Below are 72,089 nucleotides of genomic sequence, written 5' to 3'. Positions count from 1 at the left end.
ATCTGTGAACGGCTGCGAGGGTTTCACGTGAGATATCTGCGCACGCTTCGATGATACGTAGCTTCATATCGTCTGGCGTAGTTGGTATTTGAGCATACACTTTATGTTTGATTGCTCTCCACAGAAAAAAATCAAGAGGGGTCAAATGAGGAGATCGGGCTGGCCACTTCACTTCAGCACGGCGTCCTATTCAACAAACCGGGAACTTTTCATCTAACAGCTCTGTAGCCACACGGGAAAAGTGAGCAGGACAGCCGTCGTGTTTGAACGACATGCACTGACGCGTAGTTAGCGGTACCTCTTCCAGCAAAATGGACAGAACGTTTCGCAGGAACTGTGCACAGTTATTGCAATTTAGAATACCCGGAATGACGTACGGCCCCACAATAATATTTCCGACGATGCCGCACCACAAGTTAACACTCCACGGTTGCTGATGCTGTACCTGTCGAAGCCAATGAGTGTTATCTATTGACCAGTAACGCATACTATGCAAACTCACGTTACCGCGGTTGGTGAAAGTCGCTTCGTCAGTAAAAAGCACCCGTTGAAAAAACGTTGGATCATCTTGTAGGCACTGCAGAGCCAACCGGCAAAATTCCTGGCGCCGTTCTAAATCCACACCGGAGAGAGCTTTATGTAATGAGATATGATACGGGTGAAATCAATGCGGGTGCAATATGCGTAGAACACGTCTCTGCCTTATACCACATTCCGAGGCGATGCGTCGCGACGAAACAGTAGGGTCGTTACGCGCCAACGCTAGAACGCCCTCTTCATGTACCTCGCCCGTGGCAGTTTTCTGCTTTGTCCTCTGTAGGGCGTTCCATGATCCCGATTCAAGTAGTTTCTTGCAAATACGAGCAAAAAGCTGGCCCGTAGGATGCTCACGATCAGGTTACAGCTCTCCATATCGCTTTATTGCTCTAACAGCATTTCTTCTGCTTTCACCATGCACTAGAAGCATATCTAATTTTTCTTCGTTGGTGTACATGTCTACTCCCAGAAACTGTGACGGAAATGCGATGTCTCATTACCCCAGTAGCACATTTATACCCTCTGCAGCTACCTCGTGCGTCACCTTGTGGCGTTATCGAGAAGCAGGAAAACAACGCCTTCCCTATTACGTTCCTCAGTGTTCAACACGAGAGGTCGCATTGGAGAACGCCGATTCGAAGGACGAAGACGATATGAGAACATATCTGTGTCTCAAAAACATTCGCCGAAATATTATGATATACACATATTTCAAACGGTCTCTCTAAGGCCATAATGTTACGGCAAAATTTAACATAGGGTTCCATAAAAAAAAGATGGTATCATATCTCTGTAGTTAAAAATAGCATAAACATGAAATGTGATGCTCTCTAGTGGCCCCTGTCCCTGAAATTCACTGTCAAAACGGCATCTTTGTATCTATTACTGTTGGGGAGATACATGGGGTGTTATGACTTAGCTGCCTCACCCTGTATACATCTGAACTTCAACTGAAAGCCAATATGACGCCTCGCAACTCTATACAGAAGGGAAATGGCGTGAATGTGCGGTAGGTGGCATTCTGCCATCTCATTGGTCAACATTAAAGTGCACGTTCAGAATATCTCACACAATAAATACTGTTTTTCACGTTTAGAGACTCTCCAACGTGCTATTCCACACTATGACTGCGAGAACCTAACGCTCAAGGTTCGAATGCAATGCCCGTGTGCCGACGGCTTAACGGACGGAATTACACCTAAGAGGAGCCTGATGACCTTAAGCAGAAGGCCGGCAAACGCTACCCGATGCTAAGAAGATGGGCGGATGACCAACGACACGCCCTCCGTGATACAGTTGGCGAGGTAGCTGTGGCCCTTATGGCCACCATAGCGGCAGTAATGGTTCTTCTCAAAGATGCCCTGGTTACGAAGTTGGAGGCATGCTGCCAGATGCGGCTACTGCATCATTTGCCCAATACCATAATAAGTCTGACAGGTGGTAAAGCAGGTTTTAAATCTAAAATTAATTTCTGTTGCGCAACTCCTTATTTTCCATTGACGAATTTCTATTTAAAAAGTAGTAGCTAGTAAAAAAAAAAATTTAAAAAATATTTAAGTTATAGAATTATTACTTCCGAGCCGCACGGAGTGGCCGTGAGATGCGCCGAGTCATTGACTGCGAGACCCCTCCCGTCGCAGGTTCGAATCCTCCCTCGGGCATGGGTGTGTCTGTTGTCCTTAGCGTGAGTTAATTTAAGTAGTGTGTAAGTGTAGGGACGGATGACATCAGCAGTTTGGTCCCTTAAAAATTCACACGTATCTCTCTTCCAATGGAGCGTAAAACAGCGATCAGTGTAAAATTCACGACTGGCCTTTAAAATTGGTACACCACGAAGATGAAGTGCTACAGACGTGAAATTTAACCGACAGGAAGAAGATGCTGTGATATGCAAATGACTAGCTTTTCAGAGCATTCACACAAGGTTGATGCCGGTGGCGACACCTACAACGTCCTTAAATGAGGAAAGTTTCCAACCGATTTCTCATACACAAATAGCAGTTGACCGGACTTGCGTGTAAGGAGGAGAAATGCGTACCATCACGTTTTCGACTTTGATAAATGTAGAATTGTAGCCTATCGCGATTGCGGTTTATCGTATCGCGACATTCCTGCGCTCGTTGGTCAAGATGCAATGACTGTTAGCAGAATATGGAAGCGGTGGGTAACGCCGTTATTGATCCCAACGGCCTCGTATCACTAGCAGTCGAGATGACAGGCATCTTACCCGCATGGCTGTACCGGATCGTGCAGCCACGTCTCGATCCCTGAGTCAACAGATGGGGACGTTTGCAAGACAACAACCATCTGCACTAACAGTTCGACGACGTTTACAGCAGTATGGACTATCAGCTCGGAGACCATAGCTGCGGTTACCCTTGACGCTGCATCACAGCTGCCTGTGATGGAGTAATCAACGACGAACCTGGGTGCACGAATAGCAAACTGTCATTTTTTCGAATGAATCCAGGTTCTTTTTACAGCATCATGATGGCCGCATTCGTGTTTGGTGACATCGCGGTGAACGCACATTGGAAGCGTATATTCGTCATCGCCATACTGGCGTATCACCCGGCGTGATGGTATAGGGTGCCATTGGTCACACGTCTCGGTCTCGTCTTGTTCGCATTGACGGCACTTTGAACAGTGGACTTTACATTTCAGATGTGTTACGACCCGTGGCTCTACCCTTCATTCGATCCCTGCGAAATCCTACATTTCCGCAGGATAATGCACGACCGCATGTTGCAGGTCGTGTACGGGCCTTTCTGGATACAGTAAATCTTCGACTGCTGCCCTGGCCAGCACATTCGCCAGATCTCTCATCAACTGAAAACGTCTGGTCAATGGTGGCAGAGCAACTGGTTCGTCACAATTCGCCAGTCACTACTCTTGATCAACTGTGGTATCGTGTTGAAGCTGCATGGGCAGCTGTACCTGTACACGCCGTCCTAGCACTATTTGACTCAATGCCCATTCGTATCAAGGCCGTTATTACGGCCAGAGGTGGTTGTTCTGGGTATGATTTCTCAAGATCTTTGCACCCAAACTGCGTGAAAATGTAATCACATGTCAGTTCTAGTATAATATATTTGTTCAATGACTACCCGTTTATCATCTGCATTTCTTCTTGGTGTAGCAATTTTAATGGCCAGTAGTGTATTAAAATTCTATACAACCATATCGATCGCAACAGATGTTTATTTTATTTGCAACCGGTTTCGGACTACAACTTCGACCTTATTGAGGCTGTAAGCAAGGTAGATGGAGCAAGATTCATTAGAAAGCGGACATCTATGCTCTAACATATCTGTACACCGCCCACACCCGCCATCATGGTGCTTATGACATGTATATTGTCTAAAGTATAGAATTGTAATTGTTTTTAAGTTTATTTGTCTGATTAGGACTAAAACAATAAAGTTCTCATTATAGTTAACATTAATCGTGTATGCACGTCCTGTTCAGATGGTTCATATGGCTCTGAGCACTGTGGGAATGAACTTCTGAGGTTATCAGTCCCATAGAACTTAGGACTACTTAAACCTAACTAACCTAGGAACATCACACACATCCATGAACGAGGCAGGATACGAACCTGCTACCGTAGTGGTCGCACGGGTCCAGACTGTAGCGCCTAGAACCGCTCGGCCATCCCGGCCGGCTACACGTCCTGTAAACTGACTCGTTCCATATCGTTTCAGTGAAAGAATCGTTCAAATGACCCATGGAATATGTAATTAAGTGAGATGTGGCACTCGCGTGTAACCTCTGTGCTGCCACAGAAGACGAGTCTACTTCCACCATCGCCCCACTCTCACAGTGGAAGGCGGAGAAAGGATCGATCGTGTGTCCGATCACTCCTTTAGTTACCCCTATTGCTCTTCCTCCAGCCGAGGAGATGGAGCACAGCCAGCCGAGGACACTCATGTAGCAGGACTGCATCCGACCTCCAGAGTGGCAAAAATTAGTATTGACCTCTCTATGACGAAACAGGCAAAGACGCTGGTATCGGACTGCGTGATACCCGCTGCTAACATAACCTACCCTGGAATGATCTGTACCACACAGCAAGCAAGACGGCTACTGGCCTTAATACCTATGTGGACTGTCTCAGAGGTTTTTCTCCCATGGTGCTTAACATGACACTGTCTTCCCTCTGCCCTTGACCTACATTTCCTTAGCCGGCCGTGGTGGCCGAGCGGTTCTAGGCGATACAGTCTGGAACTGCGCGACCGCTACGGTCGCAGGTTCAAATCCTGCCTCAGGCATGGATGTGTGTTGAAACGTCCCCTTAGAAAAATTAATGAATTACTGTGCTGGTAATACTCTTACGTTATTTGATTTTCAAACAGTTGCGCAAAACTGAACGTACTCAGACATTTCTGTCTTTACTTTTTCTGATCATCACTAAACTGACACACAATATTTTTAGTGCAACGCAATCTGACTTTCAATAGTCCCTACAAAAGAATGGCCCTGACTAACAATAACCTATGCCTTTCATGAATCACTTACCTCACAAAAATCTTCGTAACTCGAACTACTGCAATACAGTCAGTGCCAATACTGCCAGCTAAATAAAAGATTCTAACAACTGAAGGCACTAACAACTGATAGGAATAGCTAGATTTTGATAGAGAACAAACAATGCATTTACCTTAAAAGTGTTCAAAAGTCGTTAGATATACGACATCCAGTTTTACTAATTTACTCTCTCTGATGCACACACGTCCAGATCATCCGCTCTCAAAACTCCAGCCATCTCACTCCCCATATCCACCACTTCTGGCGACTCACCTCCAACTGCGCAACGCTACGCGCTGTTCACATCCAACTGCCCAACACTACAATAGTGAATATTCCAATAATGGCAACCAGCCACAGACTGCACACAGCACAGCCAGTGATTTTCATACAGAGCGCTACGTGGCGTTACCAATATAAAAACCTAAACAGCCTGCTTACAGTGTTATGTCCTTAGGTTAGTTAGGTTTAAGTAGTTCTAAGTTCTTGGGTACTGATGACCTCAGAAGTTTGGTCCCATAGTGCTCAGAGCCATTTGAACCATTTTTTTCGATTCCTTAGTAAATTTCTTTCCACTACTGCTCCTCCTCTGCGCTGTCCAATCTTTGAAGAGATGAGAGTAGAACGTTTTCTGATGGTCACTATGCTAGTGTGGATCTAGATGGATCCACTATTCAGTTTTTTTTAAAAGAAAGTTTGATGGTGTATTCACTTCGCTGTCGTCTCATTGTCGTAACTCACAGTTGGCTCTTGTTCTCTCTCCGGTTGTATCTCCAGATTACTCCTTGGATTGTATTGCCTCCCCACCTTTTCGTTATCTTTGCAGAACGATTTCAATTAAATTACAACCACGGTCAGAGAGAGATTACTAAAGCAGATCCTGGATTGTAAGGCGTACCCAGGAGCAGATACAGACACCGGACACAGTTTATTGATGTTGAAGAGTACGCTGAAGTTATAAGAGACTAGTCAGGAGGAATCAATGAGCAAAGAAATGGGACACAGAAGTGCTAAGAAATGAAGAGATCCGCTTGAAGTCCTCTGAAGCTGTAGATACTGCGACAACAAGTAGCTCAGTAGGCAGTTCAATTGAAGAGGGATAGACCCCTTTGAAAAGGGTAGTCACAGAAGTTGGAAAGACAACTGCGAAGAAATCATGGGTTAAAGAACCACTTCAGATGTTTGTCGAAAGAAGTAACTACTAAGATATTCAGAGAAAATCACATGCACAGACTTAGAATTAGGATGGGTGGAAAGATTACATTGAAGGCCTTATATGAGTGGGTAGGACTTGTTCTGATGACATCACAGAAGAAGAAAGAACAGTCGGTAGGGAAGAGATATGGGATCCTGTATAAGCGTCAGAATTTAAAAGAGCTTTGGAAGACTTAAAATCAAATAAGACAGTAGGGATAAATAGCATGTTATGGAAATTTCTAAAATAATCTGGGAAAGTGGCTACAAAACAACTATTCACGTTGGTGTGTAGACTGTATGAGACTGGCGATATACGATCAGACTTTCGGAAAACCATCATCCACACAATTCCGAAGATAGCAAGACACGACAAGTGCGAGAACTGCTGGAAAGTCAGCTTAACAACTCATGCATACAAGTTGCTGAGAAGAGTAACATACAGAAGAAAGGAAAAGAAAATTGTGAATGTCTTGCATGGAGATCAGTTTGGCTTTAGGAAAGCTGAAGCCATCATAAATACACCTGTAACTTTGCAGTTGGTAATGGATGCAAGACTGGAGAAAAATCAAGACACATTCGTAACATCTGTCGACTTGCAAAAAGCGTTAGGCGATGCAAGTTGGTGCTACGTTCGAAATTCTGGGGGGTAAGCTATAAGGAGAGGCTGCTAATATACAATTTGAACAAGAACCACGAGGGAACAATACGAGTGGAAGACCGAGAACGAAGTGTTGAGATTGAAAAGGATGTATGTCAGATTTTGTGGTTGGCAGGAGAAATGAACGAGCAATTTTGTGGTTTGGTCGTTCTGCACCACTATCACTGTCAGAATCTTTGTGCGACTTTCGTCGGTTATTTGGAGTAGTCATAATTTCTGCATCAGAATCGCCTGATGGTCGATGACGAGAATGTGATGACAGAACTGGCCTCCCATCAGAGTCTGAATCTCTCGTCGACTGCCGGCGAGTGCGTCCTGTTGCTGGAGTAGAGGGCAATGAAAAGCTCCCCTGAAGCTGCTTTTGTTTGGCTTCCCACATCATCTGCTGTCTTATACAACCAAGTGTATAATGTTATTGGGATGAAGATTTTATTCAAGAGTTTAATTTTCATAGAAGTGCTTATGGCTTTGGTTGCCCAATTAGGGTGCATGAACTGAGATACAATTGATGCCATTCCTCTTCTACAACTGACGTCCTCCTTGGTTTCTACATCAGACGACAGGATGTGGCCAGCCCAAATACAAACACAGCAGCTCCAGCAGTTGCAAACACAGAAAGGCAGGCTGGCGTGAGGTCTGGAACAGGACAAGGAAATTAGAATTTAGAAAAACGGACGTAGCTGGTGGAATACATAACTTTAATCCATTAATGACGAACGTCGCTCTTGACGGTACATAGTTCACAATATCAATAGTAACTGATAGTGGCGCCTCCCTAGGTCTTAGCAAATGACGTAGCTGAAGGCTATGCTATCTTCTCGGCAAATGAGAACGTAAGGAGGCACTGAACCATTGCTAGCAAAGTCGGCTGTACAACTGGGGCGAGCGCTAAGAAGTCTCTCTAGACCTGCCGTGTGGCGGCGCTCGGTCTGCAATCATTGTTAGTGGGGACACGCGGGCCCGACGTATACTACCGGACCGCGGCCGATTTAAAGGCTACCACCTAGCAAGTGTGGTGTCTGGCTGCGACACCACATCAGAGATGTGATCTTTTGCCCTACTGTTCAGTCTGTACATCGAAGAAGCAATGACGGAAACATAGCGAAAGGTTCAAGAGTGGAATTAAAATTCAAGGCGAAAGGATATCGATGATAAGATTCGAATGCTTCAAATGGCTCTGAGCACTATGGGACTTAACATGTTAGGTCATCAGTCCCCTAGACATAGAACTACTTAATCCTAACTAACCTAAGGGCATCACACACATCCATGCCCGAGGCAGGATTCGAACCTGCGACCGTAGCGGTCGCGCGGTTCCAGACTGAAGCGCCAAGAACTGCTCAGCCACACCGGCCGGCGATGATAAGATTCGCTGATGACACTGTTGTCCTCTGTGAAAGTGAAGTATTACATAATCTGCTGAATGGAATAAACAGTTTACTGAGTACAGAATACGAATTGAGAGTAAACCGAAGAAAGATGAAAGTAATGAGAAAGAAATTGGAAATTTGTGCTAAGTTCTATGGGACCAAACTGCTAAGGTCATCGGTCGCTAGCCCTACACACTACTTAATCTAACTTAAACTGACTTAGGCTAAGGGAAACACACACGTCAATGCCCGAGGGAGGACTCGAACCTCCAATGGGGAGAGCACCGTGAACCGTGGAAAGGCGCCATAGAGCGCACGGTTACTCTGTGCGGCTAAAGTATTGAGTAGTAGAAGCGATGGGAGTGGGGATAAGGAGCTAGTGAATTCTGCAACCTGCGCAGCAAAATAAGCCATGACAGACGAAGCAAGGCGTGCATAAAAAGCAGAGAAGCGCTGGCAAAGAGAGCATTCCTGGCCAAGAGAAGTCTGATAATGTACGTTTGGAGCACAGCATTGTACTGTAATGCAACATGGACTGTGAGAAAAGCGGAAAAGAGCACAATCGAAGCAGTTGAGGCGATGGAGTGGCATTCTGGTTTTTCACATGTTTGCTGTTCCAACTCTGCGATCCTCTGAGATGATAGTGCTACACCAGTAGTTGCAGCCTCATCGGGTTCCTCCTGAGTCGTTCTGGACGTTCGGTCTGATCTCTGTCGCCTTGTGGAATGCAACAGCTTTCACATTCATACAGGTGAACTCTAAAATCTGCCTTTTCTGCGAAACAGAATGCTGAGAATCAAATGGAGGGCGAATTGTTGGCATGATCTGTAGCGTACTTTTTGACTAGATGAGTTTGGTCAACTAGACGAGAAAGGGATTTTCACTCTGCAGCGGAGTGTGCGGTGATATGAAACTTCCTGGCAGATTAAAATTGTGTGTCGAACCGAGACTCGAACTCGGGACCTTTGCCTTTCGCGGACAAGTGCTCTACCAACTGAGCTACCCGAGCACGACTCACGCTCCGTCCTCACAGCTTCACTTTTGCTAGTACCTCGTCTCCTACCTTCCAAACATTCCAGAATGTTCTGGAAACATCCCCCAGGCTGAGGCTAAGCCATGTCTCCACAATATCCTTTCTTTCAAGAGTGCTAGCTCTGCATGTTTGGGAGGAGAGCGAAAGGCAAAGGTCCCAAGTTCGAGTCTCGGTCCGGCACACGGTTTTAATCTGCCATGAAGTTTTATTTCATAGACGAATGCCAATAGGCTGATTTTTAGATGTATACATAATTATCGCGTGCAAAGAGCACAGAAGATTTGCAGGCAAAAATTCTTCTTCCATGTTTTGTTTGAGCAAAAATTCACCGAATGATGAACGTCAATGTTTTTTCTGTCGTAGAAACGAGCTTTTTAACACCGCCTGTGGATTAACAGCCAAACATGCGCCAATGTCGGAACAATTATCTGGACAGGGAGGATCCTGGATGGTAGTGGCAAACGCGGCGCTAATGTACAGTACTGGGAAATGTATGCCACAGCCTGTGTACCGCATTCGCAGAGTACGACTTTCGGCCAAATCCGTAGGAAACAGGGTGTTTTCAAAGTTACGACCCTCTGTTGGTTGATTCACTACAGAAATGTTTCATGCATTTTGTGATCAATGTGCTTCGTTTAGACGAAGCAGTTCGCTGAAATATTTATAACGCCTTTATTTTATGTATGAACTACTCTTATGTTTCCCCCAAACGTCGTCGTGGGTTATAGAGAAACAACTTGCGAGATGTGGGGGCTAACAATGTGTTTAGCACTAAACACAACTGGAATTTGCATGTGGAAATGATTCCCTGTCCTTGCGTCTTGTTTGTCAAAGACTACTTCGAGTTCACGCAATAGACACTTGAATGCCTCTGTGTCAGATCCACACTTCCTGAAACAAAGTCTGGTGCTACCTAACCGGCAATTTGCAAAAATATAATTGGATGATTTCTCCCTTGCTGTATGGAATATAAAAAAAAAATTGATTCTTCCTAGGCAAGTCATCGAAAAATTTGGTTGCGCTCCTTTGCCCGAACACTTCCAGTTCAGGACAAAATATTATTTCCTCTTTAATCGTGTCTTGCGTTTCCTTTGACCAGTAGGCCCGCAGGAACGCACCAACAAATTCCTGATAAGTCCGACACGTTGCTGCCACACCACGCATCTTTCCCGCGGCGTGGTCTTCGTTATGTCCACACATGAATTCTAATTTTGCCTGGGTTGGCCATCATGGCGGTAATGAATTTGAGAACTGCATCACCCAGCTCTTGGGATGCATCGACCCTCCATTATCTTTGAACCTCTGGAATTTTAGTATCAACAGGAAGTGTTAGTGATCAAAATGCAGTCCGATCCTCGCATTGGTGTTATCAGTCGTTTCCGATACTCGCACTTCTGCTGAGTGCCCTGATCTACCTTGCTGGTAACTGTGATGAGCTACCTCTGTATCCGAGTGGAAGTGGCATTCAGCATTCACTCTCCTGAGTGGGGTGCAATTATTGGAGCTATTATTACTCACTGCTTCTGCGTGCGCATCGCTAGTTCCGCACTCTGTCACTGGGCTGGAGCACGGTGGGCTTTCCCTCGGAGAGACAATTATGTGTACACCATTTGTATCCGAACACGCAGTGCTCGTGTGCCCGTTTTGCCCTAATTTTGCTATCCATTCGTTTCGTGGTGTTCGTAACCGCGATATTACCTTGAGCTTTTAAGAACGCCCTACGAGTTTATAAGTTGCTTCCGTGATTTTCGTTGCCACTGTTGTTGCCGTTTTGGCTAGACCTGCTGCTTTTTGTGCAACGGCAGACATTTCTTATACTTCTCCACATTTTTTCTTTACTGTTAGTAATTCCTCACGAATTTCCCCTAGATGCGAAATTACTGCATGAGTGTTCCTCTGTATCCATTCTTCGATTAACGAAGCTAGGTTTTCCTTCTCCTTCTTACGCTGTTTGTCAACTTCTTCCCTATCCTTCTTACGCTGTTTGTCAACTTCTTCCTTCTCCTTCCTACGCTGTTCGTCTTCTTTCATTGATAGCAGGAAGCTCAGTATTGTGTTACTGTCGTCTTTTTTATCCTTGTCACCAATGGGCGATGTAACTCTAAACACACGGGCGTTAGAGTACTAACGTGGCCGAGCTGGCCTCTGTCTGCTCTTGTTCGACTGTAAACTTCTGCTACCGTCTCGACCTGCGTGCCTGCTTTGTTTCATACTCTACCTCACTATCATAATCACGGCCGCGACGATTCTCTAAGAACGCATTCCTCATCAACGAACCTGTCTCCCTGCACAGCTGGAAATGTGCCCATCTCATCTCCAAAACTATCCCCGTTATTAACCTGCCCCTTATCCATTATGCTATCGTCTTTTGATTTATCATAGCTCGCTAATAGCCGTACCTTACTTCTCGTGATCATTTACGAAAACAAATTTATCTAAAATAAAGACAATTCTGCAGTATCGTCATACCTACTAGTGCTAATGATGTCCAATAACCACAATAAAAAAATCTACTCCCTAGATGTATTCTTTACATATAGATATAAAACTTCAGCATCGCCGTTCCCATGCTGTAATCACATGCACGATATGTTGTGGTACAGAAGCCGCACACAAACCCGGAAAGGTGTCATATGATACAGACACCACATCAAAGAAACACAAAAACCAAAGAACAAACAAAAAACTGTAATCGCGGAACTACCAGAAGAAGAACTTGAGTGTTAATCATTATAAAAAATTAAGTAGAAAAAAATATGTTGAATGTTCCTACTGACAATACTGCTTACTTATCAGCGATTCACAGGAAAGATCCGAGGCTAAGGGTCGCCATTTCATGGGAGGTGCCGGGGCTATCAGTGTGTTTAGCACTAAACTCAGCTAGAATCTGCATATGTAAATGATGCCCTAAGCCCCCCTTTCCTAACTCCGACTTTTTGCTGTTGCACAAGGATTAAAAAAGGAACGCGAACTGATCGTAATCGACCCTGCGAGTGGAGTAGAGAAGAGTTTGGCACCTGCAATAATTTAATTTGATAAAAATTAATTTGACAGTGGAAAGTTTAATTAATGTCGTGACAGATGAAAGGGTTGCTCTACCTGACTACAGAATGAAAGCTCTGTTCAAGATAGCAATTGGATTTATTCTGACTAAATTTAAAATGAAAAACACATGAAACATTTACAACACGTCAATTTGAGACACAGATAATTGCTGTAAAGGTAAAGTTGTCCATTAACTAGCTTGTGACGTTTATGACCAAGAGGTATGTGGAGCCAATTACTTGCAACTCAAATCTCAAGAAAAACACCCAGCAAACCCGACATTAACTGCGCTGCAATAGTAGTGAGAACTCACGCAATGAAAACTTAACACAGAACCAAGATAGAAAAAATGGAGACAGGCCCATTCTGCTGAGCGCTGATGATCACGTAGCAAAATTCCCTAAACTGCCGGTGCTGCGGACATACATCACCAAGCTGTCTTCTTTACTGCAAGAACAGGATCTGGCGTACCGGCGGCGATGTCTGGTTGCTTCGTGCTTCGACGTCCTGTTGTTGTGATAGTAATGTCGAGACTATAGCCGGATACTAATTATCCTGGCGTGGTTGTTCCAGACTAAAGACTTGCTAGCAGTTCAAATGCGCCTCTGAGGGAGAGGAAGAAAGCTCGCCACAAAATCACAGACGGTACAGTAATTGATTTTAACAAGCGAAGTCACACAGTAACTCCGATACGGTGAGCTTTAGCCACAACTGCTCAAGACGGACAACACAGGCCGTTTGTACGCAGAACGCTCAATCGCCAACTGTAGTCGGAAAGTTACATTGAAGCTGAAACTTCAGCAACTTCGTCAAACAGGTACTATTAAACAAAAGTCTATTAGGCAGCCAACGGAAGGCAGACTGTCAGGAGCAGCAAGTGCTCTGTATTGTAGCCTACCCAGAGCAAAAGGCGAGACTAGACTCACAGAACGCCCGTACAAGCCGAACCCAGTACATTACCACCCCCACCACAGTGGCCGTGGTTAAACATGCCAGTCAGCAACTTGATAACCGGTGCAAAATTCCACTCTATTGCCGAAGCACTTCTTCTACACCAATGGAGATACTTGGTGCCAATTTCTGCGCCGATTTTGCTACGTCACGGAGCTTTTCCCTGAGCAAGCCAACAACAGGTAATCTTTTACAGAAAATGCGGGAATTTGCCCACGAAAACTGTCTGAGAACTCATGTCGTTCCCACGCCTCGCTCGTAGCTCGCCAGAAGGTGTGTTTACCGAATTTCCGCGTAAAAACGGAATATCTCACCCCAGGCATTCTCTCAGAACCCACTGTGGGCGTGTCACCCCATTCTTTTGACAGTGTCGGCGTCGGGGCAGCATCCACCCCATTCAGCCAGTCCCTCACACCAGCTGGCATAACCCCTTCTTGACCAGCAGAACCCTCCTGTCTTTCTGGACCAGTCAGGCGATGAGAGACACCGCATGAGAAGGAATAGTAACTCTACACTGCATGCAGTTAGAGCGGAAACCATCCATATCTTCCGAGGTATCAGTACTAGCATTGTAAAGATCGTTCTCTGCTAGACCTCCCCAAATCGAATTACTAAGAGATAAATGATTGCTGTAAAGATGAGGAGGGGGGGGGGGGGGGGAGGCAGGTCACTGTGTGCACCGGAAAGGCATGCCACATCACAAAATATAGTTACATAAATGTTAATTTGCTTCAAAAATGGTGCTTAACTTTTCGGTTCGTTTCTGAATTTTCTGTAATTCGATTGGTTCTCCATACGCATCCGAAAGTCACCATCTTTAAGTGTATTATAGTGATAAATTTTTACTTTGCCTGTTAAAGCCATTTTTCGCTTAACGTGGATAGTTATAAAGACTAATACGGTTCTTATTATAGTATCACTTCACATCAATTCCGCAGAAATCGTACAATTGACTTACGGAACCTGAAGCAACTATGTGTGTCAGATTGGTGGAGAGAAACATTAATGTTTTGTACTGGCGGGCTTTCCAAATAACTACGAACCCTCAGACTCTGCGTTCGATATTAAAAGATTTGGCTGGTTTCGTTGTCTAGGGGCTGGGATACGTAGTTGCCGCATTAGTGGCCAAATAATGCTAAGTCTGCAGTATACGATAAGAATACACACATGAATCGAATGGTCGAAGGTTTCTATCACTCGGCAAGTGCGAATTATAAAAGTAACATATAAAATTTTAAACGAAAGATTGCAATTAAATAAATTCTGCAGGTACTATCTCAATGACTTTAAATGATGAGTACGATAGTAGAAGTACTTTTGAGAATGCGGTATATTTCTGCAAAAAACTTATTGGTGTCGATGGTCCAGCAATTAAATAAAATGAAACTTATATAACAGGGAAACAATAGATTCCTACTTCACGTAATTAGTTATGTACAACAACATAGCTCGCGAGATATTCACTTCCAAACGCGTTCTACGTCTTCACTGTAGAAACCACGGAAATGTCACAAGTTCGCAAGTCGGCGGTCCGAAGTATTTCTATCTCCCGCGACGACGCGGAAACCGCTCCACTCTCCCCAAGTCTCTCCTCCGACTCGGCGTCCGTCGCGCGTACTGTCCCAGACTGCTGTGTCCTGTGCCGTCCTCTCCAGAACTCCCTTCCATTCTCTTCGGTAGTCGCCTCCCTTAGTCACAAGCGCTGTGATTGGCTAGAGCGCTCCCTCCACGTCTCCAAGCTAACGCACATTCACAAATACAAAACACTTTCGAAATACTGGATTTACATTTAAATAACTTGAAATTAAATAAATATTCCTATAGCTGGAGCTATAAACACGCTCTAACACACATTATTAGATACATAAATTGAATAAACATACATCAAAGGAACAGAACAAAAGGTAGGCCAGTAGCCTAATGTCTCTGTGCTTTCTATAACACAGTAAATATTTAACTTCTTCATATATAGTATATATTGGATATAAACAAAGACATAGATGAATAAATATGTTTATAAGTATGCTGCAACCGTTTTTCTGTGTAACTGGGGAGCACTTACGGCCTGACACGATTGACAGTAATCGGCCACTTTGACCTCCAATAAATCATGTACTATTCAAGTTACATACCTGTAATTCATACCATTTTGGTTTACACTAATAGCTTTCTAAAGGCACGTCATCAACAAAATCGGATGAAGCGTTTATATTTGGGAAATTCGTTGCTGCGTGTTCCTTTTATAATTTACAGTCAGATACTAAACTTTAAACTAATACAGATATTGAAAATCCATCAGAATCGTCGTGCAAACAATGGTAATGTACATGTTTCCTTTTGAGGTATCATGATTCATCCGGCTACTATTAATTTCTATACGAACTGTGAAATGTCTGCCGTTAAGGTTTTTCAAAGTCCGCCATCTATGGCACTGCCTGTATAGACACCTCCTTCATCGACACAAAGCACCGTCCTCGTCACAGCGGAATTTCCAGCCACGCGGCTGGACCATGCGCTTGGGCTGCCCCTCTCGTCCGGCTAACGTTTGCCGCCATGTGTTTGGAGCCGGGCCCCGGCTACAACGAGCATCCTTTGCGGCCGCCCAAATTCCAAACGTACACTACTGGCCATTAAAATTGCTACACGAAGAAGAAATGCAGATGATAAACGGGTATTCATTGGACAAATATATTATACTATAACTGACGTGTGATTACATTTTCACGCAATTTGGGTGCATAGATCCTGAGAAATCAGTACCCAGGACAACCCCCTCTGGCCGTAATAACGGTCTTGATACGCCCGGGCATTGAGTCAGAGCTTGGATGCCGTGTACAGGTACAGATGCCCATGCACCTTCAACACGATACCACAGTTCATCAAGAGTAGTGACGGGCGTATTGTGACGAGCCACTTGCTCGGCCACCATTAACCAGTCGTTTTCAATTTGTGAGAGATCTGGGGAATGTGCTGGCCAAGGCAGCAGTCGAAGATTTACTGTATCCAGAAAGGCCCCTACAGGACCTGCAACATGCGCTCGTGTATTACCCTGCTGAAATGTAGGGTTTCGCAGGGATCGAATGAAGGGTAGAGCCACGGGTCGTAACACATCCGAAATGCAATATCCACTGTTCAGAGTGCCGTCAATGCGAACGAGAGGTGACCGAGACGTGTGACCAATGGCACCCCATACCATCACGCCGGGTGATAAGCCAGTATGACGATGGCAAATACATGCTTCCAATGTGCGTTCACCGCGATGTCACCAAACACGGATGCGACCATCATGATACTGTATACAGAACTTGGATTCATCCGAAAAAATGACGTTTTGCCATTCGTGCACTCAGCTTCGTCGTTGAGTACACCATCGCAAGCGCTCCTGTCTGTGATGCAGCGTCAAGGGTAATCATGGTCTCCGAGCTGATAGTCCATGCTGCTGCAAACGTCGTCGAACTGTTCGTGCAGATGGTTGTTGTCTTACAAACGTCCCCCATCTGTTGACTCAGGGATCGAGACGTGGCTGCACGATCCGTTCCAGCCATGCGGATAAGATGCCTGTCATCTCGACTGCTAGTGATACGAGGCCGTTGGGATCCAGCACGGCGTTCCGTATTACCCTCCTGAACCCACCGATTCCATATTCTGCTAACAGTCATTGGATCTCGACCAACTCGAGCAGCAATGTCGCTATAGGATACACCGCTATCGCTATAGGCCAAAATCCGACCTTTATCAAAGTCGGAAACGTGATGGTATGCATTTCTCCTCCTTACACGAGGCATCACTACAACGTTTCACCAGGCAACGGCGGTCAACTGCTGTTTGTGTATGAGACATCGGTTGGAAACTTTCCTCATGTCAGCATGTTGAAGGTGTCGCCACCGGCGCCAGCCTTGTGTGAAAGCTCTGAAAAGCTAATCATTTGCATATCACAGCATCTTCTTCCTGTCGGTTAAATTTCGCGTCTGTAGCACGTCGTCTTCGTGGTATAGCACTTTTAATGGCCAGTACTCGCCCGTTACCTCACATACTTGTACTTACAGAATTGAAACTGAAGCAGACGAATAGTGTTACTCATGTGTTATATAGCATTATTAACGTCATCGCTAACTTTATTTCTCCACATACACTACCTGACAAAATACGAAACACTCAGAAGTCATGGTCGGGTATCAATGTAATTTCGTATCTGTGCCATCCTTCGGTGAGTAGGTAAATGATTATAGTTTCAATTCATTGTGACGGGCAGAAAGGACAGCAGAGTGCATTGCTATTGTTCACGGGTAGTGTTCTTACCAGTCCTGGAAGGGTTCATATAGCACGTGAATAGTATGAGATACTAAGTAACCACCGTGAAAAACAGGGAGATTCCACGTACTCATATAAGACAGCACTATAGCCACCTGAAAGTGTTTGAAAGCGGCCTCATTGCGGTTTACCCAGGTTGGACAGGCACTCAGATGTGACAGTGGCGCGACATCGAACTGAGGGTAGTGATACTCTTCACCAAGGTTCCAGCTCATTACTTCGGACAACCATAATGCAAAAGAAGGGAAGGAAGAAAGGAAGATTAGGTTTAACGCCCCTTCGACGTCGAGGTCATTAGAATACAAGCTTGGAACGATTCACGGATGCGGAAGGGTATTGACCGTGCCTACCTGGATACATTGAGGAAAATCGTGGAAAACCTAGAACTGGATAGTCGGACGCGGATTTGAACCGTCTATTTCCTTCTGGAGATCGAAGGTCACGCTAATGTGCTAACCGCTGCGCCACATTGCTCGCTGCAACGAGGAAGGATCGTAGTACTGTGCAGCCAACACTTTCCAACCGCTTCTCATCTTCCACTGCTTCCTGCAACCGTTGATCGGACACAAGGCTGCTGTTAACATCACAATAAAAATGGCTGCGTTTGGTGTAGTGGCTGTGATCCATTGATTCTCAATGAAAGTCGTCCTGTTGTGTTTTGCAATGAATCGCAGTTCTGCACTACGCATGATGACCATTGTCTGTCTAGCAAGCGTGAGACATCCAGTTCCTCCGTTTTGTAGAGACACTGCTGTGATATTCCTGGCGTCACGATGTGGGCAGCTATCAGGTGTGACTTGAGGTCGCGGCTGGTAGTGGCTGAGGGAACTCTAATGGCACAAAAATACGTCACGGGCATTCTGCGTCCTCGTGTGTTACCTCTCACATGACGGTATCATGGTGCCATTTTACAACTGGACAATACTCGTCCACACATGGCATACGTCTCTATGATCTGTCAGCCTGATACTGAGGTACACCTCTGGCAAGATGGAGCGTGTGTGGGAACAGCTCGGCTGTCATTCGCGCCCCAGTGGCAGGGTCCACTCCAACAAGGGGCAGTTATAACAGCTGTGGGGCAGCTCGCCTCATGGGAGGATATAACGGCTTTATGGCGCCGGCTCTATGGAGACCTTTCCAACCTAATCAGTACAGGCATCCAGACCAGAGGGGATACAATGTAACATTGATAAGTAGGCTCATACTGCCAAGTTCTTTGTGAATCTGACTCGATTTTGGTATCACTAAAGTAACATCACGTAACCTCTCAACTAGTGAAGTTGCACTTTGTTTCTTCCTCCCCTCTTGGGTGCTTCACTTTTTGTCAGGCCCTCTACATACCTTAGATTAGATTAGATTAATTATTCATTCCATATAAGAGGGAATCCTCCTGGGTGTGGAACATGTCGGATAAACACATTACAAAAATGTAATTAGAAAAACTTGTTTAATTCATTTTAATGATCCTCAGTCAATAAATAGTAAAATTATGTACATGAATTAAATTTAAACTTCTAATATTTGTAGGTTTAATACTCACATGTACTTTCATTAAATCTATCATTCAGACATTTGCTAGTTTCTTGGCTATTACAACCAAGTATTGTCAAAAATTAAAGTATAATAAATTTTCATTAAAATGGTCTACTGCACTTGTTGAGAAAGTCATGGATGGAATAGAATGAGTTGGCCACCAAAAAGTCTTTTAAATTATGTTTATATTGTGCCTTGTCTGAAATTAAACTCTTAATGGTTGCTGGTAACTTATTGAAAATATGCGTTGCTGAATACCGGACTTCTTTCTGGGCAAGACTAAGTGATTTTAAATCTGTATGTATATTGTTCTTATTCCTAGTATTGATACTGTGTACTGAGCAGCTAGTTGGAAAAAGAGATGTATTATTTGGAACAAACTTCATTAAGGAATAAATATACCGTGAAACTGTGGTTAACATGCCCAATTTTTTGAATAGGTTTCGACATGATATTCTTGGATTTACACTACTCATTACTCTTATTATACGCTTCTGTACTCTACACACTTTTTCTCTGTTTGTGGAGTTACCCCAAAATATGATACCATATGACATAATGGAGTGAAAATAAGCAAAATATGCCAATTTTTTAATATCTATATCTCCTATGTCTGACATCATTCGGATTGCAAACACAGACTTGTTTAGGCACTTTAGCTGTTCGTTAGTATGTTTCTCCCAACTGAATTTATTATCAAGTTGTAATCCCAAGAATTTTACACTCTCAACTTCTATTTCCATGTCATCGTATTTTATACACACACCAGAAGGAAATCTCTTGGAAGTTCTGAACTGCATATAGTGGGTCTTTTCAAAGTTTAATGACAGCAAATTGTCTATTAATTACAGTAAAAATTTGATTAGCTGCCCTTTCTAAATTTATTTGATTTACTATTTGTTGCAATCTAAAACATACAATAACGAAGAGTATCAACAATCATTGGTGGCTGTTGTGTGAGAGCACAAGAGCACGTGAACACCTTGCGGATTTATTGGTTACTTTCCTTTGAATGCCGTTAAACGTAATGCAGATGGGATAATCTGAAACACACGGCACTAAATCTACCGCACTGTGATACATTGCTCCTCTAGACTCACTGAAACTTGGCATCAGGATCCCGACCACGCCCTCAGTTGTGCACGCTTTAAGAAGCTTTTGCGCATTCGTAGCTGGCGTGACGTAATTGCTTTACAGGCCAAATAGACACGGATTTGATAAACAGCGTGCACGTTTCTCGGCGTGTACAGCTAACCCTCACTTTTCAACGACATGTTTACATCAATGCCACCAGGTGGTAGCACAGTGTAGCAGACTTTTATCCCCATTCGCTTAGCATAAATCCCGATAACAGGTAGCACATTCCCTAGATATGCCACTTCACTCACTGTACAGCAAAATTAGATCGGACATCAGTATATGTTATAGTTATATTGAGGGACAAACCTATTTTGTGAGGTTCTCAATGAGATACAGTATAATAAGTTTTTGATTTTATCGTACAATTATCCATTTGAGGAAATGAGAACCATAAAGCACATCGCCGTCGATTGTGAAACTGTAGCATATTCATGTTTCTTACAACTTTTGATATTATGGTGCGTCAGGTTAATCTGTACTGTAGGTCCACATTGTACGTATATACGAACATTTACGAAAAGCTGTCTCACTGGTTTCTACTATATTCACTGGGGTCAGATACGGTTTGCTTTTGGCCGTTATGGCTCTTAGCGCATTTGTATTCTAATCGAGTTGGAATCTTGTTGGAAGACAGTGGCTTCTAGAATTTAATCATTTCCTCAGACGGCAGTTGGTGGTTGTAGTAATCGGCTTTCCTGTGCAGTGTCAACATGAAGTCTATTGAATAGAAAATTGCCAAGAAAAGTGAGCCGCAAAGGAACTAGGGCCTTAGAGCAGATCAGTTGTCTGAGAAAGTGATGAAATCAAATAAACATGACTACAAGCGAACGAAGAACTGTATAATAAGCATAAGTTGTGTGGGTGCAACGTGAGTATGTCGGTTTTCAGCCCGGAAGCTAATTCGTTAACTAATACATGTATTACGGATCTTGTACACTTGTCCGAAAAAATAAAGAAGCACGAAAACTCCAACATTCGCAGAGCTGCGAAATGGAGAGTAGTGAAATCTAATTTCCTTCTCGCCATAAACTGTACTTAACTGTGTAAAAAACAATAAAATTCTACAAAAACAATTCTTACTTTTTCAAACAAGTTATGTTTGTTATTATTATTATTATTATTATTATTATTATTGACAGCAGTTAAAGTTGTATAAATATGTTGATAAGCATAACGGTTTTTACAGCAGATGCTATTAATTTCACTCTCTCGTATTTATCCGAATTTAAAAATTTGTGAACACCCATAATATATACTTACGGACCGCCACTGCCAACGATAACGGCTACGAAAGTAACAATAAAAATTAACATTAAATGTACATACTATACGAATGATATCGACTTTCGTCATCCATATTTCTCTTTTCTTAAACACAGTGAAAAGGACGACTATAATATTGGGACCAAAATCCAACCTCTACAAAGATGTCAAGAAGTTAACATGAATACGGAAAGTAGTCAGACAACACAAACGCATGTGGTCACAGCGTATTAAATGTCTTGGACATAGTGGGGTTTATGAGTATGCAAGCGGACTACGAAATCAACATTCTTAACGTAGGTCAAGTAGTTTTCATTGAATGCTCCATTACACTTCAGAGTCACTCAGATACGTGACAACTCCTGGGCATAGTCACCAAGTCTCCGTAAACAATGATCGGGACTTTCTACCGATCGGTAGAAATCCGCCTCTAGGTTACGGAGCGATCCTAGAACCGCTGTGGGAACGTCCGTATGTTTGGAAGATCTCTTTCCGCCTGCAACGTTCTTCTTCAATTGCCTGGACATCGTCCTCTGTGGTCGACGTCGATGGACCTCTTTCCAGATCAGCATCACCTAAGTCTGTTTCCTCAGTGAGGTTGTTGGCGCAGTATCATTAAAGCTGAACTTGACGTTGCCTTTGGCCCATGTGCCTCCAGAATTTTACGGTGAATCCATATGGCATTTAGACATTTTTGCCCACAAGATTCGTACTGTCGCGTGTACTTCAACTTCGTAATATGTTCCCAGTTGGCGCACAGTTTATATCCATACTGTGATGCACCTGTTATCCGCGCCTCAGCAGATCTGTCTCCACAGTATACTCGGAACGTGTGCTCTCTCTGACAATATGCCACATTTGTTGCGTAATGGTCTTAGTGTGGGATGGTATGTGCGGCTTACTTTGTCAGGTCCCGACTTACATCTACGTCTACATACATTCTCTACAACTGTGAAGTGCATAGCGGATGGTACTTAGCATGGTACTACATTCTGGGTTTATTATTTTCTTTCCAACCGCGTATGGAACGCGGGAAAAATTACTGCTGAAATGCTTCTGTAATTAGACCAGTTTTATTTTCACGGTCCTTGCGGGAGGGAACCGGACAGTTGAGGTGTACTCCTAGATTCTATGCTTAATACTGGTTCTTGAAATTTTGTAAGTCGGCTTTCAGGCGATACTTTGAATCTCACTTGAAGAATGTGATAACATTTCCTTGACGGAATCCTGTAAGTGAAACAAACCTCTGGCCATTGGTGTTATCAATCTTTTGACATGTTCAATATTGCCTATTGTTCCTATTTTGAATGAATTCCGCACATTTGAGCAATGGGACGTGCAAGCGATTTGTGACACTTTGTTGGCTTACAGTAGTTTCCCAATATCCCGTCTGTAAATCGAACCCTGCCAGCAGGCCTACGTACGTCTGTCCCTGCAGATTGTTATGGTCAGGTACAGTCATGCTCAGAAATATCCGAACGACATGAATTGCATTTCGCCTGATTCGCATGCAACCCACATAACGCAGCTGTCTAGCAGGACCTCTAATCCCTCCTTGGTACAATCGTTTGACTATTGAAAATGGTTCCAACGAGTCACCACTAGAAAACACTACTCTGTATCGCAATAACTCAAGATGTTAGGTAATACCACGATACTACAAATATCAGGGAACACCTTATCACAGATAATACTGTCCTTAAGGCTCGTAAGCTCACACTTATTACAATAAATGACATACCTGAAATGTTACCACTCTCATTATTACGTCAGATAGGTAATGAAAGTAGTAAGTTCGTCGTATTCATGATTTCCTCTTCAAAGTAACATACCGTACTTATTATTTAACACAAAATGACATTAAAAATTTAAATTATTCCTGAGCAGCTTGTTGAGAATATGTATGAACTTCAAATGACGCGACGAACCGTCTCGTTCTCCGTATGGATTCAAACTTAGGTCATACAGACTAAGAAAAGATTTCGTGACTGACGGAACCTAACAGTCATTCCTGATTAGGCATACGGAGAGTGATATAGCTCGATTTTAGACAGTATAAGTTAGCAAGTATCAACTTTAAATTACATAATTCAAACACTTTTAAAGGACGCGAATTCCTACCAAGCATCTATTGTCCCTGTTAACGAACTACGGTAGATGTTAAATATTGGTTCTTAACAAGTAACTTACTTGAAATGTCGAGAGGTAAAGCTTTGTATTGGACAGGGATTCGAACCCAGAACGTAATCGGATTGATATCGAAGCACAATCAACTGTGACATTTAGGATTTTCTCGGCAGTAGCTAGATGTTTTAACTGAAATGACGAGACGAAACATTAATTTTTGCCTTCCCAGGACTCCAACCCGGTACCTATCGCTGTTATATTCTATAGAAAACGAACGTTAAATATGGGTTTGTTGCACTAGCAGCGACATGTGAGCATGTCTGAAATAGAAATAATATGACGAAGAGTTCAGTGCTGACTGGGAATAGAGCCCCACACATATCGTTGTGACTACACACAAAGAGACGTCAGCTACCGAATTTTTCTCCACCAGCAGCTCGGAATAAGATCTTGAACTTACAGTGATCACGCAAATAGTTCTGTGTCTCACTCGGAGTCAAAAACGTCAGATACCGTTAGTGTTGACAACGAATGAAAATACATTAAAAATCAAATTTATTATCCACGAGCAGGTAGGTGTTCTCATGCTAGAGCTTGATAATACGTAATGAAATCTTTAGTGCCGGGGCAGGATTCGAACCCATTCACGCGCAATATGTGGATATGTTGAGGAATCTGCAGTTTTGAACAAACAACAAATTGTAGCCGAGCTGTTTTGTCACGAAGGAATCAAATTCCGCGTTGACGGTGGTCTGAGTTGCATTCCCTGTTCAAAACCAATTTTATAGACATACAGAAACTCAGATAAAAGATGGAATAAGTGTCCTGTGACCATACATACCATTTGTTTCGTCACTAGAAATAAATAACAAGTATAAGAAAGGTTACTGGTGATAGAGTTACTACATGTCGCCACTCCAGACTTTATTGTGATCGAACCTAACTACTTGGTAGAGAACGAATATCATTTTTAATGTGAATTTCAAACCACAGTGCCATTATATCTTCTTCACTCGGTGTAGCCGGAAGAGAATGGAATCTGTCTTTCCCTATCTAAAATCATTGACAGAAGTTGGGATTGAACCCAGACCATAGGTATACGAACGTATCATCAGTCCAACAGACCACCATATCCTCTTGCCTGCGCAGCGTTTTTCTGTCTTAACGCCGTTGCGCCTCACTGTATGAGAATTCTGTCACACAGGCTCCTTGTGGTAATTTGCAGCATGTTCAGTAAATTAATTTACTTGGTTGACCGAATCACCATGAACTAGCTGCCTCAGCTATAAATGTATGAGTTGAAACACATTTTTCTGCTAACGTCTATTAATGCACAACAACGCACTGCAGTATTTTCACAGTTTTTATTTATTAGAGGGCTTCTAATTATCTTCTGTTATCATTTTGCAACGACTGTTTGTTTCGAAAGCCAAATAACAGCAACTATTTCGCACCATCAGCTCAAAAACTGGTTCCAGTAAAGCCCACCACGTGCCGCAATGTGCATAACAGTATCCACCCGGCTGCGCAGAAACCCACAACCCGTGCTGTGGTTCATTACGAGTCGCCGCTTTATTATTTCGCTCTCGTGCGATATGAGGTTCGGTATGCGGTCAACAGACTGCAGCTGTAGTTCAGCACACCATACACGCCTCCGGCAGAACTTGATTTAATGTAGCCCCGTTCCAAACGAAACTCAGTGTTTCAAGATACGCTTGACTAACGACGATAAGAACACATAGGGCAAAGTATCATGGTTAAGTTGTTCCATTTTTATGTTCGATTGCTTTGATTTACTTTTTTTGCGGACCAGGTACGTGCTGTTAACAAGCACTGCATGTCATCCGTTTTTCACATATGAAATTAGTAGTGTAAATTGACACGGATTGAAGTATATGAGAGTAGAATGTTCCAATAGGCAGGGGATACCTAGGTAGCAAAAGGAAGGAAAACATAAAAAGGAGACTAGCACTGGCAGGAAGGGTTTTCCTGACCAAGAAAAGTCTACTAGCATCAAACGTAAGCCTTAATTTGAAGATAAAATTTCTTAGAATGTACATTTGGAGCACAACATTGTGTGACTGTGAGACATGGACTGTGCGGAAACAGGAACGGAAGAAAATAGAATAATTTGGGATGTGGTGCTACAAAAGAATGTTAAAAATTAGGTGGACTGGTAAGGTAAAGAATAAGGTTATCCGCATAATCGGGAAGGAAAGGAATATATAGAAATCACTGACAAGAATGGACAGGATGGCAGGAAGTGTGTTAAGATGTCAGGGAACAACTTCCATGGTACTAGAAGGAGCAGTGGAAGGTAAAAACTGTAGACGAAGACAATGATTGCGATACATCCAGCAAAGTTGAAAAGGTTGGCACAGGAGGGAATTCGTGGAGGGCATCATCAAACTAATCAGAAGACTGACAGTTCAAAAAAAAAAGGCTTTATCCATAAATAAGCATTTTGCGAAATAATTATGAATCTGGGATTAGAAGCCGCACTGACTGCAGTATATAATACTGCCCTAATTTGTAAGCCCCAGTAAACCACCAATTCTTTAAAGAATCGAACAGCCGCGTGTAAAACAGATTCAAACGCCTGATTACTTTCTAAATGAGTTAATATGTTAAGTATCTGACGATAAGCATCAAAGCAAGAAAAAGTTTGTTGGAATTCAGTAAGTGCTGTCTTTCTCAAGTTCGGGAGGAATGAATTACGGGTATTTGCTAGCCATATTTCGTTGCTTCAAGCTATGAAGGTGGTTCGATGAACCCTCTGCCAAGCACTTTAATGTGATTTACAGAATATCCGTGTTGATGTAGATGTAGAAGACAAACAGCTTCTAACTGTAATACTTCTATTATTGTGTTAAATTCTTAACATGCGATTATACTTTTTAATGAGTAAATGATGACCGCATTTTGAATGTGGTCAGTAGTTACGTGAAATAATAAGAACCAATTATTTTGTTCCTCCATCATCATCAGTGTTCTGCCTAAAGGCAGGTTTTCACATGGTAGTTCTCCAGGCTGTCCGGTCGTCTTCCATCCTCTTCAAGTCTGCATAATTTCCTCTTCCCTTTATGACGTCTATCACCTTGTATCTCCTTCTTCCTCTCACTCGTCTCCTACAAACCAATCCTTCCAAAGCATCTACTAGCAAGCACTCCCTTCTCAGTGAATGTCCCAACCAGTTCCTTTTCCTTTCTCTTACAACCGTCAGCAGACATCAACTCTCACCAACCCTTTCCAATACTCTTTCATTACTCACTCTCTACATCCACCTTATTCTCTCCATTCTCCTCCACATCCACATCTCAAATGCTTCTAACCTTTTTTCATCCTCTCGTCTCAGTGTCCATGTTTCTGCCCCATATAGTGCCACACTCCAGACAAAACATTTGCCAAGCCTTTTCGTTAGTCCTTTATCTAATTTGCCACATAAGAGTCTCCTCTTTCTGTTGAATGCCTCCTTCGCTTTGGCAATTCGAGTTTTCACCTCCTGGTGACATCTCAAGTCTTCAGTTATTGTAATTCCGAGATATTTAAATTCACTTACTTGGCTAACGGTAGATTGTCTTATTTTAATATTGGACAGTCTGCGTCTTGTACTGATGACCATACTGTTTGTTTTTGCTGTGTTTATTTGCATCCCATATTCCACAAGCTTCATTCAGATCTTTGAGCATGGTATTTACTGCCCGCTCACTTTCTGCCACTAATACGATGTCATCTGCAAATCTTATACATTCTATTCTCTTTCCAACAATACATATTCCTCTTTTCCCATCTAAACTTTTCGCAATAATCTCTTCAAGGTATACGTTAAACAACAGTGGGGAAAGGCAACAACCTTGTCTAACACCTCGTCCAAAGATGCTTCCATCTGACATTTCATTTCCAATCCTTATCCTTACTTTCTGGTGTAAATATAGATTCTGTATCAGTCGTCTCTCTTTCCAATCTACTCCTTTCCTCTTCAAGATATCCATCAGCTTGTTCCACTGAACTCTGTCAAAAGCCTTTTCTAAATCTATAAAAACAGCAAAGATTTCTCTACCCTTTTCCATATATCTTTCCCCCATAGTTCTTAGCAGGTCAATAGCATCTCTTGTTCCTTTCCCTCTTCTAAATCCGAATTGCTCCTCCGCAATCCTCTGCAGTCCCTTCTATTCAAAACTCTCATCAAGACTTTAGCTGCATGAGAAATTAGAAAATTAGACTGATGGTCCGGTTGGTATCGTAACTGTTGCAGCGAAGTCCTCCAAGCCGTTAGATACGCAACCTGCAACTAATACTTCGTTCCGAGTTCCGGGATAATCGCTTAGTTTTAGCTTAAGACCTAATCTATTTGTATTCCAATTCCATCCATGAACAACCTTGACACACAATAAAATGCTACTTCAGTGTGTTACGTGTTATAGTCTACTGGACACTCGCAGCTGTTAAACAACGTGCTCCAAGAGTGGACCTCGCAATTGGAGGCAATACTGCACTCGTCTGCGCAGTGATTCGTGTTTTTCCAGTATCGTCTGGGATACTTTGACAACTTTGTATATTTTACTGCTGCAATTCTTGATCTGTATCGACGGCAGTGTTGTGCACATGAGAGTTTACCCCAGGCAAAAAAGTCCAGAGGATTGATTCAGGTGGAGGCCAAAGGTACAGCTTCTGCTCGACGTATCCATCCTGGAGATACTAGCATCGTACAAAAATATGGTAACACCACTCCTAATACAGAGTGAAGGAAGTGCAGGGGCCACGAAGACATATAAAGTAATATACAGGAGGCACCTATTAAGTTGCGTTAATGTTAGATTATTATTTGATCATATACAACCAATAGGGAGGTCAGTAGACCAATAAATAAGAACAGGTTGTACACACTTGGCAGCAGTAAGAAAAAATAAATTAATAGTTGTAGCAACCATAACTGTCGGCAACGATACAACCAACATTAACGTTGGATATGTTTGCTTATGTAACTGGTTAAGAGAAAGGGAGGGTGCATGATAGTTTACTGTAATACGCTATACTGACCACGACTGAGCCTTGTATCATATTGAGGTCATTGCACAGGCGACGTTCGTGGTCAAATACAACAGAACAGTCTGCAGGCCCGGTAATTATCTGCGTTTATCTTCAGGCAAGCATTTCTCGCGGTATTTCCAAAATTTCTGTCCACCCCTCTCTGCATCCGTGCGTCAATGCCGCCTTACCTTAGCAGCAGTGCTTACCTTTGCACCCTCAAACTGCTAAAATATTCCCACTCAAGAACAGTGCGAGTAATTCTAGGCCAGTTAGGTGGAGACGTGATTGGTACGTTTACATTTAAAATACATTTGTATTAACTAGAACAATATTTCATTGTGAAGTCGGGTGCGACTATAACTGCTGTTTCACAATAAAGTCACAAACGGCTCGTCTGAGGAGCGATGTTTACTAGCATTGAGGTATGGAAGTGTCCATTTGTGAGTACATGTAAAGAGATTACCAGTTCTGGAATTTAGCTCACTACGTGGAGACGATTTCCAGAAACGTGTGATGGGAATTGGACCTACTTCAAATCATCACTAGGACGATGAGTACCAGATGGAATTACATAAGCCTTCGTGACTATGGGCGTAACTGTTACGTCACATATCGAAAGCCTGGGGAGCAATCTTCTCTCGACTTTAGTATTCCTTAATATTTCCTTCACCTCTGGTAATGTTTCGTATGTGTGGAAAATGCTAAGCATGACCGTGGTTTGGAGTCCAAGTAAACTGTAGGTCCCCCTGCAACTCGCTGAGAAACTCTGTTTAAAAGAGGGCAAGGGAATACGACCTTCAGTGGGACGATGGCTAGTAAAGCAACGCAGTGTTCAAGCCAGTCTTTCAGTTGAGAACAGCTTTAGTTAAGTTGTACGTATACTTATTTTTTTATGTAAAGCATTCTCTCACTGACTTACTTGATGTTTGCTGAAGTGTGCGTCATCTTGCAGTTTCCCCTCTCTCTTTCTTTTCATGCCGGAAGCTGTGGCCGAGCGGTTCTAGGCGCTTCAGTCTAGAACCGCGCTGCTGCTACGGTCGCAGGTTCGACTCCTGCCTCGGGCATGAATGTCTGTGATGTCCTTAGGTTGGTTAGTTTTTATTAGTTGTAAGTCTAGTGGACTGATGATCTCAGATGTTAAGTCCCATAATGCTTAGAGCCATTTGAACCATTTCTTTTCATTCCGTACGTCAGTGGGCAACGCAGGCTGCCTTAGCACCTTACATTGGTTGTTTCGAAATAAAATCACCTGATCTTGGAGCGGACAACTGTGTTCTCCTGGTCATATCCTCAGCATCGTGTTTATAACCAAAGCGTAGGAATTACGTTTAATCTATACTGCGAAATTCGTGTTCCAGTCCCAAATGCACTGTAAGAAAAAAAAGAAACGGAAAAAAGACGCATCACGAATGAATTGAAAGCAATAAAACGAAAGGCACCTCTGACGATCATTCCTGGCTGTCGGACCATATGGAGCTTGACAGTCGGCCTGGAAACTCATTGACTGCAGTAGAATTGTCTTCATTGATGAGTCCCGCCTCTAAATGAACCCGCATGACCAACGAAGACGTTTTCGACAGCGGTGGAACACCAACCTGATCACGTACTAAACTGAAACATCTGCAGCGGTCCTGCCGATGTTATTTGTTATAAAGCAACCAGTTTCGGTGACTCATCACATCATCTTCAGGCCTTAACTGACGCTGAGTGGGTGAGCTCCAAGTTAAGTCCTGAAGATGGTGCACTGAGTCACCGAAACTGTTTTTATATTATAAATTACATCGAAAGAACGGCTCAAAGTGTTTTATTTTATTACATGAGTGAACGCCTGAAGTCCCCAAAACTTCGATCAAGAGGATGTCATTCATTTTCACAGCAGGACCCGTTTGGTTGTCGTCCGCTGCACCCTTATGGCACAGCGGTACGCCTATGATATTCTACGTCCCGTTTTCTTGCCATTAATGGCAAACCATCCTGAGCTTACATTTCAGCGTTTCTGCAAGATGACGCCCAATCGCACACAACAAGAGTTTGAACTGCTTGTTTTCATGCTTGCCAAGCCCAAACTTGGCCGGCGAAATGGCCAGATCTCTCTCCCCCCCCCCCCCCTCTCCACAGTTGGGTACGTTTGGCGTATTATGGTCAGGGGCCTAAAATTAGCATGGGATTCTGGCCATCTAACGCCCCAGTTGGACAGAATATGGCACGATATACCTCACGATGACATGCAACAATTCTAGCAATTAATGCTAAGCCGAATAACTGCTTGCCCAAGGACCAGAGGTGGATCAACGCCTTTTTCACTTGTTGAATTTATGAAGCTTTCTCTCTTTGATACATCAGCCAGTTTTTCTGAAATAGTAGTCATTTCTTTGTCTCTATACACTCAACGCATCTACCGATCTTCCTCCTATTCGGCTAATTCCTTCGTTGTGCGACTCTCTCCCCCTCTCTTTCTCTCTCTCTCTCTCTCTCTCTCCCTCTCTCGCTCTCTCATATCTTGGAGTGTATACAGGCGTATAGGCGTGGTGTATTAACATTTGTGTGTGTGTGTTAAAGATTTAAGTGAAGTGCATGACCATATAGACAAGAGAATGTACTTGCGTTGGAAAATTATCTTTCACGTTCCAATTTTATTCTTTTCTCTACAATTTGCGTTAGGTCCAATTTTAATTCGTCCATGTTAGTTAAACTTTCAAACAGTACATTAAAATTTAATTCTGATTACTAAGGATCTGTAGAAGCAGATCATGACAGCAAATCGTATATGGAAGTGTGTTGTTCCTTGGTACACTTTTCACACCTTCGTCTCTGGCCAGCCCTGTTTAAGTAGGCTGTTTAGGTTTTTATGTTGGTAATGCCACGTAGCGCTCTGTATGAAAATCACTGGCTGTGCTGTGCGCAGTCTGTGGTTGGTTGGCATTGTTGAAATATTCTCTATTGTAGTGGGCAGTTGGATGTTAACAGCGCATAGCGTTGAGCAATTGGAGGTGAGTGGTGGATGTGGGGACAGAGATGGCAGAATTTTAAGAGCAGTTGATCTGGACGTGTGTAAATTTGTAATACTGGACATCATGAACTGATATGTATATTATGAATTTTGAACACTATTAAGGTAAATACATTGTTTGTTCTCTATCAAAATCTTTCATTTGCTAACTATGCCTATCAGTAGTTAGTGCCTTCAGTAGTTAGAATCTTTTATTTAGCTGGTAGTTTTGTAGTTCGAGTAACGAAGATTTTTGTGACGTTAGTGATTCATGAAAGGTATAGGTTATTGTTAGTCATGGCCATTTTTTGGGTATTATTGAAAATCAGATTGCGTTGCGCTAAAAATATTGTGTGTCAGTTTAGTGTTGATCAGAATAACTACAGAGAGAAATGTTTGAGTACGTTCAGTTCTGCTCAGCTGTTTGAAAATCAAATAACGTAAAAGGTTTTCCAGCACTGTCAATTATAATTTTTCTAAGGGGATGTTTAACCTGTAACAGAAGTTTCAGAGATTTTCTTATTCCATTTTAAATGATGGTATTCCGTTTGTGTGCTCCAGTGTTTTCCCAAAATTACAAAAATTACTCCAGAGAAAACAAATTTTAAGGTCATGTACCTGGGAACAAATATTCGATTGAAATTTATAAGATTTGCTATCAATAAAATCGAGTCAATACTGTATTTGTCGGTATCTGTTACATTATTTTTCAGCTACATACCAATAATCAGGAGCGAAATTAAATTAAGGGGGTTAGGATGTCAAATGGTTCGACTTTGAGCAGGAGAGGCACCACAGGACATTTTAATTTCCAGTGTCTATAATTTTACAAATAAATTCATAAGACTTTGTCAGCAACACCAGAAAGGATTGAGGATTCACACTCATTGCAGTGGAAGTTCGAAAACATAACAAAATAATATTTTTAGTGCGAAATTTCATCATTTTTTCACTTACTAATGGCTGCATTTGTTGCTATAGGTACACTTTTCTTCATAAGTTAGAGATATTCTTCGATTTTACACAGCATACATACCATACTCACAGGTGTATGAAACTCCAGAATTAATTTAATTTATGAAAAAACGAATGAACTCTTATATTTTAAACTCAATGTTTGGAAAAAGCACAAATTTTATAGTTAATTACCACAATTTTTACCACAGTTTTTAATAGATTTGGAAAATTCTAGAGTTTCATACACCTTTAAGTATGGTTTGTATGCTGTGCAAAATTAATTGAAGAACCTCTCTTACTTATGAAGAAAAGTGTGCCTATAGCAACAAATACTGCCATTAGTAAGTGAAAAAAGATTAAATTTCACATGAAAAAAATAATTTCGTTATGTTTGCGAACTTCCACTCCTATGAGTGTGAATTCTGAATCCTTCCAGGTCATGCTGACCACGTTTTATGAATTTATTTGTAAAAGTATAGACAGTGGAAATTAAAATGTCCTGTGGCGCCTCTCCTGCTCCAAGTCGGCCCGTTTGACGTCCTACACCCACCCACCCCACCCCCCACCAATAGGAAGTATGCTGAAAATCCAGTCACAGTGAAACGGTACAGTAGCTACCGCACCATAAGCAGCAGGTTTCGCTGCTCGCTGGGACCGGGAATCCAAAGTGAGGCTGCTCCTCCGCCAGTTTATAGCATGACGCGGCCGGCCGTGGGTGCAGCGGAACCCCATGTGGACCAGTGGAAAATGTGTTAGGCTTCATTATACATATTTATATATGTCGTATATCACGTATTACTTTTACTTGAATGTGAATCATGCACGAGAACATTCCTAATCCTGTTCCCATCTTTCCATAAAGCGTTGCCAAATACTAGTTGGTAAACAGCAGAAGTAGTTGTGTAGCGTAGTAGTGCCAACCTTACATCTGGGTAGGGGATCAGAGATACAGCACAGGCAGGTCGAAGTCCACGACGTTTCAATATCATAACATTTGGGGTGGAGAGGTTGGTCACGGCCAAGTGGTTCGGCCATCCCCTCCACCGGGACCCAGGGAGACCTGCGGGTGCCCACCATATTCTGGGAGCTCTACAGAAGACGGGTAAGTTAGCAGACGTGCCCTTAGTGCGTCTGTCTCAGGAAGAAAAGTATTTGAATATTTGAAATGATTATTTTTATTTCCAGCTTCAGATTATGTAAGAAAACGAATGTATGCAATGATTGCTTTCTCGTTTATTTCGGAAATTTTGTGTGGAAACAGGGTAGCCTCCCATCCTTTGTACAAAGCCACGTGGTGGCGTAAGATACAAAGTCTCGTCAACAGTTCCAAAGCATAAATTCTACCGCGCAAATCGAGTGCAACGAAGTATATTTAAACGCGAGTGATTTATTTTGTCCGTAAAATTGAACCGTAAAAATGTTTCTTTGTGCGAAGGGGGTCTTAGAACACGTGATATGCCCCATGCCAGTAATAGAAAACGTGGTTGATCACTGGGTAGCCAAATTGTAGCATCGAACGGTCACGTCGCAATTCGCCGCCTCACGACATACTTAAATTGATTGCCGTTTCCACTCCCTTTGTAGTTGGATGAACTGTAATTCCACGAGGTCGATCGTTCGTTTCCGGAGGGCACGAGTTTCAAATAGCGACAAAACAGATATCGCTCCGCTAAACTCCTTCGACCCCCTGTGTTAATGTGACTGGTCCCCAGCCTGTCCGTTATCCTCCTCTCACATAGTGGACGTTCTCTGTAAAGCAATGGTAGAATTTGGTGGTACACATTTTGGACAAATGCAGTTCCGTCTTGTCCGTAAAACAATAATGTGCGTGCAGATTAGCATCCAAGATAGCCAAGCCATACGTTGTAAAACTGTAGTCTCTGTAAAGCGGAATAATCACTGCAATTGTTCTAAACTGGAATAGTTATGTTTAAAATAAATAGGTTATGAATGATCATCAATTTTTAACATATCCTGAAATCACAATGAAGTCAATCTAAAGAGAATACATTTACAGACAAAATAAAAAAAATATAGAACGCAGGGACCTAGACATCATCGTGTGAGCACTTCAATCCCTTGCTTAGTAACGTGCAAAATAGGACACGTTTTGTTGTCGAGGCAGCGCTATCACGTACCCCTCTCCCAATTATCCATTGCGCCATTTCCATTCAGGGCTAGTTGCAATGAGTACCTCTTTTATTAATGCCGATGTCAGGTGTCGGTTTCCGCCTGGTTGTGGACCAATAAGAAACAAGAAACGTCCACAAAAAACACGAGGGCTGCGTAAAGCAGAAGTACGAGCGTTGCTATAGAGTTTTAATAAAAAGTACAGACAAAAGCATAGTTCCCCTCGTCCCCAATAATACGGTTAACTTTCATCTTTCGTCCACTGCTGGGTTTCTTGTAAGAAAGTTTAATTCCCCCAGTACGGTTAACTTTCAACAGGCGAAATGGATATTGAAACAGAGGCTGTTGAAAACCAACAAAATGTTTAGTTGGAAGGCAGGCGAAATTGTTAAGACACTAAAGAAATTCAGTTCATTTGTTAGTATCATATGTTTAATGGTAAAAGAGGTTCTCATGTTTTAGGATACAGGATGATGCACGATGACGAAGTATGAAAATGGCTCTTAGCACTATGGGACTTAACATCTTAGGTCATGAGTCCGTTAGAACTTAGAACTACTTAAAACTAACTAACCTAAGGACATCACACACATCCATGCCCGAGGCAGGATTCGAACCTGCGACCGTAGCAGTCGCGCGGTTCCGGACAGAAGCGCCTACAACCGCTCGCCCACCGCGGCCAGCTGACGAAGTATGGCTTAAGTGCGCAATTTTGTATAAATATTTCGAAATATATAGCATTTTACTCGCCATAAAATTCTGTACCTGAAGAATTAACAACGTATTTCCAATAGCTATACCATTTTATTCAGCACTTAAATGTGTAGATCGTCAAATACTTACAAATGCTACACAAAACATTATCTCATATCTAACGAGAACAAGAACCCCAGAAAATGGCGGAAACTGCTACCAGCAGTCTCTATTGCTCATTCCTTCATCTGATTCTAAAATCAGTCACTAGACTGAAGTACCGACCAAAAAATACTGTGTTCCTAGGTAGCCTACACTATCCTCAAGGTTAAACCATCTCCCCTACGACGATGAATTAACAGAAGTTAATACAGAAGTAATAGACACGTACTGAACTGTTGAAGACTTTGAGATAAGCAAGATTTCCTCATGACCTGCACATCAGAACAAACAAAAAAAGCGGTGGATGGCAGTGAGGGGTGGATTACATGTTCGCCAGCCGGGGTGGCAGAGCGGCTCTAGGCACTATAGTCTGGAACCGCGGGACCGCTACGCTCGCAGGTTCGAATCCTGCCTGGGGCATGGCTGTTTCTGATGTCCTTAGGTTGATTACATGTTAAAATAATCATATTCGACAGGTATAAGTGAAGTATCGATGGTTTGCAGTGTTACTAGGGATTCCTGATGACAGTTGATCCTTAGGTGTGTGTGAATGGATGGGGGTAGAAATAGGAGAGGGTTGACGTATGGGTGAATATGTATTAAAATCAATCAAACGTGGTCTTCATATCATTTTGGAAACGAACTGCGGGTAAAACGTATCTAGCACTCAATATAAGGGGGAGGTGGTGGTGGGAGGGAGGTGAGACATAGCAAACAATCGAAAACACCCCAGACCATCAGTCCTGATTATGAGACCATACGGTGGGCGTCAGCCCCATTGGAATTCCACCGTTGTCTGGGGCGTCTCCAGAGACAGTTTAATAAGTCACAGCTGAAAACGCTAACGCGAATTCTCTACAGACGAATGGAAAAACTGGTAGAAGCCGACCTCGGGGAAGATCAGTTTGGATTCCGTAGAAATTTTGGAACACGTGAGGCAATACTGACCTTACGACTTATCTTATAAGAAAGATTAAGGAAAGGCAATCCTACGTTTCTAGCATTTGTAGATTTAGAGAAAGCTTTTGACAATATTGAATGGAATACAACTTTTTCAAATTCTGAAGTTAGCAGGAGTAAAATACAGGGAGCGAAAGGCTATTTACAATTTGTACAGAAATCAGATGGCAGTTAAAAGAATAGAAGGGCAGGAAAGGGAAGCAGTGGTTGGGAAGGGAGTAAGACAGGGTTGTAGCCTCTCCCCGATGTTATTCAATCTGTATATTGAGCAAGCAGTAAAGGTAACAAAAGAAAAAAATCATAATAGGTATTAAAATCCATGGAGAAGAAATAAAAACTTTGAGGTTTGCCGATGACATTGTAATTCTGTCAGAGACAGCAAAGGACTTGGAAGACCAGTTGAACGGAATGGACAGAGTCTTGAAAGCAGGATATAAGATGAACATCAACAAAAGCAAAATGGGGATAATGGAATGTAGTCGAATTAAATCGGATGATGTTGAGGGAATTAGATTAGGAAATGAGACACTTAAAGTAGTAAAGGAGTTTTGCTATTTGGGGAGCAAAAAACTGATAATTGTCTAAGTAGAGAAGATACAAAATGTAGACTGTCAATGGCCAGGAAAGCGTTTCTGAGGAAGATTTATGTGTCAGTAAGCCGTTTCTGAAAGTATCTGTATGGAGTGTAGCCATGTATGAAAGTGAGACATGGACGATAAATAGTTTGGACAAGAACAGAATAGAAGCTTTCGAAATGTGGTGCTACAGAAGAATGCTGAAGATTAAATGGGTAGATCATATAACTAATGAGGAGGTATTGAATAAAATTTGGGGGGGGGGGGGAGTTTGTGGCACAACTTGACAAGAAGAAGGGACTGGTTGGTAGGACATGTTCTGAGGCGTGAAGGGATCACAAATTTAGCATTGGAGAGCAGCGTGGAGCGTAAAAGTCGTAGAGGGAGACCAAGAGATGAATACACTAAGCAGATTCAGAAGAATGTAGGTTGCAGTAGGTACTGAGAGATGAAGCAGCTTGCACAGGATAGAGTAGATGGAGAGCTGCTTCAAACCAGTCTCGGGACTGAAGACCACAACAACAACAACAACAACAAAATGCACCAATTGGACATAATTTGCCACAGTACCCGTCAGTCCTTCAGGAGGACACCAACAACTCTGACAATTATTGCTTGCATAAGGGCTAGAGATGAACGAACATGTGTTTCACTTGCTTTATTTGTGAAGCTCTTTCTCTTGAATGAATCAGCAAATTCTTCTGAGATTGTAAGCATTTGTTCCGCTGTAGATTATACACTCCTGGAAATTGAAATAAGAACACCGTGAATTCATTGTCCCAGGAAGGGGAAACTTTATTGACACATTCCTGCGGTCACATACATCACATGATCACACTGACAGAACCACAGGCACATAGACACAGGCAACAGAGCATGCACAATGTCGGCACTAGTACAGTGAATATCCACCTCTCGCAGCAATGCAGGCCGCTATTCTCCCATGGAGACGATCGTAGAGATGCTGGATGTAGTCCTGTGGAACGGCTTGCCATGCCATTTCCACCTGGCGTCTTAGTTGGACCAGCGTTCGTGCTGGACGTGCAGACCGCTTGAGACGACGCTTCATCCAGTCCCAAACATGCTCAATGGGGGACAGATCCGGAGATCTTGCTGGCCAGGGTAGTTGACTTACACCTTCTAGAGCACGTTGGGTGGCACGAGATACATGCGGACGTGCATTGTCCTGTTGGAACAGCAAGTTCCCTTGCCGGTCTAGGAAAGGTAGAACGATGGGTTCGATGACGGTTTGGATGTACCGTGCACTATACAGTGTCCCATCGACGATCACCAGAGGTGTACTGCCAGTGTAGGAGATCGCTCCCCACACCATGATGCCGGGTGTTGGCCCTGTGTACCTCGGTCGTATGCAGTCCTGATTGTGGCGCTCACCTGCACGGCGCCAAACACGCACACGACCATCATTGGCACCAAGGCAGAAGCGACTCTCATCGCTGAAGACGACACGTCTCCATTCGTCCGTCCATTCACGCCTGTCGCGACACCACTGGAGGCGGGCTGCACGATGTTGGGGCGTGAGCGGAAGACGGCGTAACGGTGTGCGGGACCGTAGCCCAGCTTCATGGAGACGGTTGCGAATGGTCCTCGCCGATACCCCAGGAGCAACAGTGTCCCTAATTTGCTGGGAAGTGGCAGTGCGGTCCCCTACGGCACTGCGTAGGATCCTACGGTCTTGGCATGCATCCGCGCGTCGTTGCGGTCCGGTCCCAGGTCGACGGGCACGTGCACCTTCCGCCGACCACTTGCGACGTCGTCGATGTACTGTGGAGACCTCACGCTCCACGTGTTGAGCAATTCGGCGGTACGTCCACCCGGCCTCCCGCATGCCCACTATACGCCCTCGCTCAAAGTTCGTCAACTGGACATACGGTTCACGTCCACGCTGTCGCGGCATGCTACCAGTGTTAAAGACTGCGATGGAGCTCCGTATGCCACGGCAAACTGGCTGACACTGATGGCGGCGGTGCACAAATGCTGCGCAGCTAGTGCCATTCGACGGCCAACACCGCGGTTCCTGGTGTGTCCGCTGTGCCGTGCGTGTGATCATTGCTTGTACAGCCCTCTCGCAGTGTCCGGAGCAAGTATGGTGGTTCCGACACACCGGTGTCAATGTGTTCTTTTTTCCATTTCCAGGAGTGTATATACTGATATCCGTCCCATTCTGATATTTCCTTTCTTGGTGCTTCGTTTTTTCCGTAGAGAATACTCATATTTTGAGCCTACATCTACAGTTATAGTCTAAGAATAACTGTGAAATGAATGGCAGAGATAATTTTTTGTTGTCCTACATTTTAATGTTACTACTCGTTACTTTCACGTTGGAGCACCAGAAGAACGTCTGCTTATAATCCTTTGTGTCAGATATTATCTTTCTGACTTCACCTGCACCATCTTCACTGTGCTGGCGGGAGTGGCAGAGCGGTTCTGGGCGCTTCAGTCTGGAACCGCGTGACCACTACGGTCGCAGGTTCGAATCCTGCCTTGGGCATGGATGTGTGTGATATCGTTAGGTTAGTTAGTTTTAAGTTGTTCTAAGTTCTAGGGGACTGATGACCTCTGAAGTTAAGTCCCATAGTGCTCAGAGCCATTTTTGAACCATCTTCACTGCATAGATATGTATGGGATAAAAATATTAATTGTTTCTGCCCTGAAAGACGACTATTGAATTTCTGTAAAAAGATTCTCGCGTGATGGGAAATGCTTATCAGATGTAAGCCACATAAAATTATTCAATATTTCGTTAACATTATCTCGACAACAAAACGAATTTATGACCATTTGCACCATGATTTTTTGTTCTATGCTCTCAGATTACAAAATCGGGTTAAATTTACAAAGAACTGAGCAGTATAAACCTATTTGTGAATATGAAGTGCACCCCTTCTGGTCTGGATGCATGGGCTGGTTCAGTTGGGAAGTGTGTCGTACAGCCGTTGTATTCTCTTCTATGGTAAGCTGCCCCAAAACTCGGGAACTAGTCCTAGATGTACTGGGTATGGCGCTGGCATACAGTTGACATCCAATGTGGTCCCACACGTTCTATTGGGGACAGATCGGTCTGGAGATCTTGGTCGCCACATGAGTATCTCTCCAGACAGTTCATGGAGACACGAGCCATCTGGGGACGACATTTGTGCTGTTAAAAATGGCATTACGTTACTACCTCAATGCAATATATGAGATGCAATACATGAGGGCACAAGATGTGCTGACAGCGTTCCTGCGATCACTATCAGCCGTGGCCTGATTCATTCCACATGGCGCCTCATACCACGACGAAAGGAGTAACATCGCTGCGCCTCTCCAGAACATTGGTAGAACGGGACCTCTCCCCAGGTCACCGCCAAACTCGCTGAAGATGGCCATCCAAGGTAGTGGCAGAACAGTGATTCATTGCTGAAAACAATGCTATGCGATTTATTATCTATCCACACTTCCTGGTCACGACACAACTCAGCCTTAAGTGTTATGGTGTTGCTAGTCTCAAGCCAATTGTACCTGTCGATACAGGACGTTGCAGGGAGTTCATTACTTGTTCTCCTATGGGACACGCAGATGTGCTTGGTGCACAAAATGGCGGTCCTTCCTTGTGGTGGTCAGACGTGGTCGACAGAAACCTTGGTGACGAGAGTGCCTGCCCTCACGTTGCCATGCAGTCAATCGCTGGGCCACTTTCACACCCAAATGGCGGAGAAATTCGATTGCACGATTCGATCAGCTGCCTAAATAGATACCCACAAAATCTCGTACGAGTACACTGCATCTCTATGTACTTCACTCAGCATCTGATGCTGCTCATGACCATTATATACTCTATCATGCCTTGTGAGAACACTTGCCGCGACCAACACTACTCCAGTCTGGTGACCGTTCTGTCACAGATACTTGCAATTCAAATCATTTACATACCCACCGAATTAAGTTACTTTGACATGCAACCATGTTTTATGGATACTTCACCTATCTTGTTAAGCAGTGTATTTGGGACTGTTCAAGCATGGGAAGTCCATGTGTTTCGAAAGGAATCTGTTACCTTATTAAACAGTAGTTATCAGCACCCTACCAGTGAAACGTTGCTTTTCAGTTGCGTTATCTACAACTGAGTATATGTCGTCGTTCTACTATGCAGATATTCACTTCGCTACCCTCAGGTAGTCTTATAAAATTTCCTAGGTAGGAGAGACTATTTAATACTGCAGTTAACAGATGCCACTCTAATACGCAATCAAAAAAAGTTTTGCATCACCCTAGTTCCCAGAATCCTGAAGATACACGTTGACTGTGGATACTGTATCAGAGACACAGTCCCTTTGACTGTTTAGAGATGTCTCTAAATCCACCCAAAAATTTAAACAACCATGCGTGAGCAGCGCCTATTAGACAGAGGGATTTCGCCAGGTGATCATTTCCAGTCATTCCAAGAGGAAGGGCGAACACGACTTGTGTTGTCTGCAGTCAAACCATGCCTAGATGGTCAATACCGCGGTTCGATCGCGTCCGCATTGTTACTTTGTGCCAGGAACGGCTCTCAGCAACGGAAGTGTCCAGGCGTCGCGGAATGAACCAAAGCGATGTTAAACCAGTACCTCGTCTCATAATGCTCTGAGGACGGGGCGAGAGTCGTGCTTGGGTAGTTCAGCTGGTTAGAGCACCTGCCAACGAAAGGCAAAGGTCCCGAGTTCGAGTCTCGGTCTGGCACACAGTTTTTAATCTGCCAGGAAGTTTCATATCAGCGCCCACTCCGCTGCAGAGTGAAAATCTCATTCTGCAAAGCGATTTTGTGCGGACATAGAGGAGATACAGAGAGATACGATCTGTCGATGATATGCCTCGCTCAGGCGGGCCAAGGGCTGCTGCTGCAATGGATGTCCACTACCTACGCATTATGGCTCTGAGCAACCCTGACAGCAACGCCACCATGTTGAATAATGCTTTTCGTGCAGCCACAGAACATCACGTTACCACTCAAACTGTGCGCAATAGGCTGCATGACGCGCAACTTCATTGCCGACGTCCATGGCGAGGTCCATTTTTGCAACCACGATACTATGAAATGAGGTACAGATGGGCAGATGGGCCCAACAACCTGCCGAATGGACCGCATGGAATCACGTTATCTTCACCGATGAGTTTCGCATATGCCTTCGAACAGACAGTCGTCGGAGATGTGTTTGGAGGCAACCCGGTCAGGCTGAACGCTTTAGACACGCTGTCCATGGAGTGCAGCAAGGTAGAGGTTCCCCGCTGTTTTGGGTGGTCAGGGCTGTACCATACTTGAATGCCGTCCTCAGACCGATAGAGCAACCATATCGGCAAAATATTGGCGAGGTATTCGTGTTCATGGACGACAATTCGCGCTCCCATCGTGCACATCTTGTGAATGTCTTCCTTCAGGATAACGACATCACTCGACTAGAGTGGCCAGCATGTTCTCCAGACATGAACCCTATCGAACATGCCTGGGATAGGCTGAAAAGGACTGTTTATGGACGACGTGACCCACCAACCACTCTGAGGGATCTACGCCGAATCGCCGTTGAGGACTGGGACAATCTGGGCCAACAGTGCCTTGATGAACTTGTGGATAGTATGCCATGAAGAATACAGGCCTGTATCAATGCAATAGGGCGTGTTACTGGGTATTAGGGGTACCGGTGCGTACAGCAGTCTGGACCACCACCTCTGAAGGTCTCGATGTGTGGTGGTACAACATGCAATGTGCGGTTTTCATGAGCAATAAAAAGGGCGAAAATGATGTTTATGCTGATCTCTATTCCAATTTTCCGTACAGGTTCCGGAACTCTCGGAACCAATGTGGCGCAAAACGTTTTTTGAAGTGTGTACAATAATGTAATAGTACTGTCAAACTTTCCAGGATCAGACCAAACGTTAAATTACCGACAATACTCTGTCATTAGAGGCAGCTACACAGAGGGACCCAGGAGGAGTGGTCAGTATTCAGGGTTGTGTTAACGCGTCAGGTTCGGCCAGGAGTGGAAAGCTGTAGGCACCTGTAAAGAAAAGAGATCTTTATATGCATGAAAGTTTAATGCCTTAAACAGGCAGGATTAGAGCTGCCACCAGAACTTAATGGGCTACCGCCCAAGAGAGAAGGTGAGCAGGGCGTCTGGTGGGTCTGGAATCAGCCAGCAGAAGAGAGCGAGCGGCGTGTCCGCTCCCGGCAGCTGGCCGCGGTTCCACCGCAACTTGACCACCTCCAAGCCTCCCTATTCGTCGGTCAGATCGTAAGACGCGCTGCTCGGTAGCGTTACCTCGTCTTTTTCCAAAGCTGTTCCACAGAGGAAGACTGCACTGTAGTTCCTTCTCTAGATTGTCGCACAGATGACAAAATGGTAGATATCGAAATAGATGACAGAGGAATAGAAAAACAATTAAAATCACTCAAAAGAGGAAAGGCCGCTGGACCTGATGGGATACCAGTTCCATTTTACACAGAGTACGCGAAGGAACTTGCCCCCCTTCTTGCAGCGTTGTACCGTAGGTCTCTAGAAGAGCGTAGCGTTCCAAAAGATTGGAAAAGGCACAGGTCATCCCCGTTTCCAAGAAGGAACGTCGAACAGATGTGCAGAACTATAGACCTACATCTCTAACGTCGATCCGTTGTAGAATTTTGGAACACGTATTATGTTCGAGTATAATGACTTTTCTGGAGACTAGAAATCTACTCTGTAGGAATCAGCATGGGTTTCGAAAAAGACGATTGTGTGAAACCCAGCTCGAGCTATTCGTCCACGAGACTCAGAGGGCCATAGATACGGGTTCCCAGGTATATGCCGTGTTTCTTGACTTCTGCAAGGTGATCGATACAGTTCCCCACAGTCGTTTAATGAACAAAGTAAGAGCATATGGACTATCAGACCAATTGTGTGATTGGATTGAAGAGTTCCTAGATAACAGAATGCAGTACGTTCTTTTCAATGGAGAGAAGTATTCCGAAGCAAGAGTGATTTCAGGTGTGCCGCAAGGGAGTGTCGTAGGGCCGTTGCTGTTCACAATATACATAAATGACATTGTGGATGACATCGGAAGTTCACTGAGGCTTTTTGCGGATGATGCTGTGGTATATCGAGAGGTTGTAACACTGGAAAATTGTACTGAAATGCAGGATGATTGGCAGCGAATTGACGCATGGTGCAGGGAATGGCAATTGAATCTCAATGTAGACAAGTGTAATGTGCTGCGAATACAAAGAAAGAAAGATCCCTTATCATTTAGCTACAATATAGCAGGTCAGCAACTGGAAGCAGTTAATTCCATAAATTATCTGGGAGTACGCATTAGGAATCGTCGGTAAAGCAGATACCAGACGGAGAATCCTAAGGAAATGCAATCCAAAAACAAAGGAAGTAGGTTACAGTACTCTTGTTCACCCACTGCTTGAATACTGCTCAGCAGTGTGGGATCCGTACCAGATAGGGTTGATAGAAGATATAGAGAAGAAACAATGGAGAGCAGCGCGCTTCGTTACAGATAAATTCTAGTGGAAGACTCTACAGGAGAGACGCTCAGTAGCTCGGTACGGGCTTTTGTTGAAGTTTCAAGAACATACCTTCACCGAGGAGTCCAGCAGTATATTGCTCCCTCCTGCGTATATCTCGCGAAGAGACCATGAGGATAAAATCAGAGAGATTAGAGCCCACACAGAGGCATACCGACAATCTTTCTTTCCACAAACAATACGAGACTTGAATAGAAGGGAGAACCGATAGAGGTGCTCAAGGTACCCTCCAGTGGCTTGAGGAGTATGTATGTAGATGTAGACGCAGATGTCAGCAACACGTGAGTTTAGCTTCTGATGGTTCAACATTTGAGTTTCACGCCGATTCTATCCGGTTTTGGGCAATGTGACTGAGACGCTGCAACTTACCGCCAGGCAGAAAGCACTGACGAACATCAAGTGGAAAAATAAAAATAAAATTTTTATACTAGTAAACCCATTCAGTAATGGCCCTCACTGTAACATGAACGATCATTCGAAGCAAAAAGTCTGGTAAACATGAGCACTGAAATGCATACTACAAAAGCTATGAGCACTTCTTCATTTTCGATACTTCAAAACAAATTTCTTCTATTGCAGGGTCATTGCTTCCTATATTTTGGAACTAGGTGTTACAGAACGATACAAGAAAAAATTGTGTGGTAAATATGAGGACCATAAGAGCTATCAACAATTGTTCAGTAGAGGAGATGTGTTTCACAGCCGTGAAGATGAAGGAGCGCTCATAGCTCTTAAGATATGCACTTTAGAGTCCATATTTATTGTAATTTTTGCTTCTACTGATCATCTCGCTGAAAACTGCCCATTCTTTCTGGAGCACCCTATGTGTCGCGTAAGGTAGTACATCCCCCTTATTTCGTGAAATTTTCAAGATAATCAAGCAGACGGCAAAAGATAGTACACAGACGGGCACGCAATTTTGTTGATGCTTAATACTGTTAATTTTTTCATTAGTCTAGCTACTGTCACCAATACGTTGTATAAATGTAATAGCGTACTTTTCAATGGAGGGATGGTTGGGATTTCTGAAGTGCTCATTAGAAGGCGAGGAAGGCGGTGTACTGAAAGTGATGGACTGGTGGGGTGGTTTGGGCATATCATCGATGTAGTGGAGATAAAGGAGAGAAGAGAGGACAGAATCTTGGGGCACTCCTGCAGTGGGATGGAAGGTATGGGAATTGGTATTGTTAATAGTGACAAAGGATGGACGATTAGACAGGACGACTGCAATATGGCATACATAGGTAACTAAAAAAAGTATGTGTGGAGTTTGAAAAGGAGACCAGATTGCCATAAACGGATATGGGCGCTTTCTACATCGAGGGAGACAAATACAGCGGGTTTATGGGAGTTGAGGTAGTGGAATAAGAGACTGGTGAGGTGCAAGAGCTGGTCATCAGAAGAGAAACTGGGACGAAAGCCACAATGGCTAATGGGAAGAAGCTGATGTTGGTTCAAGTGTTGATATATGCGCCGGGAAATGGCGGATTCTAGAACCTTGGTAAACACTGAGGTGAGGCTGACGAAGCGGTTGGAGGAAGTATTAGTAGGAGGTTTTTGGGATTTGAGAAAAAGTAGGATTTTGGATGTTTTCCATTGTTGAGGATAGTAATCTGTCGAGAAGAGTGTGGTGTAAAGGGTTGCAAGGGTGATGAGAAAGGAGAGGGGGGCATTCTTTGAGGTGTCGATAGGTAATGCAGTCATGATTGGGCGAAGTATTGCATTTTTTTAGAGTACTTGCTATATGTCGTTTGCAGCAATTGCTGTACGTTATTCTGTGTTGTCCAAGTACTGGAAGCTGGGAGCCAGGGGCAGTGCAACAGTATTTGTACGTTCATGGATGGTAGGGAAAAGGAAGTAAAATGTGGGTCGTCTGGTATAGAGGTGGGTTGTCAGTTAAGGAGAAGATCTGAGACGGATAGAATACAAAGTGGTTGGCTTTGCTCAGGTTGTCAGGAAGGGATGGTTATCGTGGAAAAGCGGATAGTGAGGTATGGGTTTATAGCCAGTGAGTCGATGAAATGCTTTTCAGTACTTGGAAGAGTTAATGGGGAGTGTAGCATGTCTGATGCCAGTTCCGCTGTTTTTTCTCAGTTAGTAAATTCTTCATTCGTCTTTGTATTTGCCAGCGGCATGTGAGTGTATCATTTTTATGAGTCTCCAAAAAACGAACGATATGCACTACGGGATTCTCAGAAGCGTAGTAGGGCTTGTGGGGGAGTGAGGGACGATGGGGATATATGATCTTATCAGGGACGTGGGCACATATATAGCGTCTGACAAGGTCTGCTGCAGGAAGGAGGCAGCATGAGGGATATTGTCAGGTTGCTGGAAGGACAGGGGGTGGCTTCCAGTCTAGGTTTATGTAGATTTCCGGTAGGCATTCCAGCTGGTACTGGAGTAGTCTTGAATAACTCTTGGATGGAGATTCGGATGCAATCCACAGGGATGAAGTTGTATGGAGGAGATCGTGATGAGTACTGGTGGGTGACAACTTCCAATGGGATTGATGACGTCCGCAATGAGGCGTCCAAGGAGACTGGGAGATGCTAGAATGACATCAGGGGTGGTGTTGCTTTCAGGTTGGGTGTGGTGTCTGATAGGAACAGTGTCACTGTTGGAGATCTGCAGGCTATCTGCTTTGGATGTCTGTGGCAATAATCTAGGTGGAAAATGTACGATATATGTGGGTGAGGAAGTCAAACAAAAATATGGTTCAAATGGCTCTGAGCACTATGGGGCTTAACCTCTGAGGTCATCAGTCCCCTAGAACTTAGAACTACTTAATCCTGACTAACCTAAGGACATCGCACACATCCATGTCCGAGGCAGAATTCGAACCTGCGACCATAGCGTGTAGGGAAGAAGCCTACTCACGCCGTATAAAATTCACAGCAGTCTTTCCATTGTGTTCCAGCCAGTCCGCTGTAACTAGCTCTGACGTCATAAATATTGCGCAATACTTTAAAAATCAAGTAAATAACCTGAAACGTTTCTAGCATGTCAGGAGCTATATCATTATGTGTTGAATATCAGTTCAATAACTTTAACCACGTTCGAGATTTGGACGTTTTTCTGTAAAAATCATTGACGCAACAGAAAAGAGCTAGAAACTTAAAAATTTATATTTAGATTCCTTTTGCATAATAATTTAGTAGAAATAGTATTATGGATCTCACAAATTAAAATTTTAGTTTAAATTCTTGATTTTCTGGTTTTTGTCTTAAAAATTAAGGAAGCAAGATAGATTAAGTAGGCGAATAAATAAAGCTAGGATGTTTACATTTAAGTAGAAGGGAGATAACGCTACAATGATAAAGATGTGAGAAGTGTGAACTGAATAACTATAAAACTATAGCGATAGAGTATCTCCAAAGAGTACGTCTAGAGCTCGTCTACTGCGTGTAGTGTAATTAAATTAATTCTCTCACCCAAAATATTGGACTTGGCCACGTCATACTTTTATTATGCTTACTTACTTGTGTGCTGATTACACATTTAAATTGAGAGCTTCATCGGCCATCAGCAAAGGAAGCAATGACTTATTTAATAACTTAAAGTGGTGTATTACTAGCCCAGCGGCTAGTCGGCACCGAATTTAATCAGGCGTTCCCTTAGCCGTCCGCACCGCGGCTTTATATATAAGAACGCTGCGCGAGAATGAAAGGCCCCAGTCCTCTCCAGACGCTGATTAGTGCACCATCTGTGCCGGGAGTCGCGTCGCGTCGGTATCATTGCTATAAACAGCCTTGGATGCTGTAATAAGTTACTCGGGATACGCGTAACCATGAAATCATTTTCGAGCGATGTGTTAATTCAGGGATGACTTTAATGATCTATATTCAGTTTGCGTATGTCGTATTTTCACGTGCAACCGCGGGACAGACATTCTACCATTATTTAGCGTGGCGTTTGATGAACATTATCATCAAATTATGGCGAGCATTCACTTAAGTAATTAATTTGAACAGTTATAGTTGCATCAGCACATTAGACTCTGAACTGCTCTGGTAGTTGGATTGTGTGGATTCTTTTTGGTCTGTGACTTTCAGAATATAGTGAACATTTTTGAAACAATCGTTGTTTGATTATGAATCCCAGACAAATTCCTCAGAGCTATAAGCTGTAACTATAAGTGTATTTCTCAGATGAAGTGGGCATTAGGAATTATAATTACAGGCTTCACGTTTTGTTAATCACTTTCTGGTTGCCAATATTGTAGTTAGAGAGCCAGTGTTGAGAACGGCAAACAACAGCATTAAATGAATCAAAGAAACATTTCATTAACAATTATTTCCACTTGCCGCCCCACATATGGTGCATCATTGGGAAAGACATTCCACAAAACATTTATTATTCAACAAGCGGTCGCGCGATTCCAGACTGAAGCGCATAGAACCGCTCGGCCGCACCGGCCGGCCGAAGTCAAACAGGATGGGGAGATTAGATCAGATTTACGGTGTGGAAAAAGAGAGTAAGGTTAAGGTGTTCGTTGGGAGTATTGTGTAAGGGTTGTGGCTGAACTGGGATGTTCTTTTTGTGGCCAATTGTAACTGTGCCTCTGGCCAGGAGAAAGGGATTATCTGTGCAGTAATGTAGGGAGAGGTGGGGATGGTGTGATAGGGTTGGAGGAATTCTTCGTTAAGGATAAATGCATGGACTTTGTGTTGGGATAGGGTATGCCCTTAAAGGTGTTTATTGGTAGGGAGGGTGCAGATGGTGTGGTTCAGGGTTTTGTGGTGCTGCCACGCAACTATAAAGGACAAGAGTAGTTTATGTGGATGAGGGTCTGATGAGGTTTGTACGAGTGTCGAGACAGGTGAAAATGAAGTGAACCTGGTTGTGGGCTTAGGTAGCTTGGGTGTTGATGGAGTGGGCAGCAAGGAAGATTTGTTCGAGAATTCGTGTATTTGTTAGATGGTATTTGGACGTTCGGATGGACGGATGTTTTGGAGGACGATTGTAGTGAATCTGATAATATCGTCAGCAGTCGCAGTTGGGCACAGGGAATTGTTGGGATGAGTATGGCTATCAATGGGATGGGTTGGGACAGTAGCTCAGATTTGGCAATTGTGGCTTAGCTTTGCATTTCACAGAACCAGTGGACTGCGAGTAATTGTAGGTGTCTCAGGTAGGAGGGGATGTTGGGTTAAGGCACTGTTTAAGAAAATGGAAGGCTTTGCAGTGCGGACAGATAGGTGGGTTTTTACAATCTGCAATAAGATGTTCATCGTAACAGAGGCAGTTTTGGCTATTTTAGGACTGAGTACGAGATTCTGAAGGTTCACGCTGTGGTGGTGGTAGAAGATCAGGGCGGCGTCTTTAAGGGGAAGGTCTATGGGGGTGGCTGATTCAGAGAAGACACAGGCAAGGGGTGAAAGTACAGTGAATTCTATACCATTACCTGGATACAGGCATTGATAAATATCAACGGGTACAGTTGAAAATGTGTGCACCGACTGGGACTCGAACCTGGGATCTCCTGCTTACATTGCAGACACTCTATCCGACGGAGCAACCGAGGACACAGAGGACAGTACGATTGCAGCGACTTATCTTTGGGACGCTCCCCATGCGACCCACACTTCCAACGCACTGTTCACACACCACATTTTTAGTGCCCCTGCCTACTATACTCATTTGTCGCGGCAGTCAATCTACTGATTCTCGTAAGAGTCTGAGCAATGTGAGTGCATCCGCACTGAAGAAGATCATTGGCTGGTAAACCTTATCTATATAAATATGGTATCTGTTCGTTCGGACACATTTTCAGCTGTCCCCATTGGTATTTGTCAACGCCTGTAAGCAGCTAATGGTCTAGAATTCATTGTAATTTCATTCTGCGAGAGCTGCAAGATCACTAATGGTATATGTACGAAAGCACAGATACCATCTTCATACAGAGGTTAGTGGGACCCAGGTCATTATTGACCCGTAGGGCTTCTCGGACTTCAAAAATCGGGAGGTTGTTCAGTTCGGATGCCACTTCGTCATCTGTGATGTCAAGGGCGACTATTGCGATCACTGCGGGGAGTGTGGAAGGACGGTGGGAAGGCTGAAGTGGTTTGCTCCTGGTTGTAATAGAGAGAGGTGTTAAAAAGACTTTGGGACTCAAGGCAATGCGAGGAATTTTGGAGAAGAGGGCTGTATGGAATTTGTGCTTTGTTTGATTTTAGCGCAGCGAGTTCGCTTTCCGACAGAGGGCGGACATGCAGCTTCATCTGTACGCATTTACCTGCGCACCACAGATGGAACAATAATTGCAGAGGTCGTAGACTTCGATATAGGACACTCCTGTGACGGCCACCCAGGCGCAAGCGTCTCCGCGTCAATATTTGCTATAACGGCGACACCGTGAAGTAACTGCCACCTGAAGATGGCTGAACAGTTCCCAGTCGAAATACTGTGGCAAGAAGCCGACATGATACGGCTGCATTCCCGAAGCCTCATAGAACTAAAGATAAGGAGTAGCAATATATTCTGTTTGGCAGTTGAATTGTGTAAGTAAATTTCGTAGGAAACAGATTTCTTTCTCGCGGACGAACAGTTTGATGTATTCGCTACTCTGGATTTCGCATTGTGTAGCGTGAACCCCACACATTTCTGTCCAACATTAAGTTTCCACATAGTCCTGATGCCCTGACCCGAGATTTACATGTTTCGATATCAAAATAAGTTTCACACGCTTCTCAGATGCCAACCTGACACTTACAAATACGAGTTCAATATAATAATAAACTTTCACATAATTAGCAGTCAGTCAACGAAAGATCCGCTAGTAAACTGGCTGGATTCCAAAAATATTGTGAGACACAATTAGCTCTTTATTTACATGAAGTAATGAGTGCTATAGACAGGGGATCTGAAACTGATTCCATATATCGTTCCTCATTAGTGACAGCTAATCAAATTTCGTGCCTATGGAATCTCAGTTGTGCGACTAGATTGGTGATTGCCTGTCAGGGAGGTCTCAGTTCGTAATAATTGAAAGAACGTCATCGAGTCAAACAGAAGTGATACCTAACGTTTCTCTGCTGTTTCTAATTCATATAAACAATTTAGGAGACAATCTGAGTAGCCGCCTTAGATTGTTTGCTGATGATGCTAACCGTCACCGTCTCACAAAGTAATCAGATGATCAGAACCAGTTGGAAGATATCTCTATGGTGCGAAAAATTAAAATTAACTCCATATAATGAAAAGTCTTCGACATGAGTACCATAAGAAATCCACCAAATTTTGGTTACACGAAAAAATTATACGCATCTAAAATTGAAGTAATTACTTTGGACTTATGGTTACGACTAATTTAAATCAGGAGGACCCTGCAGATAACGTTCTGGGGAAAGCGAATCAAAGTATAAAGGCACATTTGCATGCCGTGTGTGAGTTTCCTCGGAAACGTGGAATCTTAGTTAAATAATTAATCTCTGACAAATAAATAAAGCCTATGGCACAGAACTACAGCGCTATGACGCTGATAAAACAAAATACAATTACGACACTCTTATGTTTCTTTTAGAAGAAGGGGGTCGAGCAGAAGAACTGGTGCGGGGACGCACGTATATTTTATTAACTGGCACACCGCCATATTTGATGATATATAACAACACTGGGAGTTGCAGTCTTACTAGGCACTCGATTCTGTAAAGAAAGTTTATGAAAGTACGTTGAATTATGTAACTGTAGGCTTATTCGCTGAATATATCTGATTTAACTAACTGTGTAAACTTTTTTATGTTTAGTAGACAGTCACTTCTGTACGACGTATTGACATGGCTGGCAAATTATTCTTATATTGAGATTTAGATTTTGAGTCCGCACCTACCGCAGCAGTCTTTGGAAACGATTTAAATACGAAGTCCGCTAATTTCAGTCTTTTTTCACGGTCAACTACGAATAACATTGCATTTACGAAAAAGCCATTGTCAAGCGTCTGATGCCAAATAATTAAACGTCCACGTTCCAGATAAGGAAATATTGTGATTCTTGAGTTTCTCCCGGCGTATTAGATTATCAAAATATCCACGGGTGTACTGCCGGTCTATAGTGTCCAACGGACACAATATTTCGGCGATCAAACATGTCGCCATCATCAGGTGAACTGACGGACTGAGCTCCTGTGAACGTGCTGGCACGGAGATCCGTACGCCTTGGCTGCTCAGGGGGAACTCACTTCATGCTGCGATACATCTCCTCCCCGTAAAGGTGTATTATGTGATTCTTGAGTTTCTCCCGGCGTATTTTATAATCAAAATATCCACGGGTGTACTGCCGGTCTATAGTGTCCAACGGGTACAATATTTCGGCGATCAAACATGTCGCCATCATCAGGTGAACTTGTAAGTAGGCTGTTTAGGTTTTCTTGTTGGTAACGCCACATAGCGCTCGGTATAAAAAAATCACTGGCTGTGCCGTGTGCAGTCTGTGTTTAGTCTGCATTGTTGTCTGCCATTGTAGTGTTGGGCAGCGGCAGCTGGATGCTAACAGCGCGTAGCGTTGCGCTGTTGGAGGTGAGCCGCCAGCAGTGGTGGACGTGGGGAGAGAGATGGCGGAGTTTTGAAATTTGTAAGAATTGGTGTCACGAACTGATATACATATATATATTATGACTATTAAGGTAAATACATTGTTTGTTCTGTATTAAAATCTTTCATTTGCTAACTATACCTACCAGTAGTTAGTGCCTTCAGTAGTTTGATTGAAAGACTACAACTACAAAGGAAATTCCCTCTATGATTACGCGCTAGCAATAAAAAAATCTACATTAATTACACAAACTACAAGAAAAAATCAGAAGATTCCAGTGAGGTATCCTGGCAGGGTCGACATATGAAACGTCCCCTTTGAACAATTTATACACGACTGTGCTTAAACTGACACACAATAATTTTCTGGCGCAACGCAATCTGACTATCAAATATCCCTACAAAAGAATGGCCCTGACTAACATTAACCTATACCTTTCACAAATCACTTACCTCACAAAAATCTTCGTTACTCGAGCTACTGCAATACAGTGAGCGCCACTACTGCCAGCTAAATAAAATATTCAAACTACTGAAGGCACTAACTACTGACAGGCATAGTTAGCAAATGAAAGATTTTAATACAGAACAGACAATGTATTTACCTTAATAGTCATAATATATAAATCAGTTCGTGACACCAATTCTTACAAATTTTAAAACTCCGCCATCTCTCTCCCCACGTCCACCACTGCTGGCGGCTCACCTCCAACTGCGCAACGCTACGCGCTGTTAGCATCCAGCTGCCGCTGCCCAACACTACAATGGCGAGTATTACAACAATGCAAACTAAACACAGACTGCGCACGGCACAGCCAGTGATTTTTATACAGAGCGCTACGTGGCGGCGGCGTTACCAATAAAAAATCCTAAACATCCTACTTACATACGGAACATATTTAGACAGTATTTACGAGTGCATTGTTATAGTGAACAGACGTCACAGTGTTATTGTGTGTGTACATTCTTGCTTGTTGGTTGCACGATTACGTAACGACTATAAGGCTTACGTACTTAGAACATATACTGTTAATGAGATTTTAATGCAACATTTTGGTTCAGTTGAAAAGACATTCTTTATTTGAAGTACTTTCTGTGAGATTAAAGATGACTTAGCGTTTGGTTTCTTTGATAGCTACACGATTATATCACGACGCTACTAATGTGTGACACAATTTACATTGTGCTTTTGCGGTGTATCTGTTTTATATCTGCACAGTTTTTCTGAATTATTCTGGAAAGTAAAACATGTTTTAGTAGTAACGTTTGTGGTATAGCTACAATGAGACAGCCTTTTCTGTAGCACAACAATACGTACAGTACAGTACTTACTTCATCACGGCAATAAGCGTAATAACTAAGATATCTATATGCAAAGCATTTCAATTTCGTTTATCATGAGGTAAGTACATTGACTTCTGCAGAACTTAGCTTTCGGAGGACAATAACTACGACACTTCCACAGAGATTGTCTTACAGCAAGACGCACATTTAGCGCTACAGGACACGCATTAAACTATTTATTTTTCAACATATTTGAATTACAAAGAAAGTTTTCCGTGATACATTTCATTCCATTGCTGTAATCTGTAACACCTGAGGATATAATTACATTAATCCTCAGGGGGGTACACGCTTACTTTGTGTACCATGTGTTTGGCAAGCACAAGGAGCCCTAGCTAATATGGTATTTGTTTATACAACTTTACACGTCGGTACCATATTTCTCTAACACATAAATTACATAGCTATCTGATCATTTAACTGAGAGAAACAAACATTTATTATACTACATCAGTGACAGATGTTTACGTAATTATACAGTTGGATAACTTCACACTTACGAAATTGTATTTTGTCTGTACTTTGTGAACTGTTCATATTTTTTCGGAACCATTGTGATACTATGAGAGCTTTGAATGACATATTTGGTATGGGATCACGATTTTTAAAGTACGTTTGAGGCAGATGACACTTTTGACATGAGCAGAGAATTTTTTTTTAGGTTTTGAAATTATTGGAGGAAGCTACGTAGATTTTGAGAATTTGACTGTGGTGTTATGATGTTATTATTACGACGACGATGTGAATTATGCTGCTGAAGTATGCTTAAGCTGATGCTATATGAGTTATTTGGTTATGCTACGTATCTGTTATGATGACATATTGAAGAAGTGTCGACGAATATACATATGTGTAATAAGGTAAGGAATAATGAGTAGTGGTTAGGGACTCTGGTTTGTGAAAAAGGATGTTGGAAACCAAGAATCGTACTTTAAGAGTTATGAAATGTGTGTATACGCGTGAATGTATCACAAGGCCGCCAAAAATTTTTGGACACTATTATATTAATAGAATTTTGTTTCTACAGATGTGTAACGCAAATTCTTGACCTGTGAATTTTTTTACATGAGACTGACACTGTAGCGGAAACTGGTGTCGTAAATATTTCGTTAAGAGAGTTAAGTGACCACCTGCACGTAATGCGTCGTGGGCACCCAGCTGTGCGACAACCACCTGACAAAAGAAAGCCATTAGTGTGTGCCTTTCAGAGGCACAGGTAAAAAAAAAAAGTCCATTATCCTCTCTATTGTCATTCCTTTGTAGAAAGCACCGCAAATACGACACGCTCATTACTGAGAAAGATACTTACATCTGACACCTGATTATAACAAACGTCTTTCTACGAGAGTTGAGAGAATTCTACTAATTTATGAAATGTCACATGACTATTGAATGATATTTTTATGCTTTGTCCATAGTTGCTTATTTCATTTGATATCTGTTTTCCAGCTGTGTTGCATCATTGATTTTATAAAATAAAAGTAAATGCATTTGCTAATGTGAAAACTTTCTGTCAACAGATCTGTTAAATAATAATTTTATGATCCACATTCTTAAAAAAAGGAGCACTTGAAAAGGAAAGAACAATAAGAAGGGACTAGTAACAGGAACTGCATACATAATTTTCTTTTCAAGTACTTGGTAATTTATTTAATAGAATAAGTTGTGGTGCACCACTTTAATTACATAGTCATTAAGATGTGATTATAACTTTCCCTTATCTGCATTGTTGTCTTTAGTGTACTATTTTTTCTGCTTGTGGGTTTGTCATGTTTAGGTATAAGTTATTACATTTATTGCTGCTTGCTATGTTTACTTGCATTTTTTATTCATTGCTGTTTGTGTTAATCGTTTTGTGCTGCTGCATTGCATCGTCCCTTAGTTTAGCATCTGAGCTCAGTAGATTTTAAGTTAGCTTAAGAGGGGGTAGACTATATAAGAAACTAACTATGATGAATTGGAAGAGAAGCATTGAGAAGCTATATGGAAATGATTTGGCCAAAAAAAAGTAGTGTATAGTGGAGAAAAACTATTTTTGAAAGAGGATGAGAAAAGTACAGAAAGCAGGTATAGATAGGACTTTTTGGAAATAATGAAGAACGAAGGGAGATCTCCGAGAAGTAAAGAAAGTTTTGTTTGCAAAATACTGCAGTAAAACAAACCCTGCCCTTTCCTTGTGTTATCCCACTATGTGTTTGTGTACCCTTGTGTATTTATGTTCTTCCTGTCTTCATATGTTTATCTGATAAGACTTATGTTGCAGAATTTTTCTAATACTAAGCTAAATTCACTATGATGAGGAATACTGTTATCCTCAAATATAATTTGCATTAATAACACGTTATTTACTTTGTAAAGATGTTGACACATTATTTATTCTGTTTTGTTCTAATGCTCATGTGTGAAGTTGATGTTTCAAAAGTTATTCTGATTTTTTATGTATGTACTTATGTCGTAATTTTCGTAACACTGATGTATTTGCTATTTCGATTCTTTTGTAAAGCCTGTACTACTGCAAATGTTATCTGTAGTGTTATGTTCTTTAAAGATGTATTTTGTACCTTTGTTATTGCATTCTTATGTTATAAAATTGTAAATGACACCAGTTCATCAAATTAAGTAACTTGTAAATTACATTTCACTGCACACGTTTCTGTTGGTCATAGTATATGGACAATATGTGAGAAGTAGGGACTGATAGTGTTTGCACATGTGTTAATAACTCAGCAAGGGACTGGTTAACAGCATTGCTGGTTCTAAGGACAATTCCAAAAACTTTGTGAGTGGACAAGTGGTGGGTTATGGACTTGCTATGTTATCCGCAAGACTCTTCAATGGTGATTGTGCGCCTGCACAGTCAAACAGATGGCTGCTGGTCATCTCTACAAGGACTACAGTGGGTCTACACCTTTGACGACCCACCGGTACCATTATTTCTACAAGGACTGCAATGGGTCTGCACCTCTGGTAGCCCACCAATACCGTAATCTCTACCAGGACTACAAGGGGTCTACTCTGTGATGACCTACCTACCAATATTCTTCAAAACTTCGACTGACTCTGCTGTGGGTTTGCTTTGTTGTGGCCCATTACCTGTCTGCATGTCAAGAGTCAGCACTGTCTTTCGTTGGAAGGACAACACTACTTCTTCAAGACTGCTTAGAAATCCACTACTTCCAAGTGCAATTTCTTTTATTGCTCAGACTTTGAAAAAAACACTGCAATTTTACTGTGATGAACGATCAGGACTGTCTTTATGGACTGTGAGAAAATTTTAGCTTCTGAACAACATTGTATCAATAAGTGTGTGTATTTGATATCTTTGTTATAGTAATTATGAAAAATTTTATCAAATCATTATTGGCCACTGCCCAAAACAAATTGTAAAAATTTTTTGTGGGGAGCATGGGGGCTATGTAAGTAGGCTGTTTAGGTTTTCTTGTTGGTAACGCCACATAGCGCTCTGTATGAAGATCACTGGCTGTGCTGTGTGCAGTCTGTGTTTAGTCTGCATTGTTGTCTGCCATTGTAGTGTTGGGCAGCGGCAGCTGGATGCTAACAGCGCGTAGCGTTGCACTGTTGGAGGTGAGCCGCCAGCAGTGGTGGACGTGGGGAGAGAGATGGCGGAGTTTTGAAATTTGTAAGAATTGGTGTCACGAACTGATATACATATATATATTATGACTATTAAGGTAAATACATTGTTTGTTCTGTATTAAAATCTTTCATTTGCTAACTATACCTACCAGTAGTTAGTGCCTTCAGTAGTTTGAATCTTTTATTTAGCTGGCAGTAGTGGCGCTCGCTGTATTGCAGTAGCTTGAGTAACGAAGATTTTTGTGAGGTAAGTGATTTGTGAAACGTATAGGTTCATGTTAGTCAGGGCCATTATTTTGTAGGGATTTTTGAAAGTCAGATTGCGTTGCGCTAAAAATATTGTGTGTCAGTTTAAGCACAGTCCTGTAAAATTTTTCTAAGGGGACGTTTCAAACTGACGGACTGAGCTCCTGTGAACGTGTTGGCACGGAGACCCGTACGCTATGGCTGCTCAGGGGGAACTCAGATGAACTGACGGACTGAGCTCCTGTGAACGTGCCGGCACGGAGATCCGTACGCTATGGCTGCTCAGCCTGAGCAGCCATAGCGTATGGATCTCCGTGCCGGCACGTTCACAGGAGCTCAGTCCGTCAGTTCACCTGATGATGGCGACATGTTTGATCGCCGAAATATTGTGCCCGTTGGACACTATAGACCGGCAGTACACCCGTGGATATTTTGATTAAGGAAATATTAATTACAACCAATCACTATAATACATAAGTAATAATTAATATTTTATTTTATTTGTTTATTTTATAAAAGGCTGCGATTTATTGGCAGAACACTTAGAAGACGCTGCGACAGGTTATCTAAAGGCACTGCCTACGCTACACTTATCATATTCTTGTGGAGTATTGCTGCGCGACGTGGGATCGGCGTTAAATAGGGCTCACGGAGGACATTGAAAAAGTTCAAAGAAGGGTAGTTCGTTTTGTATTATCGTGAAACTGTGGGAGAGAGCGGCACGGATATGATATACGAACTGCTGTGCCAATCATTAAAATAAACGCGTTACCTCATGGAAGTTTTGTAACCTACTCTACTGGACATTAAAACTGCTACACCAAGAAGAAATGCAGATGATAAACGGGTATTCATTCGACAAATATATTATAGTAGAACTGACATGTGATTACATTTTCACGCAATTTAGGTGCATAGTTCCTGAGAAATCAGTACCCAGAACAGTCATCTCTGGTCGTAATAATGGCCTTGATACGCCTGGGCATAGAGTCAAACAGAGCTTGGATGGCGTGTACAGGTACAGTTGCCCATGCAACTTCAGCACGATACCACAGTTCATCAAGAATAGTGACTGTCGTATTGTGACGAGCCAGTTGCTCGGCAACCATTAACGAGATGTTTTCAATTGGTGAGAGATCTGGAGGATGTGCAGGCCTGGGCAGCAGTCGAACATTTTCTTTATTCAGAAAGGCCCGTACAGGACCTGCAACATGCGGTCGTGCATTATCCTGCTGAAATGTAGGGTTTCGCAGGGATCGAATGAAGGGTAGAGCCACGGGTCGTAGCACATCTGAAATGTGCCGTGCCGTCAATGCGAACAACAGGTGACCGCGGCGTGTAACCTATGGCAACCCATACCATCACGCCGAGTGATACGCCAGTATGGCCATGACGAATACAAGCTTCCAATGTGCTTTCACCGCGATGTCGCCAAACACGGATGCGACCATCATGATGCTGTAAACAGAACCTGGATTCATTCGAAAAAATGACGTTTTGTCATTCGTGCAGCCTGTCTGTGGTGCAGCGTCAAGGGTGACCGCAGCCATGGTCTCCGAGCTGATAGTCCGTGCTACTGCAAACGTCGTCGAAATGTTCGTGCAGATGCTTGTTGTCTTGCAAACGTCCTGATCTATTGACTCAGGGATCGAGACGTGGCTGCAAGGTGCGTTACAGCCATGCGGATAGGATGCCTGTCATCTCGACTGCCAGTGATACGAGGCCGTTGGGATCCAGCACGGCGTTCCGCATTACCCTCCTGAACCCACCATTCCATATTCTGCTAACAGTCATTGGATCTCGATCAACGCCAGCGGCAATGTCGCGATACGGTAAAGCGCAATCGCGATAGGCTACAGTCCGACATTTATCAAAGTTGCAAACGTGATGGTAGGCATTTCTCTGTTCACCAGGAAACGCCGGTCAACTGTTGTTCGTGTATGAGAAATCGGTTGGAAACTTTCCTCATGTCAGCACGTTGTAGGCGCCAACCTAGTGTGAATGCTCTGAAAAGCTAATCATTTGCATATCACAGCATCTTCTCCCTATCGGTTAATTTTCGCGTCTGGAGCACGTCATCTTCGTGGTGTAGTATTTTTAATGGCCAGTAGAGTACCTTATCTTCTGAATGCCAAAATATTTTGCTGGCCCACAGCTGCACGAGTTGTAATGAGCACTGTAATAAAATGCGAGGTGTCAGAACTCGCACGGAAAGAATGAACTGTTCTTTATTCCCTCACTTCGATCGAGAGTGGAACGGTAGAGAAATAACTGGAAGGTAGTTCAGTGAACCTTCTAACAGGCATTTAATTTTGAATTGCAGAGTAATCATGTAGATGCAGGCGTAACTGAGAAAGATGCTAGCTGAGTCAGCTAGTAAGATTACTGCTTGTAGCGATAGAACCCGAAACGACAGCGCCACATGTGTGTGTACACTGCACCAGCAAATAGTAGCCGCCTCCAGTCGCAGTTTTTCCACGTTCCTCTGTTTCGCTTCCAACATTAACAAGCTTTATATCGCAGTACTCACTTACGAGATCTTTCGAATGACATTAAAAACACATTGTTACATTTTTAAAAAAGCTGTACTTCAGTATGTCGGTCGATACAAGATTGAACGTTATTAAGCACTAATATATAATTAGGTACCCTCACGTGTACTGTCTATTGCTAAGGTTACGTTTTATGTACGGTGGTCACCCAGAAAGTAATGCACTACATTTCTTTTCTCAGGCAACTGTGGTCTAAACGCAAATCTTTAGGTGTGCATCATTTGAAGTTTCCAGAACTCGCGTGCAGATTTTCCCTTTCCCCGACAGATAGCATAGCTGTTGCAGTGTTTTAAAATCGAGTCCATAATTCATGTACTTTACAAGCAGAGTGTCGTCATTGACTTTGTCACAGCGAAGAGAAAAACTGTTTGGGTCATTCACAGACGTTTGTGTGCGGTTTATGGCGCTAGCAGTCGACAAAAGTACGTTTAGTCGCTGAGCAAAGAGCGTGAGGCCATTACGAAAGGCGATTCGGCAGAGCTCCAAGATTTGCAGCATTTTGGGAGGCCATTCACGGCAGCCTAATAAAGTGCCCATTCGTGATGCCAAGAGGAAGTACCATTAATTCTGAAGCATATGTGTAAACACATCAGCCAAACTCAAGAAGCGCTTTCAGCGACTTCTGCATCTTAACAACTGTGGTTATTGTTTGACTCAACATGGTAATGCTAGGCCTCGCACGTGGTAGAGGACTTTGGAACACATCACTAAACAATGTTGGACAGGGTTATCCTATACACTCTACAGCCCTGACAAATCTCCCTCAGACTTCCATTTGTCTGTGATACTGAAAGATGCCATTCGAGGCAGACGTTTTGAGTATGATGAAGTGGTGATTCACTCAGTGAAGAAATGGGATCACGAGCAGCACAAGAAGTGGTACCGACAGGGCATATACGCCTTCGTGTCTTGCGGGAAGGAGATAACGTAGAAAAATAGGGAGGGTTGAAGAAACGTCGTTCTTTTTTGTACGTAAGTCTTATTGCGTTCAAGAAATAACTGTCGAAGAAAGAATGATGTGGTCTGGGTGACCAATGCTTCTTTGAATTAGTGGATGTTACGCCTTATGTGATTCTTCCTTTGTGCACATGTATATACTTCCAAATACCACCTACAATTGCAGTGGTCTGCTCGTATAGTGTAATGTACACGACAGGTCACCCAGACCTAGATAGAATAAATTAATGACCATAGATAGGTACACTGGCCAACCAGCGTGTAGTTTTTAGGTGGTTTCCCACGCTCATCTAGGCAAATGATGGGCTGATCAAATTTTACCTTAGAGAACACGATACGCAAATAGTTGAAATACGATAACACACAGATTAAACGATTCTCAAACAGATGGCACACACGAATTGCCTGCCTCAGGTTATCTTGACTACTGAGGCTCAGAAAGTGCATCCGGTCACATAGTTAAATAATGAAAATAAAATTTGCAAGATCCTGAAGAAACGGACTCCGAACTAGACAGGATAAACGTTAGGGAAAAGGATAAGAAGACTACACTAAATGACATACACTTTACGTATAAATTTCTTGGCGCCCTGTTCTGGTTATCAGCCACTAGTTTCGCCCATCTCAAATATCTATTGGCGACAAGTACTAGAAAATACTCGTAAGATGAACCAACACATTACGTTATTGTCTGCAGGGATAATATCTCAAATCTGCCCGCAGATGCACTGCTATACCACATTGCATAGTTAAAAAGAAATAAAGCCACCGGAACCTGCATTCCAAAAAGAAAATCTATTGTTGTGGTTGAGAGAAACAAGTTCTCAAGAAACACGACAATATGGAAATTATACAGTGTTAAGGGGTAAATAGTGTTTTTTCAGAATTAATAATAAAGCGATTTATTACTTTATATGGGCAAGCTTACAGCATACGCAGCGGCAGCTATCCAAGTTTTTAATTAATTAATTATAGTCCTTCAATATGTGCGAACTGGGTCACACGACATATATCTATATGGTCATCAAATCCTTCCTCTACTCGGTGGAGCATATCGTCCGTGATGGTTTGCAGTGCATGCTTTACCCGATCACACACTTCCTGAAGCGACACGGGCGTTAGAGGTACATAAACTCGGTCTTTCACGAATCACCACTAAAAGAAATCACAACTTGGCGTTAAATCGGGCGAACAGAGTGGCCAGGAATGAAGACTGTATTCAACTGTTGCGGTTCATCCAATCCAATGTTGGCGAAGAACACGATTAAGAAACTCTCGTACATTCCTGAGAAGATGGGCGGAGCACCGTCGAGTTACATGATGGAATCATCATAACAGGTGTTCATCTATGGTAAAAACCAGGTTTCCAGCATGTCTCGAAACGAGTTAACGTCATCGTCTGTTGTTCGAAGAAATATTGGCTGTGCGCTTTCGTGCGTGACATTGCACAGAAAACATTCACTTTTGGAGAGTTACGCTGATGCTCTATCAGCCTATGTGGTTCCTTGGTTCTCCAAAGGCGGACATTGAGTATTTTCATCTTCCTACTTACGTGGAAAGTGGCTTCATCGTAGAAGATGAATCTTTCCTCCATTTTTCCCTGCACCTCTTCACAAAAGAGAAGTCTTTTCACTTTTTCTAACAGTGTAAGGTCCAGCAGTAATAGCAACACCTTCCACACCTTAATCTTTGGCATGAACAATTCCCTGTTTGTTTTGCTAAGCGATTTCCGAGAACTTCGGTAACATCCCCAGGAACTCTTTCGACGTTTGCATCAGACTAAGACTTTGCCCTTCACAAAGGCATCCAGTTTCCACGAACTGTCTACACCACCTGTCTATGCTATTCTTGTGTGGTGGACCTTTGCTAAACCGTGCATAAAGCTCTCACTACACTTAGCTAGAAACCTGGACACATCGAAACGGAGTGCAAGAAAGCACATTTCCTGTCCGCCTCGCTAGCTGTGAGGTCAGAGCGGTGGGTTGCTAAGCGAAGGAGTCTGGGTTCGATTCCCTGCCAGTTCGGAAATTTCTTCCATTATAAGTGTGGGTGCTGTGTTGTCCTTACTTTGGCATCGTCCTCATTGACATTGCTATTGAGATGGCTGAATGGGCACGGCCCGAAAGCCAATAAATTAAAAACTCTTCGCAAGAAGAATAACAAGCGAACATCGGGTAGCTCGTCATAAACGTGGACAGTTTGGGCTGCTTATGCTATAAGGGTTAATCATATGAAGTAATAAATCGATTTAGTACTAATTTTTACAACCACGTCCTTCATTTACGTGTTCAAACACCCTGTACTAACTGTCTGGACAAACGAACCTCAGTCTGTGTACATCATCGACAGATTTTAGAACAATACGAGCTGCCTGTTCTGTGAATGTCTTTCTACCATATGAAAATGAATCCGTGCAAATTGATTCGGTACAGATCATACAGAAACAAGGAAAACATACAATTCTTTTGATAAAATCGTCGAAGCGCCTAACTCCAAACTGCGAAGTAATAGGTACATACAGAAGACTTGGGCGACATTACGTGCACACGTTCAAAATATTTAAAATGAGATTCGGATCGTGACTCTTTAACGTAGCAGGGACCTAAAAGTGTTTCAGTGTAGGTGGACTTCGAAGCAGTGACGATAAAATCGATCAGAACTCCGATGTTATCTCACTCATCCATTAGAAAATAATTGTTGCCTATATAACAGGCGTGAATGGAGGGACGAATGGAGACGTGTCGTCTTCAGCGATGAGAGTAGCTTCTGCCTTGGTGCCAACGATGGTCGTATGCGTGTTTGGCGCCGTGCAGGTGAGCGCCACAATCAGGACTGCATACGACCAAGGCACACAGGGCCAACACCCGGCATCATGGTGTGGGGAGCGATCTCCTACACCGGCCGTACACCTCTGGTGATCGTCGAGGGGACACTGAATAGTGCACGGTACATCCAAACCGTCATCGAACCCATCGTTCTACCATTCCTAGACCGGCAAGGGAACTTACTGTTCCAACAGGACAATGCACGTCCGCATGTATCCCGTGCCACCCAACGTGCTCTAGAAGGTGTAAGTCAACTACCCTGGCCAGCAAGATCTCCGGATCTGTCCCCCATTGAGCATGTTTGGGACTGGATGAAGCGTCGTCTCACGCGGTCTGCACGTCCAGCACGAACGCTGCTCCAACTGAGGCGCCAGGTGGAAATGGCATGGCAAGCCGTTCCACAGGACTACATCCAGCATCTCTACGATCGTCTCCATGGGAGAATAGCAGCCTGCATTGCTGCGAAAGGTGGACATACACTGTACTAGTGGCGACATTGTGCATGCTCTGTTGCCTGTGTCTATGTGCCTGTGGTTCTGTCAGTGTGATCATGTAATGTATCTGACCCCAGGAACGTGTCAATAAAGTTTCCCCTTCCTGGGACAATGAATTCGCGGTGTTCTTATTTCAATTTCCAGGAGTGTATTACTGGCCTTTCATTCGCGTACGTGGCAATGTGCAACGTATTGTTTCACATGTTTATTTGTACCGTGTAGCACAGAACGATGGATAGGAGTATCGCTGCACGTGATTTCCCATTCAAAACGATACCCTCTTAGTCACGAGGAACTAGTTATTGACATGGACGAACCTGCAAGTATGTTCAAATGTGTGTGAAATCTTATGGGACTTGACTGCTGAGGTCATCAGTCCCTAAGCCTAGAAACTACTTAACCTACATTATCCTAAGGACAAACACACACACACACACACACACACACACACACACACACACACACACACACACACACCAATGCCCGGGGGAGGACTCAAACCTCCGCCGGTACCAGCCGCGCAGGCCATGACTGCAGCGCCTTAGACCGCTCTGCTAATCCCGCGCGGCTGCAAGTACGAAGTTCGCTTGTGGGGAGAGAGAAAAGTAGGACTATCGCACGCTTGGACTGGGCACGGATAAGGATGGGAATCTCCTGTGTCCTTACCCAAATGAAATATCCTGACATTTGTATTAAGTGATTTCGGAAAACCTCGAGAAACTAAAACTGAAAGATCGGTAGAGGATTTTGGTTGAAATGGCTCTGAGCACTATGCGACTTAAAATCTGTGGGCATCAGTCGCCTAGAACTTAGAACTACTTAAACCTAACTAACCTAGGGACATCACACACATCCATGCCCGAGGCAGGATTCGAACCTGCGACCATAGCAGTCGCGCGGTTCCGGACTGAGCGCCTAGAACCGCGAGACCACCGCGGCCGGCAGAGGATTTTAGTCTTGATGTTCGTGAATGGGAGATTTACTTGCGATATACTTCATATGGATCCATCAGCCTCAACATTCAAAAATTGATTGAACCTTCAAATGATTTCCTGTTGACTGCTTGTATTTAAAAATTCTTTGGCTTTTTAACCCAAAATTTTCACATATAAAGCTTAGTTCTGGTGCAATGTACTCCTAATATATTTTCGACTACAACATACGATGTCTGGAAGTATTCTGTTGTTTTGTTTTGTTATTAAACCTGTCGACAAATGATTCAAGTTTTTGCCATAAGCTTCCTTACTAAAAAGCACGCATATAGAGCGAATATTTATAGACTGCCGGCCGATGTGGCCGAGTGGTTCTAGGCGCTACAGTCTGGAATTGCGGGACCGCTACGGTCGCAGGTTCGAATCCTGCCTCGGGCATGGGTGTGTGTGATGTCCTTAGGTTAGTTAGGTTTAAGTAGTTCTAAGTTCTAGGGGACTGGTGACCTCAGATGTTAAGTCCAATAGTGCTCAGAGACATTTGAACCACTTATAGACTGTTAGAATCACCTTTTATTGGCGAAAGACTTTACAGCTTTTTTGGGGGGCTAGGAGACAGATTCCACGAGGTAATTTCACTACAAGAGATCTACATTGCTTCTTTTTAGGCGCTTTATAGTAACAGCTTTTTGCAATAACTGAGCTATTTCAGTTGCAGGACGATATAAAACTCTGCGATTCTAGCGATAATTTAAGAGGTATGAATTAATTAAAACAAAATATCATCTACATCTACATGGATACTCTGCAAATCACACATAAGTTCCAGGTAGAGGTTTCATCGGACCACCGTCACAATAATTCTGTTACTCCAACTTCGAACAGCGCGCGTAAGAAACGAACACCTGTATCTTTCCGTGTGAGCTCTTACATCTATTATTTTATTACGAAGATCACAGTCTCCCTATGTTGGCATCAACAAAACATTTTCGTATTCAGAGGAGGGAGTTCATTGAAGTTTCGTGTGATGTCCACCCCAGACCCTGAATTATTCCATTGACACTCTTTCCCCTATTTCTCGATAATACTGAACGTGCTGCCCTTTTTTGAACTTTTTAGATGTACTCCGTTAATCCTATCTGGTAAGGATCGCACACCGCATAGCAGTACTCCAAAAGAACAGGGACAAGCGTAAGTGGAGGCAGTCTCTTTAGCAGATCTGTTGCGTCTTCTAAGTGTTCTGCCAATAAAACCCATTCGTAAGTTTGCCTGCCGCACAACACTTCCCATGTGTTCTTTCCCATTTAAGGTGTTTAAGTAATCTAATTCCTAGGTATTTAGTTGAATTTACGGCCTTTAGATTCGATCGATTTATCGTGTAACCCAGATTTAACGGATTCCTTTTTGCACTCATGTGGATGACCTCACTCTTTTCGTTATTTAGGGTCAACTGCCAATTTTCTCACCATACAGATGCATTTTCTTGTTTTAATCTTCTAATGACTTTGTTAGACGATAAGCGATATCATGATATGCAAACAACCTAAGACGGCTGCTCAGATTGTCTCTTAAATCGTTTATATTCGTAAGGAACAGCAGTGGATCTATAACACTACCTCGTCTAATGCCAGAAATCACTTCCATTTTACGTGGTAAGTTTCCGTCAATTCCTACGAACTGTGCCGCGTGGGATTTGCCGAGCGCTGCCGGTACGGTAACTCAGTGTGTTCGGTCAGAGGGTTACGTGTCCTCTATAATAAAAAAACTGAGTTAATCGATCATCAACGAACTTAAACGGATGTCTTATGGCGTCCGCCCCGAGCAGACGCAACGAACAAAAGCGAACAAAATGACACTAAAAAAAAAAAAGCATGGGTGTGCGTGTTTGTCCTTAGGATAATTTAGGTTAATTAGTGTGTAAGCTTAGGGATTGATGATCTTAGCAGTTAAGTTCCATATGATTTCACACACATATGAATATTTTTTCGCTACGAACTGTGGCCTCTCTAACATGAAGTCATGAATCCAGTCACATAATTGGGACGGTATTCCGTAAGCAAGCAATTTGACTAAAAGCCGCTTGCGAGGTACAGCGTCAAACGCCTTCTGGAAATCCAGAAACAAGGAATCATTTTGAAATCCTTGTCAATAGAACTCAATTACTTTTCATAAATGAAGCCTAGATAAAATACTATTACAGGTAAATGCTTCCTAGACAAATGCTGTCATCTTTTATGAAAGATGATAATATTACATTACCTTCCAGTACCGTTCTGTAGCGATTCATCTTACATTCTAAAAGTGCAACTCTTGGTGGTGATCAAGTTCCTCGTAAACGTTGCCCTTCACACTAAAATAAATGTTGTTGTTGTTGTGGTCTTCAGTCCTGAGACTGGTTTGATGCAGCTCTCCATGCTACTCTATCCTGTGCAAGCAAATAGGCCCCAATTAATATGATGCAATATGACTGCTCTCAGTTACGATTCTTCAGACGCCGATACTTAAATTGAGCAATTGACGTTATATTTGATATTTGTAATAATTTAACATTTCCCACTTGTTATTTCCCCTTTACTGAAACCAAACTGAATCTTCCTAATAACTTTTTTCTAATTAGCAAGATACAGACCTAATCTTGTGCTGTCATACTTCGTCGTGGCCAGCTTGTAAACCATGATATCACAAAACATGTAATAAGAATATTATGAAAAGAATAGACTGCTAGTCATCATATACGACATGGCCTCTGGTAGAACGACGGTGGCTTCTTATGGTGGATGTCTTTGGGCGCCATTGCTGATGATTTTTATTCAGAATTTAAGCGGTAGCGGGGATCGAACCAAGTACCCAAGTCATCGGTTATGTACTGACAGATTGTTGTTACTCGCTATCTTTTTTTATACAGGCCTGTCCGCTTCTCGTGACGTCTGATGGTCAGTTTCGCATTACACAAGGAAGTCCCGATAGTTTTGATCAGTTGTACTGAAACAGATTCTTATTAATGATTCTCATTTTTTAGATTTGAGAATGATCATTAAGTTATCACTTTTAATAGTTTACAGTTAAAATTGTCTACAATGAATATTTTAAAAATCTCGACGTTGCTGCCTCTCTCATGACAATATGTCACCCAAATAGCATCATCACTATTTGGCAGACCATTTCGTAATACATCTAAAAGTAGTTCAAAGTACCACTGATTATTGGTACAGAGATTAGCAGCTCTAGCAAGTTTCCGCACCAGTGCAATGTCTAAAGCAGAAGAATATTTCAGACGCATCAACTATATATTCTAAGAGAGAAAATAAAACTCTTACTGGTCGCCCGCAACGTTGGACCGGAAGCTGCCGCTTTCCAGAAATGAGAAACGACCTCTTCGTTGTTGGCCGTTTTCTGTATCAGCACGTAATCAGCCACTGCAGTGGAGCGGACGAATCGATTGATTCTCCGGCGCACAGGACTCGTTCGTCTTCATCAAACGTCGCCTGCACTACATCTCGCAATCTACAGCAGGGCAGGAAAGACTGTTCCAGCAGACGAGAACTTCGATCTCACAGTAACGTATCCTGTGAGGGAGACAAATGTCTTTTGTCTATAGGAGCTGGCCGGTGTGGCCAAGCGGTTCTAGGCGCTTCAGTCTGGAACCGAGCGAGCGGTGCCGTTGCAGGTTCGAATCCTGCCTCGGTCATGGATGTGTGTGATTTCCTTAGGTTAGTTATGTTTAAGTATTCCTACGTTCTAGGGGACTGATGACCTCAGATTTTAAGTCCCATAGTGCTCAGAGCCATTTGTCTGTAGGAAAGCCGCAACAACAAAAAAATTGTAGCGAAATGCACGAAGACCTGCAGAAAATTGACCGTTAATGTGAGTACTGGGAGTAGATTGAAAAGTTAAAGAAATGCCACACTTGAATAGAGGGGAGATATGTGTTACTACTCTATTTTGCTACTGACGACTAATCACTGGTAACAGAAAAAAAATCTGTGTGCACAGTTGGCTCCGCTCCAGAGGTTTTTGGTGAAATGGACGGGATAAAATCCTATCTAATGTTTCCTGTTAATACTGAAAGGTATGTGCTAAGGTCTGACCAGGGTAGATCCAGAAAATAAAGTCGGTAGTTGACAACCGCAAGGTGGAATGAGTATAATTTCTTTGAGCAGGAGGATCTTTGATGGTTAAGAGAGCCAGGCGCACGCAGTAAAAAACCGGTGAGTCGCAGCTAGGTGCCCGGAGGAAGCAGACGTGTGGTGACAGCTTTAAGGTAGGTCGCGCTCGTGACCTACCTTAAAGTCACAGGAAAATATGCGTCGAATTGATTGCAAAAAGACTAAAAAATCTAGTGCCAAGCGAATGAGAGAGCTACGACAGAACCGAAAAAGAAATAAGAAAAAAGACGGCGCAAAGCGATTATGTATCTGGGTCACCGGTCATACAGTGGTCGGAAACTGTTCAAACGTTGGATTAATTGATTCTGTAGCCGCTAATCTGATTAACCACCGAATCAAAGAAATTGATAATTAAAGTACAGGGTGTCTACAATTAAAGTTAGGTTTCAAAAATCAGTAGGAAGAGAACCACTGCTCAAAATTACGCCAAATTGGAAACAGCGTGTTACTTACACGGGGGAAACGTCATGGAACATTAAAAAGTTTGACGAAAATTTTATCAGTATACCTTAACGTAAATGGGGTCGACTAGAAATGACATGAAACGCAGTACGACGGCTGTGGTTTGAGTTGCACATTACACCATCCATACTGACAATGTGCATGACTGCAAAAGTTCGGCAGTCAACAGTTATGGCCCTGTTCGGCAAATTCATCCACCACAACAAGATCGTCCAGCATCAGACGGGAAAAATCTGTTTTTAACTGCCCCGTGGCCAAAAACTACATAAAAAGCAACAGTGAAATCGGTGTTAACTGTCGTGAATCTGGCACAAGACCTGTTCAGTAAACTGTACACTGTTTTTTGCCACAAGTTGAAATCGAGAAGCAGCATGTGCCACGACAAGTCTGAGTGTGTCGTGGCTCACGTTCAGAAAGCGTTGTGCAGTGCGTGTCTTCAGTTCAGGTACGTTTGTAATTGGAGCACTGGACACGACGTTTAAGATCAGGTGAGTGGAGCGACAGGCTGTAGGGAAACGACGACTGATAAATCTAGTACTTCCAAAGTGCCTCTGCGGTGGCCGCTTCAGTGATTGTGCAATGGGCGAAGGAGCGCCATTTTGTACAAAAATTATCCTGCCCACACATCCGGGCTGTTGAAGAGCTGCCATGACATTGGTGCGCAAAAGACTGTCCTAGCGTTTACCAACGACGGTACGCACAGGACTCATCTCCTCGAAAAAATACGGTCCTACAATAAACGATGTCATGAAACCGCACCATACAGTCACCTTTGCAGAGTGAAGTGGTCCCTGTTGATCAGAATGAGGTGGTTCAGGTTGATGTGTGTGTGTGTGTGGATTTTGCGTTGTACGTATTCTGCAGTTCTGCGTACTGACGTGTCCTTTGATGATAACAGTGGGGTTACTATGTCAATAGAAAATTTCATGGCAATTCATTGTCTGCTTCCATGCAAGCAAGAAATTCCAGAGGTGACGTTCTTCTTGCTGGCAGGTCAAGAGGAAGCAATTTCTGAACATGAGTGATTTTATATGGAGAGAAATGCAGGATGTTTCGTAAGATCTTGTGCACCGTGCCAATAGGCATGTACAATGTTCGGGCAATTCCCCCCTTTTTTCCCATAGGATGGGGATCCTCCACGCCCACACCAACGTGCTGACCTAAGCAAATTTTCTGCTGTCACCTCCGTTTAACATGTTAGTTTTCAAATCGTGAGTCACAGGATGCTGTGAAGTTGTCCATGCGTCTGAGTAGGATTAC

This window comes from Schistocerca gregaria, chromosome 6, assembly GCF_023897955.1.
Source record: "Schistocerca gregaria isolate iqSchGreg1 chromosome 6, iqSchGreg1.2, whole genome shotgun sequence".
NCBI lineage: Eukaryota > Metazoa > Arthropoda > Insecta > Orthoptera > Acrididae > Schistocerca > Schistocerca gregaria.
Note: the sequence above shows the minus strand (reverse complement) of the source record.